This window comes from Nelumbo lutea, chromosome 2, assembly GCF_056320005.1.
Source record: "Nelumbo lutea isolate HS-2025 chromosome 2, American lotus-T2T, whole genome shotgun sequence".
Classification (NCBI taxonomy): Eukaryota; Viridiplantae; Streptophyta; class Magnoliopsida; order Proteales; family Nelumbonaceae; genus Nelumbo; species Nelumbo lutea.
The window spans coordinates 100,267,137-100,339,225 of NC_142685.1; the positions used below are offsets into that span (position 1 = coordinate 100,267,137).

The window sequence follows — 72,089 nt, forward strand, 5'->3', positions numbered from 1 at the left end:
TCATCAAGCAATACGTCTAAAGATGTTGATCCCTGGATATCGGTGGAAACATCAGGATTTGATGGAAAAACTTGATCTGAAGTGTCTACCCCTCCGTCATCCATGATCATCCTTTTTTTCAATGGATCATCATTCCGAATCATGAAACAACAACAATTTGAAAAGCCTGATTATCATTATTTTGAAATTCTCTGCAACCCCAACAATTCTTCAATTACTTCAGAAAAGTAGACGATAATTTCTACAAATTCAGCTACACCTAACTAAGAAACCTTTTCATATACAAGCAGAATGGGATTAATGGTTCTATGTAGGTTCAGGAAGATAAGAGAAGACTCAGCTTCCAGAATAAATCCAACAAATGCTCAGAGGACAAATTCACAAAAAGAGTAAAAACCCACACCGCTCTTACAACATCTGCAAGCACAAATATACAGGAAAAATAAAGGAAGACTAATTGAGAATTATGGGTTTAAGATATGAAAAAACAGCTCCTTGTGCAATCAAAGTAACACAGGGAGCTGCTTTCTCCGAAAAAAGGAGCATTTTCTTTGCGAATAAAGGAATACCCAGGTGGCGATTCCCGAAAGAAGTCAAGCATATCAGACTTTGAAGCCCCAAATGATAGACTTAAAGAGAATCGATTGAAGCTTCAAGCGGAGCAAAGCAATAGCAAGACTTTCCGAAGCAGCAGAATCCGGAAAGGTATTAACATGAGGTTGATCGCATTGGATAAAAAACAATTATCCAGCAATTCTTCTTCATTCAAAGTCATGCGGTGCATTTACCTGGTTTTGGTAATGGCCACAAGTAACCATTAAATCATGCTTGAAAGCTCTCAGTCATCAGTGTCTTCGCGTGCTTCAGTCCTTCTAATTTAAACATATTTAATTGTAGATGGTGTCACCCCTGTTTTAGTACTTCTGCGAGTTATGAGCCAGAGGCCACCGAAATGATCGGATGGTTGAGTACTCTTGCGTGTTTAACTTCATTTGCGGAAGAACACTCTGCAAAATTCCTCTTTCTGTGTTGTCGTTCGAGGAAAATGACCTTGACGTAACGTCCTAGCCAAGGTTCCAATGTTTCAACCGAGATCGGATCTGCTCTGCTCCTCACACCAGGCGCCTCACACACACATCCTATTATGCATTGAGAATATCTTCTGTACTAATTTGATATTTTTAATGAGAGATATTTTCAATGCACGGTGGATGTGCATGTGAGGCGCCCCTTTGTGAGGAGCAGATCCCGTTCCGGCATTTAGTGGGTCAATATTAACCATTTCTATCGTGGTAACCCTGCTTTCCTCTATTGAAAAAAAAATGGAATAAATCCATTGAGTTTGTGAGAAAAATAACCACAGATAATATGGTTGATCATATGTTTTGATCCTGAACTCCCGATTCAGATTCTACATGGGGCAGGAAAACGATTGCTTGGGCCATTCTGTCTTTACTTGATACTGTGCATGAGGACTTTCGTTCTCGTAATATGAAGATTACAAAGTACTAACAATTCGATGCTGATCATGGGTGCTTCATCTGTTTTTCCATCTGAAGATCGACTTAACGATGTCTTGCGTAGTAACTGTTTGACGAAATGGTGGAATGAAGCATGGCTTTAGACAGACTACAATAGGATTAGGAGGTACTAACCAATTGACTTGTTTTTTAAAAGAACTAATCAACCAAACTCCAAATCTCCAATTGATTTGACGAATTACTTTTTTTTTTTTTTTTTTATTCCTGCTAAGCAAACACCAAATCTGCAACCACCCGGCAGTCGGCACCCAATCATGGAGGGGCCCTGCTTTGCAACTGCTGGAATGGAATCATCAACCCGTCCATCCGTCGATTTGTTTCTTGGTTAAAAATCGTTGGATCGGTTAATGATCGATTTAAGCAGTTGAACCATTAATTTCAATGGTTTTTTTGTTGTCTTTTATTTTTTTTAATTGGCCATCCAAACAGTCAGTTACATTTTATTCTAATCTCGATTCGTAGCAAAAAATCGTTGAATCGGTCAATGATTCATTGACTTGGGCGATCAAATCATTGACCCGTTTATCAATGGACCTCACACACTCGAATTTTTGCCTATAATTTTTGTTGTCAGAACGGGTTTCGTCCGTTTGAATCGGACAGTCGAATCATTGACCAAAACACCGGTGGCCAAAACGGTTCCATTTTTGGCTCGTATGAATCACATGCTCAAATGACATAACATGTATGATACTACTCAATGGACCTCACACACTCGATTTTTTTGCCTATAATTTTTGTTGTCAAAACGGGTCTCGTCCTTTCGAACCAGGTGGTCGAATCATCGACCAAAAAAACGATGGCCAAAACGGTTCCATTGTTGGTTCGTATGAGTCACACGCTCAAATGACATAACATGTATGATACTGCTCAATGGACCTCACACACTCGATTTTTTGCCTATAATTTTTGTTGTTAGAATGGACTACCCGTTCGAACCGGACGATTGAACTACTGACCTAAAAATTGGTGGCCAAAACGATTCTGTAAATTTTTCGTTGTCAAAACGGTTCCGTTTTTGAGTCATATGAGTCACACACTCAAATGACATAACACGTATGATACTACTTAATAGACCTCACAAACTCAATTTTTTGCCTATAATTTATGTTGTCAGAACAGATTGTCCATTCAAACCAGATGATCAAATCGTCAACCCGAAAACCGATTGTCAGAACGTTATTAACAACATTTATCAATAATAGTAAGTAATTATACTATTTAATTAAATAATAATTAATGATAGTTTTAATAATGTTATTTAGTTATTTTTAATATAATAGTAATTATTAAATTTATGAATAGGATTTATTAACAATATTCATTAAATTAATAATTACCAAAATTTAATAAAATTAACAGTATTTATTAGTAATAGTTAGTAATTATAATATTTTATTAAATAATCAATAACAATACTTTTAATAACATTTTTAATTATTTTGAATATAACAATAATTACTATATTTATTAACAGTATTTATAATTTTAATTTAAAGTAAAATTTAATTAAATATCTATTTATTAACAATATTTATAATAACAATAATTATTAATTATAATCACTAATTATATATTTATTAAATTACTGTAATAAACAGCTATTATTAAAATCGGTTACTATATTTATTAACAGTATTTTTTAATTATAATTTAATTATTTTGAATATAACAATAATTACTATATTTATTAACAGTATTTATAATTTTAATTTAAAGTAAATATCTAGTTATTAACAATATTTATAATAACAGTAATTATTAATTATAATCACTAACTATATATTTATTAAATTACTGTAAAATCAGTAATTATTAAAATTGGGTTATTAAATTTATTAACAGTATTTTTTAATAACAATGTTTATAATTTTAATTCAAAGTAAAATTAAAGTAAATATCTAGTTATTAACAATATTTATAATAACAGTAATTATTAATTATAATAACTAATTATATATTTTTTAAATTACTGTGATAATCAGCAATTGCTATTACAGTAATTATATTACAGTAATTAATTAGTAATATAATCACACTATTAATTAGTAATTATTATTTCAGTAATTATATAATTATACTATAATTACTGTAATTAATTAATAATTATTGTTATTAATTACTAATTAATTAGTAATTAATTATTGGAAATGGGTGCTCGCACGTGGGATCTACTCGCACGATAGATTCTATTTCCTAAGTGCAGAGAGCACCCATATCCTTTTAAATATATATATATATATATATATATATATATATATATATATATATATATATATATATAATATAAGATTATTTTCAGTATGAATTTATCAAGAAAAAAAATCAAACTTTACTATAATGGTTCTAACTTAAAATAATAGGATGATTAAATAGACTATTGTTAACATTTTAAATGAAATATTTTAAGCTAGCTTGTAATGTATTTAAGTATATCAGATCCTAAGCAAATAATTTCATAATATTATAAATTTAATAACTAGATAGTCTAGAAAAGCGATATCAATGCCAAGTCAAAGCATTTCTTAACATATTAATATTTAAGCAAAAATGTGTTATATGGTTTTGGTAAAAACTGTTTTAAGAACAATATAATTTCAGTCTGAAACACATTTAAGCCCTAAGGTAGTTAAAATTCGGGATTCATGTTTTTGGGATAGGGCGGGCAATTTTGACCCCAACCCACTTGATCCATTCAACTCACTCATTTCAAAACCCACCCACCCATACCTATTCATTCTATTGGTGGGTCAAGATGGGTCATTCGACCCATTAGAGTAAAGGGAAAAGGGTCAGGGTGGGATTGGGTCCAGGGTTACCAATTGACCCTCCATTTCTTCTTCGTTCAATTTTTTTTCTACTTCAACATTTATTTTTCTCCTCTGTTTCAGTTAGGGTTTTTTTTTTCTTTATTATCTGTTTAGGGTTTTTAAACTTTCAAAACAATCAATGATTTTCATTGCCGTTGTTCTCGTTGCCACCATTTAGGGCTCTCTCAAGTCACTGCCATGATTTTTGTTGCCGCTCTCGTTGCCACCATTTAGGGTTATCTCAAGTGGCTGCCACTATTCTCATTGCCACCATTCTCACCACCACCAGTAATGGTTTCGCATGTGGGAGATGAAGGTTTTAGAGCTAGTTGGACATAGCAGGCGATACTAATGATTTAATGAAGGAGAAACAAGGACGAGCAGTCAGGATAGACGACACTAGCGAGTGAGACGAAGCCATCTGATCCGAGAAGCACCACCGTAGCCAAATGTTTTGAGATTTTTTTTTATCATTTTTTATATTTTATACAATTATTTTTTATTTTATGCAATTTTTCTGTTATTCTAATTCTAATCTTTGGCTGAAACATATCTTTTTTGAAAAAAATTATTATTTTATGTGTTTTCTGTAATTTTCTATTTTTACCTGAGGCATATAATTTCTAGAAATTTTTGTTATCATTTTTTGCATCTTTTTCCTGTGATTATTGTTTTTAGTTGAAATATATAAATTTTTTTATTGTTTTATTTATTATTCTGATTTTTTTAATTTTTTTGTCTAAAAAAAATATGTTTTCTGAATTTTTTATCATTCATATTTTATAGTAATTTCTATATATTTGTGCATTTTTTTTACAAAATTTGGCATTTTCCTACAATTTTTTTGTATGTTTTCTTGTGTTTCCTACAATTTTTATACTTTGATGCAATTTTTGTCATTTTCTTTAATTTTCTATATTTTTTACAATTTCTCTTTTATATTTTTATTCATTTTTTATACTCTTAAATTTTTTCTACACTTTCTGATTTTTTACAGGAAATATAAATTTTTTACCACTTATTGTGTTTTTTATGCATTTATTTTCATTTAAAAAATGATTATTTATGTTTTCCGGTTTTTGTAGTTTAAATATATAGCCATATGCTTTTATGCAATTGGAATCGAGAAAAGGTGAAAAAAAGAAGGTTCTAATTTGAATAATTGAATGAGAGGGCCAAATGGGTGGGTTAGGTGTGGGTCAGGGTCAGGGTGGGTTGTGACCCTCTTTGACCCACAGACATGGTGGCAAATGGGTTAGTGGGTAATATGGGTGGGTTGGTACTCAACCCACACCCAACCCAACCCAACCAGTCCAATTCATCCATTTGCCACCTTTATTTTGGGCTTTGAGACTTGAGAGCCTAAATTCTGAAGTTTATCCAAACACAACCTAAATTATTATTTTGTTTTGCTAGTTTCGTATCATATGAGAGATGTTTTGAACCGATTTAGGAATCTTATGATTCGATTAGTTTTCTAAATATGATATTGAAGTCTTCTAGATTGCTCTAATAGATGCTCGTAGATTTTTCTTGGTTCAAGGGAGAAAGGAATGGATAATTTCTATATTTTAAGATGAAGAGAGATTCATTTGAAGTTTGAGTGGATTGTTTTTGATGGATTTTTGAATGATGAACTCTAGACCAAAATTATTGATGCAATTTCATTAAATGAACTGGTTTTTTAAAGGGTTTTAGTGGATGAATGTATTTAAAGTGTAAGATTTGTCTAGTAATTTTCTCTATAGATCTAAAACGAAATTTTCCTTCTGAAAAATACAGATTCAATCTCTTGAAAATAATCTTCATCAAATGCATGAAAATGCTTGTAACACGTATATCTTCTATTCACCTTTGCTTGGTTCTCTAATTTTCCTTTGTCCAACATCTCTAGTTTTAGCAATGTTTTAAAAGATGACTTAAAACCGGAACTATTCTGGTTGATAGATGGTCCATTCTGATAAAAATAAAAAATTAAACTAATAATTAAATGAGAAATTACCAAAATCCATTAAACAGGTCAAACTAGTTGATAGTTCGTTCGACTACTCAGGCCAACAGGTCGTTGACCAATTCAACTGTTTTTGTCCAAGGACTGGGTTTGGAGTAAAAGGGAATCAGTTGCTTGAACGGTTCTCAGACCAAACGGGCCGATTGTTCAGGTTGACAATGGTTCAAAAACATTGACTTTTTAGTTTTTACTTGCTTTCTAAAAGAAATGAATTTTTTCAACTATAGCTTATCGATTGAGTTCTACGTGATCAAGTACTATAGTAGTGTTACAATTCTACATCATCATACCGATTTTTCTATGCTCCCACCCCTTCCCTCAAAACACAAATGGATTAGTGGTCAAGAATTTCAATAAATTTATTTTTCTACGTCAATAAAAATGATTCTTGTTATTTTAACTGGATTTATTTGGAGAATGGAGGTATTTTTCGGTTAACTAGGGTTTAAGAGAAAATAGTTGAAGAGAAGAAATAAGGTTGGTATTTTGGTACTTTTAGGGAGTATTTGTTGCAAATGAACGTTAAGGGAGAAATTTTCAATGACCTCATAGTACATGGGTCTTTGTAATTTATCCTTTTCGGCCAAAAGAATATTGAGGGCAAGGTTGTAAATATTGATACATCTGATATGCCGGTAGAAACATATTGGGTAGTGTTGGTACTTTTTTTTTTTAAATCTGATTTAAGGAGCCAATTTAAGGTTCATCCACCTCCTTAACTGGTCAAAACCCTGATAAACCCTCTATAGAAGCGTATTGTGGTGCTCCTAAAACGATATGTATTAGCTGATGCGGGCTGATAAGTAACAATACTTTAAACCTTAATTAAGGGCAATTAATCTTTTACCCCACACCCATGGTAGCATGTGATGTATGTAATGTGAAAGAATGTTTCCAATGGACAAGGCCTCTTGGCCCCCAAGAGCCAAAGCTTTCTTGCTTCGATCAATGATTTTTTTGACCGGCCCCTAGTTCTTCTAAATACTTCAATTTGCAACAAATCACTTTCTTCTCATTGCTGCTTATAGATCGTTTTCTCTATGCATGATCAAACCATCAAAGTCTATTTTGTCATACCTATTGTGGATATTCCTAGGTTTTTTATTTTATCACATAATTGGATGCATATGTATGAAATTAAGAAAATGAAATTTGCCTTCATTGGAGTGGATAGGTTTGACTTTTGTAGAGGTGATATAAAAAACAAAAGTTAATTACAAATACCCATCCATATTTAGGAGGTCTTGACATTTAGCCCTTGAAATTTATTGTTTTTGCAGCAAACGGCCCCTTATACTTTGAGATTCCATCACATATTCACTTTTCCCATTTGCTCCTTTCATAATAATTCCTTAGCTTATGTTTGGGTGCAGTTCAATTTTATTTTCACTAATACAAATACATGAAAATGCAAATGAAAAGAATGCAAATTTTGTTTTAATTTTGTTTGGGGTTTAAATTTATTCTACTTCAAGTCTTATTTTACTTTATTTGTAATGCAATTAAATAAAATATGATTGGTGATGTGTGATCTGGTCGCTCTCTCATGTCTTGTGACTAGGCTCGATCAAGGTTCTTATCTGGCAATGTCAAGCTGCACAACCGAGTTGATGTCTGTGTGTTTGAGCTGAGAAGAACTATAAAGAAAGAAGGGTGAAAGTGCCTAGGTAGGTTTTAACCGGGGAGAACACTCCGATGCTTAAGTCAATATGGGAATCTCATAAGAATGCATGAGCTGGTCTGTTGACTTGGTGTTGCACTGTCAACAGCATCCACATGTTGCCATTTGTATGGAAGGACTAAAATGCCCGTCATCAATGATAAAGTTCGAAACAAAAATAAATACAAATTCTTACAACCATAATTTTAGATCATTGCAAATAAATATGCACAACAATCAAACACAGGCTTCCATCAAATACATAGAATATTCCCATGTGACTACCATATGTCCAATTATATATTCCTTTTTTTGAATTTTTGTAGATAAAAAATAATTACAAGCACTCTTCCCGAGTCATCCACTTAAAGGGCCCTCACAAAGCCAAGGCCAAGGGAGAGCCCTAACTTTGCATCTCCACACATCTTGAAAAGTTAACATCTGGTTAGTAACACAATTTTCCTATCTATCAATAAAATAAGAAATCGGATTTGGTACAAACCATTCTCACATTTGAAACTCCCCATGAATAAAAAGATACAGGTATGGAAATGTTTTCAATGCACCACTGAAAAAGTCTGCGAGAATAATTTTGTGAGTATTGAATTTATAATTTTCAGTTCAGTTTTTAATTTTTTTTATTTGTTAATAAGTTGAAATTGTAATTTGAGGTAGAAGGGGTTCTTGGTGAATTTTGCAGGACAAGGTGCCTTATGAAAAGTTACTCAAAATAAAGAGAAAATTCAATCGGACATTCAAACACAAAGTTCTGGTTTCTAGAAGTTTGCATACACCTTTAACGTGCAATCCATGACCTGGACATTGGGGAAAATGGGTCAATGATTCAACTGCCCTAAATGGATAGATGCCATGAAGGAGGAGATTGATGCCCTCCACAAAAATCAGACTTGGGAATTGGTGCATCCTCTAGAGGAGAAAGAATCCGTGGGGTGCAAATGGGTGTTCACAGTTAAGCACAAGGCAGATGGAACAGTTGAAAGGTACAAAGCAAGACTAGTAGCTAAAGGGTACACACAGGTATATGGAGTTGACTATGATGAGACTTTTGCTCCGGTTGCTAAGATGAACTCAATTAGGGTTCTCCTGTCCTTAGCTGCTAATTTTGACTGGGATTTGCATCAACTGGACGTAAAGAATTCCTTCCTGAATGGTGATTTAGAAGAAGAGGTATACTTGGTTCAACCTCTTGTATTCTGTGCCAAGGGAAGTGAAAACAAGGTGTGCAAGCTATGAAAGTCTCTCTACGGCTTAAAACAGTCTCCTAGAGCCTGGTTCAGTAAGTTTCACATGGCAGTTCAAGAGATGGGGTTCCAACAGTGCCAGTCTGATCATACACTACTTGTGAAGAGATGTTAGGAGCAGATTGCCATATTGATAGTGTATGTAGATGATATCATCATTACAGGGAGTTGGAGCTCAGAGATACAGAATTTGAAACAATTCCTTGCATCCAAGTTTGAAGTGAAAGATCTAGGACTCCTAAAGTATTTCCTTGGGATCGAAGTTGCCCGTTCAAAAAGAGATATCTTTGTCTCTCAAAGGAAATACACCCTTGATCTATTACTGGATATAGATAAATTAGGTGCAAGGCTAGCAAATACTCCTATGGATGTGGACCACAAGCTAGGTGACCGTATTGGTGAACCTCTAAAAGATGTAAAGCAGTTCCAAAAGTTAGTGAAAAAGCTGATTTATCTATCCATGACCCGTTTAGATATTGCCTATTCAGTTGGTGTTCTGAGCCAATTTATGCACTCTCCTAAGAAGCCACACATGGAGGTAGTAGAGAGAGTCCCTAGATACTTGAAGAAACATCCAGGAACAGGCCTACTATTCAGTAAACACAATCACCTAAAGGTGGAAGTCTTTACAAATGCTGATTGGGCAGGAGCTGTGGATGATAGAAAGTCCACTAGTGGGTATTGCACATATGTGGGAGGGAATCTAGTGACCTGGAAGAGCAAGAAGCAAAGTGTGATAGCAAGATCAAGTGCAGAAGCTGAGTATAGAGTTATGCCACATGGGGTGGCTGGAGTCCTTTAGCTAAAGAACCTTCTAGGTGAGCTTGGAGTTGTTGTTCATAGTCCTATGTCTCTTTACTGTGACAGCAAGGCTGCAATAAACATCGCCAGCAACCCAGTCTTACATGAGATGACCAAGCATATTGAGGTGGATAAGCACTTCATAAGGGAGAAACTGGAAAAAAAGGAAATTTGCACCCCTTATGTCAATTCCAAGGAACAACTTGCTGATATCCTTACAAAAGGACTTCCGTGTTTGCGACACAATGAGTTATGTGACAAGCTGGGCATGATAGACATCTTCAGCCCAACTTGAGGGGGAGTGTTGTAAGGTTTAATTGTTCTTTATAATTGTTTTGTTAGTAGGACAGTTTCAGCTACTAGCCCTTTTTTTCTTTCTTTTCTTATTGTTCTTATCCGAGGATATGCCACCAGGGGCATACTTGTAATTTCATGTCTTTTATAAAGATTTATATAAATAGAAAACTGGCGGGAACCAGTACTGATTTTTTCTCCTCTCATCCATACCTCTCTTTCTTTCTCTCTCTCTCTCTCAATCACCACGAGCGACCACAATCTTTTAACCCTTGAGCTCCGTTGAACCAGAATGAAAGCAATAACAGTTGGGTTATCTATGTACTGCATAGAGAAGCCTTCGCATAAAACACCCACATCACTTTAATAAATCAACACCAATAAAGTCCAAACATACCCTGTAAAAGCCAGTAGGGTAACTTTCATTGCTGATTGAATGTAATCCCATCAAGTTGAATTTGAATGCTTGATTGGCTAAAGTGTAATTTTTGACAATAAATCATAAGAGCATCTTGTACCTGGACGATGTTTTCAACCAGGAACCTCAATCTTATTCTTGAGATAGTATTGCAGCAGTAATGAGCACTTGCTAATTTCTTAATATTTTACTAGATAGTTCTTTTCAACTTTCCTAATATCACGAGTTTAGTTTTAGGTAACAAGAAACATTATTATTAAAACATTCTTCACAATTTTAGTATGGCAAGTGTTAGACAGTGTATGCCCTTAGCTCCAATCAGAATGATGTACATTATGACATTTAATGTAAATGAATAAAGTACATATTTGATTCATGTTATTATGGAGTGTTTCTGTGTAATACCCTTAAATTGGACATATATGAGACTCGTGTTAGTTTAGAATCTTCACAGCCGTTGGATATATCTAGGGAGATTTATCCTACCAAGGCTGACATTGATGTGCCGCCAAGTTGGTTGGGGTGGCTTGTCTCAGCTGCTAGGGTGAGACCTAAGGTACATGTAGTGTGGGTTTTCTTGAAACCCTAAACCGGACCAGAATTCTAGTATTGTCCTAGACCTTGGAGATAGATGGGCAAAACTGGAATGTTACACCTGACCCCTAGACTCGATTATGATACTGCACTAGGTGTTGGATTGGACTGTCTTTGATATGTCAATTAGTGAGATCTTTAAAGGGGGTCAAAACTTGGGTATGTTGGGACAATCCGAGAATTTATCTGAGTGAGTGATCGTAGTGACAGGATCAGCCCCTTTGTTGAACAAAGTGAATGATCGGGGATACACTCTTTCTGATGTTTGCAAAAGGTTTGGATCAGGAAACTCCTAATTAGATGAGAAGGGCTAATCTTTATCTGCAAATAAGATAAGGAATTATCATTATCTCTTAAAGAGAGTCTAGATCCAAATAAGGGATTATCCTTTTGCTTGTTGTTGTATTATTTTTTTCTTACAGGTTGTTTGCTTTTTGTTGTATTATTTTTTTCTTGCAGGTTGTAAAAGAAAAATAATGCAAATAGTGTTAAGACGAACTACATTTTTTTTTCTTAGAATAGGAAGTGAATTATTATTTTTTTGTATTTTTTATTCCATATATTTATTTTTCTATAGATGGATTGTTTTTTCTTTTAATTTGTATCAATTAATATGAAACACTATTTAGAAACAATGACTGTCTTTTAAGTAGAAAATTAAATGTTTTTATATAGCTTTACATATGATAAAATAATTTTTTTAAACAGAAATAAATGATATACAAGGCAGTCACAAGTGCCTTTAAATAAGAGCAACAAATACTTTTAGTGGCAATTACAAATGCTACTATAAAACATAACTAGGATTCTTAAAATTAGCTCAAATTTAATTAAAATGCCTCTAAAAAATATACATTGGGTAGCATTTATACATGCTTTTATATGTTTTTTAGGGACAATGCTTTGGAGGCATGATTTTGTGCCTTAATATCTTATGTTTTGAGGCATTTATCAGATGTGTATCTAATTATCAGTCAATTGTCTCTATAACATTTAGAGGCAATCATATGTGTGACTCTAATTCTTTTTAGAAACATTTTTTGTTTCCTCTATATGTAACTGAGTTGAGTTACGTACAATCTTAGTAAGTTGCAGGTTTCTCTTTTCCTATTTATGGCTAACATTGAAAGCCAACAGCTTGTTGCAGTGTTTATAACCTAGCTGGGATCTTTTGACTAATTATAGGTCTTCCAATATCCCATCACATGTAGGATAAACTATTAAATGTTTAAAAGTTATAGCAATCAATGTTTATGGGGAACTTACACGTATAGGCGTGCAGACATAATCTGTTTTTTTTTTTTTTTTTTGAAAAACAGATTTTAGGGTGGGGATAAATTTGAGATTTTACAATCGATACGTTACAGGTAGGATATGGTATTGGGTTAAAACTGCTATTCCCCAACCCATATATTGTTGTTATAAGGCATATGAATTTATGTGTTGAATTTAATAATGTTTTGAGGATAATTGATAGTTTATGTGCTCTTTACATGTTTCAATCTAATAATTAAAATTTTTGATGATTTTTCAAATTATTTTACTTATTTATTGCTTATATATAACAATAAATTAGATATGGATTATGGAGCTGACTTGCCCCACCCTTAAATGTGGGAGGGTTTTGCACTTTCATGTGAAGGGTAGAATTGGATAGGATTGTGGGTTTTGGAGAGGGTTCAAGTTGGGGGGTTTGGAAAGGTAAGGAGAGTCTAGAATTTACAAAAACCCCTTGAATCTATCCTACTGTCATCCCAATCTTTAACCCAAAAGCTTAAACCATTTGATTGTGGACCAAACCTTATATACAAGTCCTCTACATTCTTATTTCTTAATCACGGTCCTATTAGAATTGCCCAATTGAAGACTAGTTGTTTTCATTTTAGCAATAGCTATCCCCTCCACTATGATTAATTAGGTTAGCTAGATGTGAGTAAGTTATGGGCAAAGAAGCAAGACACACACACACACACCTAAGAGGAATACAAGAGGACCGAGAGAGGAGGTGTTCTATCCATTACTATTTTCCATACTCTGACATTGTATCTACTCTGAAACTTCTTATCAGTGGTCCTACTTGCCATTGTTAACAATACGTAGTTGACTCCTCCATATAAGACAAAGAATAATAGAGGCTAAAGGATTTGAAGGAGGCCCATTCACTGGTGGGTTTAAATGGTCAAATCCTTTTCAATATAATGTCTTTCTGGCATCATACATTTTCCCAAAATATTATATACAATATATTTTATGGGTATTTTATGATAATAATGCATGATATTATATAAAATTACCATTTAATGAAAAAATAAGACAACATAGTTCACACAAAAGAAGGATGGAAGGTCCAATGAATCTCCTCCAAAAAAGACTTAGCCTGAGACGCTACCTCATGGGATAAATAATTCCTATATCTGTGAACTCATCTAACAATAAAACAACATTGAGAAGACAAAAACAAAATATGGTCCACCAAGCGCTATAAAAACCAAGGAACACCCTACAAATCAGTATCCAAAATATTCACAAATAGAGATAGGTAATGGGGCAGGTTCGGGGATGGCTTTGTAAATTCTAGATCCTACCCGCCTTCCTAAACCTCTCAACCCGTATGCACTCCAAAACCCGTTGCGGGTTGGATTTTGAGACTCCAAACCCTCCCCACACATGAAAGTGCAAAACCCTCCTCGATTCTACCCTCTTCGCATTCAAGGGTAATGAGGGTAAGGGCAGATTGGGTTTAAAACTCGCATCTAGTTTCCTATTATTTCTTGTCATATATAAGCAATAAATAAGTAAAATAACAAAAATAAACATTAAAATTTATAATTATTAGATAAAGCATGTGAAAAACACATAAACTAACAATTATCCTTCACACAAAATTCAAAGTATTATTAAATTCAACCCCTAGTACATAAAGTTTATATGCTTTTCAACAATATGTTGGTCAGAGAGGGTCAGGTTTAGCCAAATACCATACCCTACTTGTACCTGTGCGGGTTGTAGAATCCCAAAACCCGTACTCGCTCCAAAGCCCATCATTTAAGCAAAAAAACCCACCCCGTTGGGAAGGATAGGGGCGGGTACCCACCGGGTAGGATAGAAATTGCCATCCCTATTCACAACAACTAAAGAGTATATTAGAATATAGTAAACTTATGGAAGCCTTGACTTCTAGTAAACAAAACAATAGCGAGTATAGCTTTCAACTCTATCTTGATCTAGCACTAAAACCTTCACCTCGATAGTTTCTCTTACAACAGCTGCAAAGGACCCTTGATTAGAAAGGAAAACAAATCCATAGGAAGCTTTACAATAACTACTTGAACTCCCACCACAAAACAAGACAAAATCATTCAAATTACTTGTATAAAGTCAATAAATTCCAAAGTATGTCAAGGAAATTAAGCAATTTCAGTAAATTTGGCATTTTTGCAGATGAAAATGGGGAATATGGATTGGAACTTGAAGCATTTGAATATTCCCCTTTTTTGGAAAAAAATGTAAACCTGTGCTCTTTTCTTTCAATTTTGTCTTAGACAATATTTCCTCAAAGCTGAATGCTTATCTTTCCTAAGATGGAAAGTTGGTCCTTGCTAAATTTGTCTAGGAAGATGGAAAGTTCCAACTTCCTTATAGGATAAATGATCAGATAGACGAAATTCAAGGAATTTAATTTGGAGTTTTGGGAGAAATAAAAAATCTTTTTGTTGGACTAATTGGGATGTTATTAGTTTGAGGGAGGTCTTGGCTTAAGGCGAGCTAAAAGATATTAACAAAGCTTTTCAGTGGAAAGTAGCTTAGAAGCTTATCAATTAGGGAAATGCCTAATTATAGGTCAAACTGTGGAAATGTAAATACCTAAGCAATAATGAATTCTTCCCTTTGAGAACAAAAAGAAATTCATCTTTCTTCTAGAGAACACTTTAGAAAGCTTCAAGGGAAATTCACCCTTGTGTAGGTGTGAAAGTTTAAAAAAGAAGTCAAAGAAAATATTTGGTTTATTCCTTAGATGATTGACTGCCCCTGTGGGGCCTTCTTTACGAGTTTTCAAACATTTAACTATTTCAGAGCTGCTTGATGAGGAGGGGAATTGGAATATGCATTTGGACACTTAGGTGTTTCATTTATCTTGTGAGAAATTGTTTTATTGGTAACTGAGTAGGAATGGAAGATTTTCTATTAAAATAGTTATTTATTTCTTCTAGGAACAAAGAGCTACTAGGCTTCCCGCTCATTCGTTGGATTTGATTCAAAGGATTTGGCACCTAATACTTGTTTTGTTGAGGTTTAAATTGTTTCTTTGGAGGGTTGTTTGAAATTTTATAGTTTTTTGCTTCTGCTTTCTCATGGCTTTAATTAAAGAGTTAATTGTGTTTTTGTGACTTGGGTACTGAGGAAGTAATGCATTTTCTTTTCTCCTATAGTTTTGCTAGAGCAATTTGATTTGCATCTCCTTTGAGTGCCTATTAAATGGAAGACATGCGTCAATTGAATGCTTAATTCTAGATATGCTAAATCGTCTTGACTCTAAAGATGATAGGATTTTCTCTTTGATAGAGCAATTTGAATGCTTAATTCTATTATTAATCTTTATCATTCTGTGTATTTCATAATGACTTAATTTTTAGAGGTTATAAGTGATCAACTTTTAAGGCTATTAGAAGAGATTTTGCTTCTTTTAATGATTGTGCTTTGTTGAAAAATCTTATTTCATATAAATAGAATTTAGTATTCAATCTCAAAATAAAATATACTAGCAAAGACCTGTGTGATGCATAGGAAAATGTAATATCTAATTCAATGACATAATGTATGAAAAGGATATACTAATTATTAGTCACATGGTAAACTTATATAAATGTTTAAGTTTAACTGAGTAGAGAGAGGGGCAATCATGTCCAAATCATCGAATGAACAATATAAAATGGTTGATTCAATTAGTATATTAATGTTTGGAAAGTTAATTTAGGTGTAATTCTTCATGATAATGTTGAACCATCTTCACTCTTTCCTCACTATTGTCAAACTTATAAAAGCATTACTTTAAAAATTGTTGGAAGAAATATTTATTATATTTACAAATTGATATTATTAATTTATTACTAACATTGATCTAAGCGATTATTCCTTAGCAATACTGGGATTAAAAGATAACTGTGTATTTTTTGTAGTTGTAATGGTGTGTCTTTTCATCATTTCTCATATATAAATCAAGTGAAATTCAAAGTGAGTATTCAATAAAGATAATTGAATGTTACCTTTATAGTGTGTAATGTTTATGCATCTACCAATGATGATTGTGAATTATTTATTTCTGTAATTCTTGAAAGAGTCATATCTATAACCTGTCCCATAAGGTCAATCAATTGGAACCATCCTATCATTAATAATTTGTTAGCATCATAATTAGGAAATATAGAAAAGTAAAGAACATTTAAGTTAATAATACTTATTATTGATTCAATAAAAGAACTACATTTTTTTTAGAACTTGGGTATACCGGAGAAGTGCAACCCACATAAACCATTTACCCAATAATATCTATGAAGGATATAAATATTTAGAGAAGAGAAAATTGCAAATTAGTATATTATACTTTGGGCCTAGTCTCACTATGGTCCCCAAACTTCAAGACGTGCCAATCCAGTACTTAAACTTTCAAAATGTGCCAATTTAGTTCCTACCATTACTAGTAGATCAATTATCTATATCACATGATATCATGCATTTGAAACATTTCAAATTTTCAAATTTACCCTTAAAATTAAAAACTTTCTTCATTGTCTTCTTTCGCAAGACATTGTTTATCGTCCATTATCTACTCTGACTACAAAGTTTGATCCAAATATGGACCCCAGCAAAATAAGACAATGAACCTAACATTTCTATGATTTCTTTGATAGTTTTTTTCTTCACATAAGCGTTAGTTGTTATCTTGAATCATCTAACAATTTCAAATAATCCTTTAATTCAGAAGGGAAATAGGGGTATTGCCTCCACGAATTTGTTTCAGGTCTAGTAGTTGTTTTCGTTCATTCACGGGTATGACCCACAAGAATAATTAATTACCAAAAGAAGGGTTTAGAGAAATCATGGTGAAAATTTGAAGCATGGGTAGGATCCAACACAAAAATCTAGTCCAAATAAGAGGGTGGTGCATGAAAGGAAATGAGTTGATGTTGGTATACAATTACATGCCCAACGGTAGCCGTAATTGTTGGATTTTCGACAAGCTGAAGTAATTTATAGGGTGGGGTGGGAAGATGGTGCAAGGTGCTAATGGACGTAGTGGAGGTCTTGAACCATCTGCATTATGGGTGGGAGCAAGTCATTGTTAAACAGTTTTTGTATGCCCTTAGCTTCAATCTGATTTGATGTACTTTTGTTATTTAGTGGAAATAAATAAAGTGCATGTTTGATTCATGTTGTTTGGTTTAATTCTGTGTAAAACCCTAAAACTGGACATTTACAGAGACTCGTGTTAGTTTTAAATGTTCACAGCCGTTGGATAAGTCTGGGGAGATTTATCCTGCCAAGGCTGATACTGGTGTGCCACCAAGTGTTGGGATGGCCTGTCTCAGCCATCAGGGTAAGACCCGAGGCACATGCAGTATGGGATTACTTGAATCCTTGAACCGGACCAGATTTCCAGTATTGCCCTGGACCTTGGAGATAGATGGGCAAAACTGGAAAGTTACACTTGACCCCTAGACTCGATTATGACATTTCACTAGGTGTTGGATCAGGCTGCCTTTGATATGCCATTCAGTGAGATCCTTAGTGGGGATCAAAACCTGGGTATGTTGGGGCAGTTTGTGAATTCATCTGAGTGGGTGATCATAGTGACAGAATCAGCCGCTTTGTCGGACAAAGGGTAATGATCGGGAATGCACTCTCTCTGATGGAAACCAAACTACCGGCAGTTGATTTCAATCGTTGGAATTTTGTTTTGCAAAATTAATATATTTATATATATATGTACGGTTTCGAATTGTTTGCAAATGGTTTTAATTCCCGGGATCCATGTGAGAGGAGAGTGCGGCACTGTTCCTTGCAGTCGAGGGAGAGGTCCTCTCTTGTCGGGCAGTGCTTGATCATTAAGGGCTGAGAGGTTAAGTGTAAGACCATTGAGGATAATACCTGATGGGCTAATCTTGCACCTGCCCACAGTCCCTGGGTTTTTATAAGATGGCTTGGCCCAGGGACCACTTAATGTAAGTGTTGGGCCCATAGGGTCCATATGATGGACTCAAGGGATTCATTGAGTTTTTCAGTGAATTCGGCTGGGCCTTGTTTTAGAGACTGGGCCGAACCCATGTGGCTGGTGTGTAGATCAATGCTTGGGTCCCACGCCATACAAAGAAGCCCAACTGGGCAGCAGATTGGAAAGTAATTAGACACTGAACACTTAATGGGCTAAAAGCCCATTTCGAGGTGGGCTGATATGATCACCCATCCATGGGGCGAATTTGAGATTAAAGTTAGTAAAAGGATTGAGCCTTTAGCCTTATCCACTCTTAGAGACCAAATTCAAATTAGATTTGAATCTGGTAACCTCCTGATAAGATCAGGAGTAAGCTAACTCTATCTGCAGAAATGATTAAGATTATCCCCTATCCAAATACTGATTTGGATTGGGATAACTCCTAAAAAGGAGGTTTCTTAATCAAGAAGAAAGGAGGAGATTTCGAACCACCTTGAAGAGGTATAGGATATCTCCTGCGAATTGAGAGAGAAGCTCATTCATACTCTCCAGAAAAACAGAAAAAGCGGTTCAGCCTTTTTCGTTTTGGAGATCTCCTCCTGCCGCCGCCATCTGTCTTTGCAAGATTAGATCTTTGCAGAAAAGAAAGTCAAGAAATCTGTTCTTGACATCAGTCTTGCAAGAAAGACTGAAAACAGATTCAGTGTTTAGTACTTCCGGAGGATTCTTGTGAAGGATCCAGTGTGTAGGACGCACCCTGCTGGTTCTGTTCCATTCACAGCTGTGTCATCTTCAGCAGGAACGGATCTTGGAGCATTCTTTGGGCGTGAACACCAACTTTGGGAGATACTGTTTCTCCGGATCAGGTATATTCCTCCCATTTATCTTTTGGTACAGATCTGGTTTGATTATGGTTCAAGTAGGATCCTTGAATATTGTATTCTAAATTTAGGGAATATGATTCCCAGTTGAGAGATGGTAGGAAATTTTTGAAATTCGCCCACCCATTCCGCAACCTTTATGGCGTCCATTAGATGGATCCTACCCTTCTTTCAATCATGCTCTATAGGGACATCAAGTTGAGCAACATGTTATTAAATGATTCAGAAGTGAGAGGTCAATTAGGTGAGTTTGGACTCGTGAAGCTGTATCAACATGGGTAAATCCATGTTAATGGCTCTATTCAAGTGGGTGAAACTCACGATACCACTTTTCCCTTTCAACCTCCTAGACATTCGACATTCTGTAATGTGTAAGCGCACCATCCACAACCTCTGTTTTCATCATTTCATGGAATTGTTTGCAAGTTCCTTTAGTTAAAATCTCAGCTGGTGGGTAAGAATTGAATCATGAAGAGCAGCCTATCCTCTTTGATATCAACAACCAAATATCTAGATCTGACTCTTTGGGTGATCGTAGAGAGGTTGTCATCAAAACAAATGACAATAATAATGGGAAACAAACTAACTCTCACATTAACGATAGTTGAGATGTTAAATAGGTGGAGCTCGGTGTCAATAAGATATGGCGGAAATACAACTGAGAGTTTTGGAAGGATGAAAGCATGGTGGCCGAGAGTATGGACAATGTTTTGCTAACATGCATCAAGCACTGATATCGATACCTTTTCTTTCAAAAACAACTACAAGGTGTCAACTGTGGACATCCAATTTTTGCTCGGTCCGTCACCTAAACCTCTAATTCGCCCCAAATCTCCAATCAAACCCTTTCGATTCATCCAAAATACCAAAAAATCCAAAAAAAACCCGAATTTTATCCCAAGAGTCCTCAAATCCATCGTTAAACCCACTCGATACTTATCAAACAGCCCCAATTGACCCTCCCCACTTATGCCTCAACCATTAGATCAGACACAACCATCAGACCTAGAACCTCTCAAAACACATACCCATGAAATTAGAACTCAAGATTCCTCCATTCACCCATCCATCAAGCAAATATTCCATTTCGACCCCTCTCGTTAGCCTAAACACTAGGAACTCAGATTCTCTTGATTTGGACACACCCAAACTGATCAAACCGCACATTTAAACTCTAGCGCATCAAAACACCTACCCAAAAAGTTCCAGCCCTAGATTCTCTCATTTGCCTGTCTATCAAACAAAGATTTCATTCCAGTATCCCGTTGACCCAAATTCATATGATCTTGATTCCCCAAGACTAATCAAACATCACCATCAGATCCTAGACACCTCCAAATACCCACCTGTGAAATCTCATCCCAAAATACCTTCGTTTACCCTTTAATTGCACCAAGATTTCATTTCAAGGTCCTACATTGATGGGATTCCAAATCTACCCATTTCAGGCCTAGTTAACTCAATATGACTTTACCAATAATCGCAGACTACCTTAAAACTTTGCCTTGAAAAGTTTCATCTAAAACAGACCTTGTTTGCCCCTTGGTTGTACCTAGATTCCATTCGGATACCCTGGATTAGCCAACCAAACCTTTTCCTTTCCCTTTTATTTTCCTTCAGTGTTCAATCACTTGTTCTTTTCTTTCCTTTTTTATATTCTTTAGATATGGGTTAGCATATAAGATTTGAGTCCATGGTCTAAGTTGGTGATGGGAATAGCCATTGAACCAACTTCTGCAAAAGATTTAAAGCAACTCAAATCTTATTATGTAGTCCTTGTTTCTTTCTCTCGAACCGCATGATCTATTTTCTCTGTCTTTCAAAAATGCATTGGTCTATATTTGTGTCATGAATTCTATCGGAAATTAATGACCAGCACTAATGATTGTTTTGTCTCTTCTTGATTACGCTCTCTCATGTTGATCGAGTAGGGAATCCTTTAATGAAATGTTAAGTAAATATTAAAAACTTGTATTCTCATGCTTGCTTATCTGTCGTTTGGATCATGGGATTCTTTCTATTCACTGTGAACAAATATGGTGTTGTTGCAATATGTGCTATGCAGAGAGGGAGAATCAAGATCATGTTGGTCTTAGTGAATGTTATTCTGTGCTGATATGTTAGTCTTGAACTTTTTTTGGAGTATCGATTGGGGCCCAGATTTCTCATTAGTAGATTTTCAAGGATTTAATAATCCCTCTGTACTGACCTACTCATCTTCAATTATCTGAGTTATTTTTGCATGTCATGGCTAACTCCTAGATTGTTGCTGCAATGTATGTTTATGGTTCTGGCACATGACATTGTTTTGGTATGTGAATTACCTAAATACTGAGTCCGGATCCTTTGAAATCAAAAAGATCAGGATGTGACTCTTGTCTAGATTGATGGAAGTGACATCTGGTGATGTTGAGAAATATTGAGTAACGATTATCAGTATGAGATATTGGGTGTAAAAATTTTTATTCCTGCTTGAATAAGTCTTATGGAAATTGGGTTTAATATAAATAAAAAGAGAAAAGGGGAGGAAAGAGTGGCTACTTGGAGGACAGAAGTTCAGGTAATCTCTTGAAGTCCAGAATAAACTAGGCAGGGAAAGATGCCAATTATAGAAGTTGGAGCAGATTTAAAAATAAATAAATATATAAAAAAGGAAAATTTATAAGGAAATATAGAGACTCGTCTTAGGGGTAGAATTGGATAAATAAATCATAAATCTAGTGAATAAATTTAGGAATAGGCCCCATGAAAAAATTATAAAGAGTAAATAATTTTGAAGAGATAAGAAAATACAACATATAAGTAAGTAAATAGGCATAAATAAATCAAAACAAGATAGTAGAAATAAAATAAAAGATAAATAAAGCAAAGCAAAAAAATATATATAAGAGGGTATATAAAAAAAATAAAAAATATAAATAAAATAAAATAAATAAGATAATCATATATTTATCAAAATACTTAAATTAGAGAGAGGAGTGTTTGCTTGGCATTAGTGCTTGGTGTTTACTTGTTTATGGGATTTATTATTGTTTGCTTTTTTGTTATTATGATTGCTTGGATCCCATGTGGGCCCCACCTGTTGGACCCAGGAGAGGGGTGCCTAACCCCTTCCCTCTCCCATCCAAGTCTTACCCGGACTGGTGTAGTCAGCCCTGGGTCTTGGAGTCACTATTGAATCAAAATATTTTCGACGTAAATCCCAAAGGTCCCATAACCTCCCCTTCAATTACCTGATGGGTGGCGATCCATTTCCAACCCAAGTGGCAAGTGAGCCGTTTTCTGATGCTCACATCGACTATCCATCATCAATGTCAGTTCTTTAAAATTTTAACAAAGACCACATGCCTAAGTGACCCAACTAACAGTTTTTGTGTATTTGGTTTATAAAGAAAATTAGATGACACCCGAAGGTTATTTGCATCTTTTCACGTGCCAGATAACGACTTAGGATTAAATTGGTACGTTTTGGAAATTCAAATACTAGATTGACATGTTTTGTAGTTCGGAGACCAAAGTAAGACTTGGCCCAAGGTACTAATTTGGAATATACTTACGAGTATATTGTTTCCTGCATATTCTGCAATTTTGTTAAATGAAACAAAATTATATATATGCAATTTTGTTAAATGAAACAAAATTATACTTATATAGTGAGATTTTTATGCAATTGTCAATGCAACTTGTAATATTTATATTATTAGTGAAGTAAAAATGTATATCGGTTCAGTCATGGTATAGTTGAAATGAGTGTAATGAATATTCAATTTTGATATACAATATACCAGTCATTCATGTAATATCTGTAAAAAAATTTATTATTTCATGAAACATTCTCACTTCAATGTCATTCTCTACAAATGTATTAAACATTCAATATATAAAAAAGGTCCTGTAATATATATTAAGCAAATCAAAATAAAATAAGATGCTTTATTTATGTAAAAATTTATTTAGGTATCCACAAAACTCAGGTTGTGTACTCTATCAACAATGCCGCTTGTTTTGAATGTTTGAATATCTATATTTTTTTTTTTTTATAATGTGACCCTTGAGGTCTAAGTTTTTAAAAGAGAAATTCATATTAGAAATCATTGTTGGAATTTAAATTTTAAATCACAATATTCTATATAAAATGTCTCAAAATTATATCACAATAGTTGATAAAACAAATAAAAACAAAAAAATATGATTATTAGCGGCAGTTTTAAGCTGACAGTAGAGCGACTGCCGCTAGAAATATATTGTTTTTAGCGGCAGTCGATTAAAACTGCCACTAAAGACTCACGGACTGCCGCTAGAGTAAAGAGAGAGAAAAGGCGCGGGTTTTCCTCCCCCGCGCATTTCCTTCCCGCCCTCTCTGTTTTCTCTTCTTTCCCAGTAGTCTCTTTCTCAGTCCTCTCTCTCTCGCGCTCTTCACCTCTCTCTCTCTCTCTCTCTCTCTCTCTCTCTCTCTCTCTCTCTCTTCCGAGATCTCTATTAGTCGTTCTCTCGCTCTCGCTCACTTTCTATCTCAATCTCTCTCAGTCCTCTCGCTCTCTCTCGCTCTCTCTCTCTCTCTCTCTCTCTCTCTCACTCAGTCGTTCTCACGCTCTCCTCGCTCTCTATCTCAATCTATCTCACACATAGTTACACACAGTCGCACATCTCAATCTCTTGCTCTGTCACACACCGGCAGCATCTGATTCAGGCAAAAATCCCTTTCTCTGTTTTATAGGTTTTTTATTTTTTGAAAAAAATCAATGGTCGAGCAGCTCACCAAAGAGCAGATCTCAGAGTTCAATGAGGCTTTCAGTCTCTTCGATAAGTTAAGTCATTGAACTCTGAGATCTGCTCTTTCGAATTTGAATTCAGTTTGATCCTATTTTGTCCGATTCATATATCTTTCTATCAGATTTTTGAATTGGATCTGATAAAAAAATAGGTTCTATTTTAAAATCAGAACGAATTTGATATATATTGCATTTTTTAAAATAAAAATGGTTGGAAAAAATGCTTACGTTTTTTTGTATGTTTTTCTTTGTATAAACTGTTTTATCTTTTTTTTTCTATTAATAATTAGTTAAATTCTATAAGTGGCAATTGTATCTGAAGAAGGTTTCTGGGTTTGGCCACACCACAGGGACTTGTCTTACAATAATTTGAGTGGCCTTATTCCCAAGTTTCCTGCACGAACATTCAAGTAAGTTGCTGCTAATTTTGAGTGGCATTACAATAAACTGTTTTGTTCTCATTATATTCTTATCCCAAAGCTAGGTTATATATAGAAAAGGTCTCCTAGAATGCTTTCATGTCTAAACATATATTAAGCACCTTCTCTTCCATCTTTAACTGTATTTGGTTTCTGAAATGTTATCTCTTTGATTATTATATTACATTGATAAGTTACTGTTTTCTTTTTCCTGGTTGCTGAATTAATATAATACACTATTTATTCTCTCTCTCTCTCTCTCTTTCTCTCTGATATACTCATTTAGTAATCACAAGGATTTGCCAATTAATTATTGTTATTGACATCAGCAAATTGAAATTGAGGTAAGTTTATAAAACAAACTTGTAGTGATTGCATAAGGTTAATTTCATCCTCCCATGAACTATTATAGCAATCATGCCACCACCAAGCTGAATTTCTGCAATTAGTTGCTTAAAAACCCCTTTAGATGTTTAGTGCTGCCTTAGTGTTCATCTTGGGTAAGTGAAAGCCAGCATATGAATGGGTGTTTATTGATATTCTCAATTCAGTAAGATGAGTTTGCACTTGACTTAATGATAACATGATGAAGGGAAGAAAGCCCAAAAGAATAGCAATGGCTTCAAGTAGACTTTTATTACAGATTTATACCCTGTATTTCGGTTGGATAAGAGTGGAAGTCCATGAGCCTTCCAATCTCGGGAGTTAAGATCAGAACTAAAAACAAAGGCAGAAAAGGTGGCTTTCACCAAACAATTTTGGATCTTAGAATTCTAATATCCTAGGAGGTAGTGGGTCCCATTGTACCCACTTGAGGTTTGGGCCTTTAGAGGCCAATTTCTGTCATGGGATCCCTGGCCATCCAACCTTTACATCGATTCAGAGAGGGCCTCCTACGGGGATCAATTCTCAGTTTAAGGCTTTTCTTTCTCAAGCCTGTCCTTTATCCTGGCTGCATGATTTGATTGGGGACTGTGATTGATTATCACACTTTCTTTCCATGGTTGATCTTAACTTAGAAGTTTTGCTTGCTTTAGTAATCATTTCAGTGTTAATGAGAAAGCTTTGCACCCTTTGTCTTGAATAAACTAGTTTCGGCAGGCTGCAAAATGGCTTTATGATTGTAGATTTTCACTTAGAAATTAGAGTTTGGAGCATGAAATAGAAGCAGGAAACAATAAAGCAAGAAAGAAGGAATTCCCCAAATAAATAAAAGTGAGAGACAACAGTATCTCTTAGCCTTGTTAAAGGCTGGTTAAAGAAATGGAAGATGCCTATGTTCGAGTCTAAATCTAGATGTGGGGCTGGCCATATCAGTAGGTTGAGGCATTCTTGTGCAGATTTCTACCCCTGGTTCTGGGTGAATGTGATCCATTCGATCAGAAAACTGTTCCATGGATGCTCAATGCAGAGAAGAGAAACCAGTCTACAAATTACCAACTTGAATTCATGGGGTTCAAAATTCTGATGGTTAGGCTCACTTTAGCTTGATTTAGGGGCTGTTTGATAACTAAAAATTACATTGTCTTTTAGCAAATAAGTTTTCTAATGTGGGCTCCGTACTGGTTGAAGAGGTTGAAATTTCTATTATTTAATTATTTAATGACTAGATGGTAGAATAATAAATCTTTCAGTTCAGCAAATTCAGCTGTTATCAAATGGCCCCTTAGATTACCAAGAGTTACAATACCACCATAAACACCTTAGCTTGAGTTAATAGGGGCTCTGAATTCTTTCCAAACCTGAAAATATACAAATTTCAGTGGTTAATTTTATTCTTTTAGCTCAAGTCTTGGATTTAGAAGCCGAATTGTTTTTATTTTATTTTATTTTATGGGTATCTCCTAACCTCCTACAATTCTTTCATGTTGGGGCCCATCTCTCTCAATCCACATTAATGATTGTTGAGCTATTTGGAAATTGATTTTGACCCCCACAAACATCCAACAATTAAAGTTATTACTCTAATCTTCTACTTTTAATTCAGCAAAGGTGGTTAAAGGGATCACATGTCAGTGAGTTTATATATGATGAGGTTGTTTGAATTCTGTGACTTTTTGTCTGGGCTCAAAAGAATAATGACCTAAACAGGTTTCAACAATTAAGTAGTCAAGCACTTGCTATTATCCAATAGTATGGTCTTCAGTGATGATTTTCATCTCCTGCAACTTGTGTACTGACCAAGATAGAGATCAAACATAATAAATGTCATTGGAGAACATTATGTATTTAGTTATCCTGATGCAAGGATCAAATGCGGGGCAATGGAAGGGGAAATTATGTTAATGCTGAGAGGATACCAGGTATGCAGTAAGAGGCTTTATATAATAATAACAATGGACAAACTGCAAATGTAACTTAATGGATCTGAAGAGTCAGAAGATACAACTCAACCTCTGTCATAATTGTCAAAAAAATACATATATAATTGACTCTGTCTTCCTGAAAAGTTCCTAGCTCTGCTGGGTCCAGTTAAATCTGCTCAAGTTCCATCAAGCTTTCTTTGAGGTGCCTAATATTTTTGAACTAGCACCTCCTGTGGACAGAATTATATGGTTCGTCCTTGCCAAATGGATCTCTGGTTTAACCAGTGATTAATCTAGATTCGGAGTAGACAAGTGATTAATGGGCAATTAATCGATAGCCTGAAAATTATCAGCTCTTCTAGTCTGACCAATTGCTCTATTTCAGTTCAATTTATTTATTTATTTATTTGTGATTGTTTACTTTTTTATGCACACATTCATTTGAAGCAACGATATCTTGACAATAATTTGTTCTTTAGACATTTATCCGAAGTCTATTCCTGCATATACATGCAGTTTTTGAATGGAAAAGATCAGGCAATTTTTCTTGTGAATAGGAATAGTGGAAGTTCTTTTGCTCCAGGAGTTGTTTATGAATATGAGTTGAAGATTGGTTGGGGGAAGTCCGTCTCTCTTCCAGCACAAGCCTTACCTGCTTCCCCACCAGGGCATATGGCTATCAGGAGTAAGGAGGTTGGTAGTTATAGTATCATTTTTAAATTATTGTGCCTGTTATTCACAGGCATTCATATTTTGTTGTGCTTAATCTTATGGATGAGTTTTCCATTTCAGAGGATAATTGAAATGCTTCTTTTCTTCAAAATCCCTTACTATGATACTAAAGCCCATATAATGTGTTGACAGGGTGGTACTGTTATTTTGTCTGGTCCTGATGGTCCACCAGTTACTTCTGTGACAAACCAGAGTTTTGAGCTGGTAGGTCAAATGAATACCTTGGAGTTCTACATTTGTTTTTTCTTTTTTTTTTTTAATTTCATTAACATGTAATTATCATGGTTGTCTTCGACACATATATCTATAAAAGTTAAATTTGATATGCAATATCTAGTTATATCTTTGCCATTTACTTTCAACATGTCATTACACTAGTTCTAACTCCAAATTGAGCCAAGAATTAACGGCTTTTACAGTCTCCTATGATCACACCTGTCCAATTCTCTGTACCAATAAATCGAGACATTGAGTCACTGCTAACAATTCGGCTCTTAGTGAGAACCATGCCAACTGCACTACAGAAGCTTAATAAGATGAACTCATTCCCATTCCTTACAGCACATTCAATCCCAGATGCACCCGGGTTCCCCAAGTTGCAACCATCAAAGTTGAGTTTAAGGCTTCCAACCCGGGGTGAAACTCTAGTACACAATCTCATTTCACATCTCCTTGATGAAGTTCTTTATCCTTTTTCTTCTACTTATTGTTTTATTGTCTGTATTTGTATGATTATGTAAAGCAATGTTCTTTCGTTCATTATTTTCTGTTCAATTTCCCATTTCTTGAATTTAGAATATAGTAAACTGATTTGTTTTTACTGTGGCTTGATCTTGGTATATAGGTTCTTACTCCTAAGGTTCCTACATAATGGTTGTACCTCCGAGAATTATCACCTCCGCCATGTAATTGATACTATGGCTCTGTTTGTTCTTTAAGGAGGATGTGCTTTTGAACAAGCAGTTATGGAGAGAGGTCGTGGTAATCCACTTTTCAACTTCTTGTTTGAACTTGGTTCAAAGGAGCATACATATTATGTTTGGAGACTTTACTCCTTTGCTCAGGTACAGATTACCGTGTTCTAAATTGGATATCTAGCACTTGGCTTCTTTGGGTCATTTATGTTAGGAATTGAGACACTATATGCGAATTTGGAGCGTGAAGAAGCAGGGTGATTTTTCTTGTTTTAGACCAACCAAAGTTGCAAGACTTGTGCTTGTCTCTGATGTTCTTCATAACAGTAGTGCTCCTGTAAAAAATGCATCTGCATACCGTATGAAATTTGAAGCAACCTTACCTGACATAATGGAGAGCTTCAATGACTTGTACCGTAGTATCACTGGAAGGATTACTGCTGAAGCACTGAAGGTAAACTTTACTTCTTGTTTGATGCCTTTAATGAACATAAATATCCACGGCGGCAATCTCATTGCCTAGAAATTTCCTAGAAGCCATATTTAGTGCATCTAATAATGCTCAGTGATGATAATTACTTTTCTCACCTTCTATGCTATGGACCTGGATTAATAAATATTGACCAGATAAAAGGGAAAAAAAATCTACACGAGCTTTTAGAGAGGGTTCTTAATATATGTTGATGCTCGGAATGGCCTAGGACAATAAAGTAATTTTGCCCCTAGACTTCAAAGGGTGGCCAAAGGCTTTGAGGACTCGGAGAGGTCGCTACTGAGGTTGAGGTGGGGTGGACTCCGAGTATAGTAGAAGCCGAGGGTAGATGGCTGAAGTGCTGCAAGGCAGAAACTCGTCAGAGGCCTCGGGTGAGAACTTGAGGCAGAGTTTCCAATGGTCAAGTTAATACAAGATACGAAGGGAGAGTACTAGGACAGAATCCTGGTAGATAGTTCTAGATTAAAGTCGCAATAGCAGTTATTGCAATAGCTATTATGACAACAGTTGTAGGCCTTGTGTTTTTTGTAACCCCCTTACCTGGAGGGGGGGTACCCCTATTTATATTTGAGCTGCCTGGAGGTAGGTGGAGATGAACGCATGAGATGGGAGCCGTACGAGGGCCTGTAGGGGGTTTGGTTGGGTCATGTGAGCACATCGCGGTTGGCTTCGTAAGATGGGGGCAGGGTAACCCCTATTGTTGCGGATCTCGTTCCTTGATCTGGTGCTCGTGGGCTGGGCCTCCCATCCTCAAGTGGTCTAGGTTGAGTCACCCCACATCACTTGACCCCACTCCCGAGGCCGAAGAGGAAAATTTGGCTTTGGCTTATGGGAGTAATAATGGTGAGCGCCAGTGGGCCCGACAATCGAAGTGTACCCTGTGGTGGCATCCTCTTTCGTGTCTCTGCCTGGTTCGTCTTTATGAGTTGGGCCAAGGCTGTGAGTGGTTTACGACACTGCTACTTCGGACAAGTGATTCGGGAGGCACGCTCAGTGCGGGTGTTCTGGTGTCGTCATTTGGGTTGAGAACATGGGGGGCTGAAGGCTGTTTAGACCTAAGGCTTTTTAGGCCAAAGACCTATGGAGCCAAAGGCTGTTTTAGGCCGAAGGCCTGTGAAGCCGAAGGCTGTTTTAAGTCGAAGACTTGTGAAGCCTGAGGACCCGTGCATGGGACACTTTCCGGTCTGACCAGTGCGTGCATTCGCACAGCCAGGTCGCATAGGCCGGTGGTCCACAGTGGACGGACATGTCGGTTCACCCGAAGCATCATTTCGCCTTCTGAGGGTGAGTGTTTAGGGATGCGGCACAGCTAGATCGCAGGTGTAGAGGCGTTTCGTGTCTGTTAGATCAGGGACAATCCGAGTCGTCTCTAGCGCATCGTTTCGCCTTTTGAGGTTGAGCATCATGCGACGTGCCATGATTGGATAGTGGAGGCAGTGGCTTCTTAGCCATTGGATCTTGAGAAATTTGGGTCGTTCATTCCTCTTTAAATAGGGCCCTTAGCGGCAGCATTCCCGTCGTTTGCCTCTAAGCGCCTTTGCCTTCGAGTGAACGTAGCTTCTAGACTCTCCAACCTTCAACACTTTACTCTAACTCTTTCTTCCTCCACATTTCTTAGGTAACTTTAAACAATGTCTTTCTCAGATTCTGGACCTAAGTGCTATGAACTTACGCATGAGTCAAAAGGGAGCTCTTCTCGTACCCCTTCTCCCCTTTCCCACTTGAGTCCCTCTACTCTTGCCCCCCTTCGGCAAGAGGTCATGGTGCTTCGGGGAAGGGTAGCCCTTGAGGGTGCCGAAGGCAGCCGTCGAGGCGAGGACCCTCCCTATGAGAGTGCCGCTTCTGTGACACTGAGGGAGGCCGAAGGGGCCTGCCCAGCCGAGGGGGAGGGAACCCTAAACCATGTTCCCGGGACGAGGGCTGCCCAGGTAGTAGCTAAAACTGATGTCCTCCGCTTGGGTTTCGAGAACTCTCTGGATGGGGACCAGGTCAAAGCTCTGGCAAGGTAGTAGTACTTCATTCCCTCGTCCTATGGTATGAGGGTGCTCGAAGTAGGCAAACGGCCGTGGACTCCTAAGGAGGGGGAGATCTGCGTTTACCAACATTTCCTCTAGTTCGGTCTCCGGTTTCCCCTTCGTCCGCTGATTTCTGAATTGTTGAGGGCGTATGGGATTACTCTCAACCAGCTGGTGCCCAACGCCGTTAGGACCATAGTGGCCATGTTGGTGGTAGCTTGGTTCTAGGGGGTGGATCTGACACTAAGGCTCTTCCGAGCGCTGTTTGTGCCAATGAGGCATTCCTCCGAAAATGGCATGTATTACCTCCAACCTCATAACACCAAGCCAATAGAAAACCCTTCTTCCATGCATAACTGGAAGGGAAAATTCTTCTTTTTGTCATGCCCCGAGGGTTAGTCCTTCAAGTCGGGGTGGGGAGAAGTTAGCCAGGCTGCAGAGAAGAGTGTTCCCGTGCTCAAGAGTGAGGAGAAGGATGATCTTGCATAGTTGCTCAACCTAGGGATAGTTTGAGCCCAACCCTTGGTGGAGGAGGAGGTCCCACTAGTTTTTGCGGGGCTCAGCCCTGCTCCCCTTGATAGGAGAGACCTTGCAGTCCTTTAAGACGTCCTTTTTCCCCCTCCCTTTTTCTTCTCTCTTCTCTTTTTTTTTTTTTTTGCCTTATTGATGGCTTTACTTTGTTTGTAGAGGTGCCAATAGATGCCCACAAGGCTGTTATGGAACGTGCTTGCGCCATGTAGAACGGGCTAAGACGTCTCAGAGGCCTTCTGATGGGTAGAAGGAGAAGGTCTCTACCCCTACAAAGAGGGGTCTTCCCGCCAGATCCCTACTAAGGGGACGAAAGCACAGGTCCTTGCCAAAGGGACTTCTTCAACAGCTCCCCTGAAGGGAGCCACTCTGCAGATCCCCGCGAAGGGGAAGGGGCCTGTCGAGGAGGGCCAGTCGGGGTGCGAGGAGCAAGCGCCACAGCAACCGGACAAGGTGTTGAGAGGACCTATTGACGAGGTCAAGGTGGGGAGGAAAAGGCCAACCGAGGGGGCCATGGGGGTAAACTGCAGCAGAAGGTGGCCCACACCAGGAGTTCTACTGGTGATGCCTCGAGGGGGTCCCACATGGAGCTGATGGGACCGTTCTCTACCCCTACGTCGTTGGAGGAGCTCACCTAGTGGTCTGATCAAATCTTCCGCCCTCAGTGGGAGGTCGGCAAGGGGGACTCGATCCGCAACGAGAGAGTTGGCCCAACGCTGGTAAGCGGGTCCTTGCTGTCTTAGGACCGCTTCTAGATGTTGGGGATGACCCTTGACAAGCTGTACGACCAAGGGTTGTAGAGCCTAGCCGAGGTAACAGTCTGTTCCTCTTTGCTTTTCTTTTTTCTTTTGTTCTTTTTGCTGGGTATTGAATGTTTTCTTGTTGTAGGTTTGCCTTCATTTTGTTGGTTTAGGGGATCGATTGAAGTTGACCCTGGCCAATATGGATAAGCTAGAGGCTGAGAAAGACAAGCTTCAGTAGACTGCCGCCGATGTTGTGGAGAAGCGCCGCGAGATGCAGCGGTTCTTCATTGACGAATAGAAGTTCCGCAAGGAGGCCGAGGAGAACCTGAAGAAGACGCAAGATCTTCTTGCCAAGGAGCAGATTGAGAGGGCTCGGGTCGAGAGGCTGAAGTGGGGCGTGAGGCTGGCCAAGCTTTCTTCCCTTAAGTAGATATCAAGATGACCTGTCGATGTAGAGTGGGGTCGAGGCTGAGCTGGGGCTCTTCTGTTTCCCAATCTTCTAAGTGTTGGGTTTGGTGGGGCCGAAGTGGCTTGCCGTATTAAGGGGTGGCCGAGATGGAGTTGGGGCTCGTTTGGCTCCGTGGGGCCTAGGTTGAGCAGGGGCTTACTTGGCTCCTGTATCCCAACGTGTTAACATTGATGAGGCCGAGGTGGCCTACCATATTGGAGGGTGGCCTAGATAGAGCTAAGGCTCGTCTGGCTCCATGGGGCCTAGGCAGTGCTGAGGTTCGCCTGACTCCTGTATCCCCCCATACTTGTTTTGACGAAGTTGAGCTCAACACTCCGTGGGGGCCGGCTTCCTTTGCTGGTAGCACTAAGTGTGAAAGTTCAGGAGGCTAGTCGCTACCGAGGCGGGGCACTAAGGCACATGGGGCCCTCGGCCGTCCTGGCGTATTCTGACGCACTAAGTTATAGATAAGGTATCTGCTACTTATTCATTAAGTCTTGGTGTCGGTCTAGCGAGGGGGTATAGCCTCGGAGGAGGTTGTGTGCCCCTGCCAGTCACGAGGCCGAATTGTTATAAGGACTTAGTAGGTACACGTGTTGAGCATTGAGCCAAATGGTAGATGGCCGAAGTACTGCAAGGAAGAAATTCGTCAGAGGCCCTGGGTGAGAACCCGAGGCAGAGTCTCCGACGGTCAAGTTAGTATAGGGTACGAAGGGAAATTACCAGGATAGAATCTTGGTAGATAGTTCTAGATTAATGTCGCAATAGCAGTTACTGCAATAGCTATTATGACAACAGTTGTAGGCCTTGTGTTTTTTGTAACCCCCTTACCTGGAGGGGGGTACCCCTATTTATACTTGAGCTGCCTGGAGGTAGGTAGGTGGAGATGAACGCCTGAGATGGGAGCCGTACGAGGGCCTGTAGCGGGTTTGACAGGGTCATGTGAGCGCATTATGGTTGGCTCCGTACGATTGGGGCAGGGTAACCCCTGCTATAGTGGATTTTGTTTCCTGATCTAGCACTCGTGGGCTGGGCCTCCCATCCTCAAATGGGCTTGGGTTGGGTCACCCCACATCAATATACATCTTCATTCTGTTTTGCTACAATGTCAATTAGCAGAAATACATTATACATATATAAATGTAATGCTATATGTGAAGAAATTTCTGGCCTTTTCTGGGTGGAGATTACATGCTTTATAATTCATGTTGCATATAATGTGAATAGATAAGCTAAGGTTTTTTCACGTAGACAATTCTTGATATGGATTTCATATACTTGCTTAGACCACTTTCGATAGACTTTGGTTGCTTTAAGATCTCTTGATGATAAAGAAGAAAAAAAATAAAAGTTTATAACATTATCTAATATGGTTTCATAATGCATAATATATATCATCCAGGGTACACTAGAAGTCCCTGAACAAAGGAAAATAATCATATTGTAAAGATTCTAGATAGCAGCAAGGTACTATAAAGAAATCAGTACCAGCAGCAGTTGTCTCATCAAGGATATCCCTAAACCTTTGTGAATCCAGCTTGGCATCTAAATAGAGCATTGAACAGAAGAGCCTGTTGTAGAACATCATTTTAGCTATCAATAATATTTGATAGTGTATCATAAGAGATGTAAAGGCCGCACTACAGTAGAATTTATACCTGTTAAGGTTGCCCTTGAACTTCTAGTATAGACCCTTCAAATCTTTCTTCTTGGATTTAGACCCTCTGTAGTTTGCTTCAAACTCTTCAAATCCTAATAGAAAACCTAATCCCATAGCATAATCCTTATAGACTTGAACAAGTTGCAGATCCTCTTTTAAAGTCATTTTTGAAATAGCATAATTTGCACTCCTTTTTTTTTCAATAAACAACATTAGCAACAATGATGATGGCAACAATAGCAACAGTACCTTTGTGCCACAAATACTAATTGCACCTGACAAGCTGCCTGTACCAAGTAAGCTGTCTTCATCATTAAAAAACATTCTCTCATCTACTTCTCCTTTTGTTACTAATAGCATCAGATTAAACTTCTTGACAAAGATGAATCTTCCATTAAATCTTCAAAATAGGTCAACCCTTCTACAATGAAACGGATAAGACCCTTAATTGGGGTGAAAAAAAAATAGTCCAATGAAATGGAAACAAATCTGAAAGAAAAACCTGTGTTCATATAATCCAGGTTTACAGTTTGACATTGTGATGCCAAAGAGGGTTGCTTCTTTAAGATATCCATTGTTAAGTTATTAGCTTTGTCCACTGCTCTTTTCAACCCATCTTCTGATGTATGATAAATGTTGCAAAGGGATGTAAGAAGGTCCACACCTTTGTTTCCTTTTCTAACTAAACCAAATATCAAAGGTGTAATGTCAAATGACAATATGAAAGTTAGAGAGATATAAAATCAGATAGATATTTAAATAACTTGTGCCCATAAAGCTGCAATCCCATTACTAAATCGAGGGTAATGACGGATAGAGAACTTCCTGAAGTGGACAGGAACATGTAGAATCTGGATGGCCTATCACAAATTACATGACATGTTAAAACATATTTTCCTTTTGATAGGTAGTTTGGTGTTACAAAAATAGGTAAAGACATCCTAGTGAAAAAAGAAAAATGAGAAGCAAACAATGGAATCATTCAATATAATCTCTGATTGCATAGCCTACTAAACATACTTAAAACAAATTAATCTACTTAATGTTGTTAAGTAGCCCAGGATTGTAACTGACCAATTTTGAAACCAAACCATTAGTGCAGGTCACCAGGTCCGGGTAAATGCATGGAAACAAGGTGCCAAGAACAACCACCATCCAAACTAATGGTAATCTCTAATACGTAACTTGTAGGGTGGACAACAACTGGCTCTTTATCAACATTTGCATCACTTGTCAAGAACTCCTGGTATGCATTTTCTGTAGGTGCCTACATACCAAGATAGGGATGCAACCCAAAGTTTAAACTTTTTGTGTTTAATGTAACCAAAGGTATGATAAATAGATCCCTTACATCCACCAATGGTGACCAAGATGAGCCAAAGAATAAGAAAATGGGTCCATGCCTTTGTGATATAGAGCAAGAGTACTGGAACAAGTGGTTAGTGGTTGACATCCTCATCACTCTTAAAATATAGGACACACACATGAAGGGACAAAAGCCAAGTAGTCCATCTTTGTAGTAGCATTTCACCTATGTGGTTTTAAAGAAAACTCCCCAACAGAAAACTTGGACTTTAGGTGTGCATAGGGCCACTGAAAGGAGCTTTAACTACAAAAGGAGATGGTGAAAAAGGAGTGTTGTTGATGATAAAGAAAGAGCTTAGAAAAGCTCTAGTTTAATCAGGAGACCAACTTCTATTACCTTTTCCTCAAGAAAGAATATGTCCTTAAAGAACTTAGGGAAAGACAAATCCTCACATTTTCATAGCATAAGATAAGCAATATGATACAATTCAATTTGCTAATCTGGAGTGTGACTCCTCAATACAACTCCTATCTCATAACCCCTCCCCTAGTAAGACTATCAACAAAAGATTTAGCAGAATTTAGGATCCATGTTAATGAAAGAGAAGTTTGTCTCCTATGTTGAGAGTGTACCATCAAATGTGATATATGGGGCTCTATAATTAATATGTTGCTAAGGAAGATGCATATGTTTATGTTTGTTAGGGTGGTGATTTGAGCGCATCTACTTTTTATAAATTGGGCATATCCTCTATGAAAAATAAAAAAAATGCCCTAGTAGTTCACACATCACATACTATCATTGATACATCTATGGGATTTATATGAGTTCCCTTAGTATATCCATGTGTGTCATAGCAATTTTGTTGTATTGATGTATCCATGTGTTTCTTATGTGTATCATGATATGTATCTTAAAATTGTATCTTCGAGGCTCTTTCTTTTATTTTGGGAAAGTAAAGTTAACTTTTATAAGAAAAGATAATAGTACAACAAGACACCTAGCCAAGCTGCAAGCTAAGGAGGACTACAAGAAAACTGATTTTTAATATTTCTTTAATTCTTTCTTACAAGTTACAATTTATGATTGCATATTGTCTACAATTTAGCATAGAAAGAATGTAAGTGCAGCTACTCACACTTTCTATAAAAATTATGTATTTTCTATTTTAATATATATATATATATATATATATATATATATATAATGTGGAATGCCATGGAATTTTTGAACCATATAGTGGTGTAATATATTATTATTTGACTAATGATTTAGGGTTACATTCTCCCTACTAGTTTATTTGATTATGTATGAAAATCTATTAGGTTAATACTGCCCTTCAATTCTTAACCCACTTAAATAAATAAATAAGACATCAATCTTATTGAAGTTTCTGCTTCACATATTGTGATATAAGATTTTCATTTCACGGTCCTTTATGCATTAGAAAAAAGTTTATCATCCTTTAATCCCAATGAATGATACTAAGAAAGCATGCCAATAACTAAAGCTAGCTATTAACGTGTACATTAAAAGTATTCGAATATGGTAAGCATTATATGATAATCTTTGGATATGCCTATGCTTTTGATCTTTATTTATTAAATCTAAATAAATTTCTAGTGCCTGAAAAGAATGTTATTTAGTAATAGAAAGGTTTCAATAATTTTTATTTACTACATGTAAGTTGATTGTATATACAAGAAAATTGATTATTAATTTTTTTTTTGAGGTTGCCACTTTTATCCATGGGGTTATTGGGATAGGTCATGTGGGGGAAGAACCCTAATGACCTATCTTTGTAAACTCTTTTTCTATAGCTAATTTTGTCAAACTTAAGGGATTCATTCAGACCCTTGATCATATAACCTCTTATACTGTAAATTAATTACTAAACAGATTTTTTATGGGTTGCTATATATCACTTTTAGCTATGGATATTTTGTTCTTGAATTGGGGTTTGAGGCTTTGAGCACCAACAAATGGGTTCTATCATGGAGATCATCCACACTGAAAATAACCATATGATGACCTTAACAACTCAACTATGTGTTGTCGCTTAATTTGTCTTTTTGTTAGAACAAATGGAAAAGAAAATTCAGCAAAACTTGAAAAAAGTTGCACACAAAGAGTTGAAGAATAGCTGGTTGAAATTGATAGCAAGTCATGCTCATACATGGCCTAGACATAGGTGATATCCTATGGCGCATACATCCATTGATGCAAAGGAATTGGAACAGAACAAAGCTGAGATCCATGATTAAAAGGATCGATTTTAAACCAAATAAAATTATTGAAGTCAACCTTTTAATTATTTATTGGAAAAATATAAATTAATACACATTGCCACACCATTATATTGCTCAACACATAATTTGTGGATGATATTTAGTCCTTACAATTCTGATTTGTTTAAATATTAGGCTCGGAATGAAGTAGGTAAGTTTATATTGCACAGTTAATTATTAGATTTTCATGATTTTATATTTCTAAAAATATGATTTCTAACTTATTTTCTATTATTTCCTTATAGGTTAAACAGGCTAAAGGAGATACTTCACATGTGCGAATGAAGACAAATTTGATTAAGTTTTACATGTCAATTTTTTTCAGATTAAGTTTCGCATATTCAAGAACCTTGAGTTTGTAATAGATTTTAAACACATGGATGTATTAAAAGCACATTGAGATGCAATTATATTATGAATGGAATATGTTGTGCTTGATTATGAATGGAATATGTTGTGGTTGTATTTGATACATGAAAAAAGGCTTAAAAAAGTAATGGAAAATTTCATGATCTAGCCATTAACTATATATTAACAGTTTTAGCTACATACAATTAAAAACCGTAGCTATAGTTTTTTATTCTAGCTTAGACCATAGATATAAAGTCAAATTTGTAGTAACTATAGGTTAGTTTTAGCTACGAATTCTATCATCGGTAGTTATTACTTATAGCCACCGCTTAGTTGCATTTTTTTACTGTACCTAGTCCATAGCTATAGACCTATAGCTACAGTTTTTTGGATTTATAGCTACAGTTTTGTCCATAGCTCTATTTTCTTGTGGTATTTCTAAAAAATATTAGAATCAGATAGATAAATTTTAAAGGATGATGTATTAATTATAAATGTAATATGTTGATACTGTAAAATAATTAATTACCGATCAATAGGGTGCTCATGGTATATTTTCTATACTGAATAGGTAGTACTGGTTTTTAGGAAATCGATAACCGAAATTGAACTATAGCCAATCGGTTAACCGGTTAATAGGTTTGGTTTATTGATTTTTTTTATTTTTTAATTTTCATTATATTATATAATAGATATAAAATATTATATTATAAGAACTAGAAATACATATAAAATATTATTTTACAAATAATAGATAATATATTTATAATATATAATGCATTTATATACTGGTTAGTATGGTTAACCACCAGTTTGTGTTGGTTAACCAAAACCGAACTAATCGGTTTGATTAACAGAAATTTTTAATTTGGTCTCATCGATTCGGTTCAGTTTTTTTATTTTCTTGGCTTTTCCTGATCACCCCTACTAATCAATAGTATTTAATGTTGTGTATCTTGTTTATTTGGAAGATTTAAATATTCAACTTCCCCTATCATATCAACATTAATGATATCATCCTCATAAATCTTCATGATATTCATAAACTTAATAAAATTGTACGTTGTATTTTCTTGGAGGTAGTTTAAACCAATAAATTCTAATAATGGTGATGGTAGTAAAGATGCGTATGCGTGATAAAAATATCATCTGTCGTTGTAAAGCCTCATTGCTTTAATTGTTGAAATGTGTTTAATTTTGTGCGGAAGTGATCGTCAAGAGATATCCCAATATCCTTTAGAATTTGCTCGAATTTAATCTATAACTTATTGATATCACATTATTGCTCAAATAGATGATCCATTAACTCTGGTTTTGTAACTATCTTACACAACTCTAGTAGGAGAGTATTTAAAATGGCATTTATTACAAATTATGATGTTATAATCAATCTGCATTCTCTAGATTTTGGTACGAAATTAATCTTCTTAAGACAATGATTCTTTATTGGTGTTCCTTCAATCAATCCCTCTTTTTCAAATTCTCCCTTTAGTCTTCTAATTTTCAGTTGATGGGTAAATTGTTGATAGAATTTTGGTAAAGGAGGTCTCATTCTAATAAAAAGACTTAAACATATCTTGGGTTTTGGTTAATTGACTTAAATATACCCTGATTTTTGCAAATTATACATGCTTTGCATTGTTATCTTGGAGGGTTCAACAAAAGGACAAATTTTTCCTTTACATGCTTTCCTACTCATGAGAACTCTGCCCACGTTTACCCACAACACACTATCCTCCGTGAATTGGGAATATCTCCCTCTACATAATACTATGCAGAGGTTGAGATGTTCTCCAAATATGACTGCAATTAACATGGGTAGAGTTTGCGTGGGCAGGAGGACTCAGCTGAACCCTGTGCCCGCCTGTGCCCATGCATGCCCCATCTTGCCCAGGCCACCCTACCAGCATCTCCTTCACCCGCCAAGCCATTCCTTGTCCAAACCAACCTACCAACGCCTAGCCTCCCACTTGTCATTTAAATTAATAAATAATATATAGCCAATAAATTAATAGAAAATAAAATCAAACAATAGTGTATTTAACAAATAATAAAATATTAATGAAAATAATAAAATAATAAAATAATAATAAAACTAATTCATGACTTAAGTAATAACATTATGTAATTAATATTAACTTAATTAATTACTTACTAACTTAAATTACTAATCTATATTAATTTCACTTAACTAAATTGACTTGTTTAATTTCAATAAAACAAAGAACTGGCCCAACTTATACTAATTAACTTAAGTAAAATTAACTAACAGTTTTAGTTATAGATTTCTATGATTGTTCCTTCCTTTGTAGAATGTTTCTATGATTTTTGACATATTAATGGTTTGTAGGCAGATATATTGGGAAGCCCTATGGTAAAACCAGTTGAAATAGTTAGGATGGCTCTTGGAACAACTTATGCTACTGGATTAGTTATTGAGGTTTGGATTAAAGATGAGATTTTTGAAAAGAGAGCAGAGAAAGCCACTATTTTCAGTCCCAAGTTGAAATGAGGAACTAATTAAGGAATAAGAGACTAAAGTCTTGATGCAAAGCAAAATCAAGTACTTATGAATTGGGTCATTACATATTGTTTCAATTTTATGGGTCTTGTTAAATTTATAGATTTTATTGGTCATTAAACGCACTGATTAATTTTTATTTTAATTTATTTTTAATAGGCAAGCTGAAAAATACATTATTTCATTTTTATAATTTAGTTGAAAAGTTACAAAATCCAGTTCTATTTGATTCTAGTTATGATGGTCTAACGTTAAGAGCATGTCTTGATTACCATCTTTGTCAATTCATGAGCTAGTTTATGCCATGTATATTGTCGTCTCTGCAATTTTTGGCAATTCAGCTTTCACACTTCATGATTGTACTATTGTACCCTGACAGCTTTCTGAATTCAATTTGAGAATGCATCTTATGTATTTCCTGGCACATGATCCGACCTGGCCGACCTAGTCGCCCATAAGACGCCCATAACCCACGAGGTCGGTAGCTCACCAAGGAGCTTGCCAAGGAACTCGGTAGCTCACCAAAGAGCTCGCCAAGGAGCCAGGCAGCTCAGCAAAGCTCGCCACAAGCAGCTTGGCATAGCTCCCCCGGGCAGCTCGCCACTTGTAGGGTAGTTCGGTACAAAAGAGTAGTTTGGCGTATCGCAGGAAGATCTCCTGCCTGACAACCTGGCCTAGACATCGACCCGCCAACTGACATAGGAACTGACCTGACAACCTGGCCCAGGCGCCGACCTGGCTGCCTGACACAAGCACCAGCCTAACAACCTCGAGGAGTTCACCACCGTACCCCGGTTCTGACAGGATGTGACGAGTCTTACCGTTTGAGGGCTTTTCACCCACCTAACCCGCGAGGACTCCAGTATATAAAGACCTCACCCCCAAAGGGAAAGGAGAGGATGGAAAAAATGGAGATAATCCTTGTTGTCTAGCTCTCTCATTTCTCCAATATCATCTTCAAAGCTCTCTACAATCAATGTGCTAACTTAAGCATTGGAGAGTCCCCGCCGAGAAAATACCCCCGGGTCCTCTGTTTCAGTTCTCACAGGTCCCTCAGCTCTTGCCGCCTACAAATAGAAAGAAAAGGTGGAGTTCTCACAGGTCCCTTAGCTCCCGCCGCCTACAAATAGGAGGAAAAGGTGGAGTTCTCACAGGTCCCGTAGCTCCCGCCGCCTACAAAGAGGAGGAAAAGATGGAGTTCTCGCAGGTCCCTCAGCTCCCACTACAAAGGAAAGAAGATCACCTCATGTAGAGGGCAGTCGGGTTGCGCTGCACCAGGGAACTCCACCATTCTCTAAGTCACAGGCCGCCTAGTAGGGAGCTCGCCACCAAGCAGTTCTCGACCAGGGTGCTTGCCACCAGGGAGTTCGCCACCAAGTAGTTCTTCACCAGGGAGTTCGCCACCAAGTAGCTCTCCACCAGGGAGCTCGTCATCAGGCAGTTCTCCACCAAGGATCTCGCCACCAGGTAGCTCTCCACCAGGGAGCTCATCACCAGGCAGTTCTCCACCAGGGAGCTCGCCACCAGACAGTTCTCCACCAGGGAGCTCGCCACCAGACAGTTCTCCACCAGGGAATTCGCCACCAAGTAGCTCTCCACCAGGGAGCTCGTCATCAGGTAGTTCTCCACCAAGGAGCTCGCCACCAGGTAGCTCATCACTAGGGAGCTCATCACCAGGCAGTTCTCCACTAGGGAGCTCGTCACCAGGGAGCTCGCCACCAGGTAGCTCACCACCAGGGAGCTCACCACCAGGTAGCTCACCACCAGGGAGCTCGCCACCAGGTAGCTTACCACCAGGCAGTTCGTCACCAGGCACTTCACTACTAGGTCAAATGACGAGGTACTTAGCCAAAAAAAATTGTTACATCACAAAAAATTGGTACGTGACCAGAAACGGTTACATCAGTACTGATTATTAACAAGATAGAGAAGAGAAAGATAGGGAAACCAATAAGGTTATGTTTGGTTGAAGGAAAAGGTAGGGAAAGGAAGGGAAAGATAGGGAAACCAATACAAGGGTAAAGGTTTTCCTACCTTTTCCTTCCTTTCACTATATTTTCCTTCAAACCAAACATAACCTAAAGGAAAAATATAAAATAACTTAGCGTTTTATGCATCGGTGGGGTCCAGATTTTTGAGTTATACCTGATTTTTTAATAATCGGCCAAACCAAACAATGGGATACATGAACGTTTGTTGAAAGGTTTATGTAGATCCGATGTGGCACCATTTTTTTAAAAAATGACCATGATTCCAAACATCCCCTACATTCGATCAGAATGCAAAAAATCAGCATTTTAACCAAAAACCAATAAACCATATTTCGCTGTGGATGCTGATTATTGGTCTAGCTGGTCTGATCTGGTCAGTACGTAGGACCCATCTCAGTTGGGTCCCAAGGTTTTAAAACATCAGACAGATCGACCCAGATCTACAGACCATGTACGAATATCCTGTGTCACCCACCCAAAATTCAAGCAGAAAAAAAGGTCTGAAATGCTCACAATGCGGTACTCATAATGCAACAATTCAAATTACTTTATTCTCTTTTTGTTCTTTAATTTTGTTTGTTCATTTGATGTGATGACAACCCTGATCACCACACAGACGTTGGCGTCATGGCCCAATGCATCTGTTGTTGCCTGCTTGCAGTCCTCATCATTTACAAGGAATAGTACTTGTTTCAGGTGGCAAACTAGCAGATTTGTCGTATCGTTTCAGTGTAATTTCATATTTCTAGGTGGAGTACTGCAGTCTACTTATCCTAAATTATAAATAAACTTCAAAATGGTACAATGAAAAAGGTAGTGGGCCTGTTCCCGATCGACCTGATTAGACCACCTTACCAACCGATCCGAAGCTTTTGTTTTGTGTATGGTCTGTAGACCATGGTGACAATGAAAAAGCTAGGAAGTAGAAACCCCACCTGCTGCTCAAATGTTTGGCAGACACTGCTTCAATTTCATGAATGGCAATCACCACCGCCGTGGTTATTCTCAAAAGAATCATTAGGTTAAGCTGTTAGGTGTCAATAGGTTGATATTTTCTAGACTTAAAAGTTTGAATAAGTACAGTTCCACCCACTCTCCACCCACACGTAGTTTGTACTGAAAATTAATTAATTATAACAAGGATAACAAATATTGAACATTATACCACTTGATCAAAGTGGCTATAATTACATCTCAAAGCTCTAATACCTAACGAAGATTGAACGTTATACACTTGATCAAAGTGGCTATAATAACGAACCATTCAACTTAAAGCTTTTAAGATGTTATGTGAGGTCTAACACCTATCTAGACTCTAGAGATGTGGGCGACGAAAGAATCCAACTCAGCACGAGAAATTCCACCTTCGGACATGGAGTCTCGGACGGCACCGCCTAACATCTCAGCTTTCTTCCTCATGTCATCTCCTTCCTCTGATGCCATCAACTTCCTAGCTGCATCTTCGACGGCGTCGGAAGAGACCAATTCATGCCGCCGTGCCCACTCTCGGACGACGAGGCCAACCCTCAGCACCTGGGTCACAAGCATGGTGTTCCTTGGCTGGTCGGAGTGCATGGGCCAAGCCGCAATTGGCACGCCCATGCTGATGCTTTCCACGCATGAATTCCAGCCACAGTGGCTCAGGAATCCACCCGTCGCTCTGTGGGCCAGAATCTCAAGTTGTGGTGCCCAGTCCCTCACTATCAGCCCCACACCCTCGACCCTCTCCTCGTATCCCTTTGGAAGTTGGGTTACCCTAGCTTCCTCCTCCTCAGCGTAAATGTCTCCTCTGTCAGCTTCTCTTAACACCCAGATGAAACGTTGCCTGCTGCGTTCTAGCCCAACTGCAAGCTCAAAGATCTGGTCGTCGGACAACGATGTCATGGTGCCAAACGAAACATATAGCACCGACCGCAGTGGTTGCTTGTCCAGCCACTCCAAGCATTTGTGGCGTCGCCAGGGAGACTCTCTGGCCGCACCAAGGACAACTGGGTTCAGCGGGCCAACCGCCCATATTCTCTTATTCCCGCTGAGTTTCTCCTGAGCCAACAGATCTACGAACCTACCTTCCATTGCTCGGCATGTGTTGTACAGATCACCAACGTCGAAATTCATCAAATGATACTGACGGGCAATGAATTTAGCAAACTCACCGGTGAAGCAGCCTTCCAGAGAATGATGGGGTACGTCGTTTGGAATAAGAATTCCTTCATCTGTAGGTCTTCCAAGGGATTCCCATAAGTGGAAGACAATGGCGAAGGCCGAGACTGGGTGAAAGGCGTAGGCCTCGGCATTGGGGAGGGCGGCCACATTCTGCACAGCATAAGCCATGAGCGTGTCGTGGATAACAACAACTCTGTAAGCGATGGCGGAAAGCGAATCGAGAAGTTGGGCGAGGGGCTCGCGGAGGTGCAACGAGGCGTCGAAGGTAGGTTGGAGATGGGCGGGGAACTTGATTGGAGCATGTGGATTGGGCGGAGGGTTGAGGAATGGTGGCAAGGGGAAGTCATGGAAGTGGAGGTTAGGTGTGGAGAGAGGATCCCAGCCATGGACGCGATGCTTTGCTTGACGGTTGTGAGTTGCAGAGGCAACGTAGTGAACCGGAATGCCGTAGGACGATATGAGACGGGATAAGTGTAAGAGCTGATTGAGATGACCTTGTGCCGGAAAGGGCACCATCACCACCATCACTGGCGCCTGTTTGAAGCCATTTTGATCGGCGAAGTGGCGATGAGGATGAAGACGACGAGGATAAGAAAGATGAAGAACATCGTGATGATCCATTGATCGATCGATAAAAGGGTAGTTGCTGTTGTTCTTGTTGGCTTCAGCCCTGCAAATTTGGTGCTTGTAGTTGGGGTCTTTATAAGCTCTTGGGCTGTCCATGGATGGAAGTGATTGAATTGAACATTGTCGTCGTGAATGGAAGAACAGACGCTCTAATTTCAACTATTATTAAATATTTAAACGTAACTGTAATAGTCCTTAGAATGGTGACCGGATTGTGGGCCCTATCTGGGCCCATCTGTACTGAACACTGACGTATTCAGCACTCAGGAGAGTCCGGTGTGCATGATTTTATGTCCAGCTCATCCGGCTCCCCCACAATAATGTTGAATTGCATGAAATTACTATACGAAGCGGGATCTGCCACTTATAATCCACCGTGTATTAAAAATATCTGTCGTGAATAATAATTAATAAATACGGAAGATGTTCATGTGCGTATAAGGCGCCAGGTGTGAGGAGCAGGGATGACATTATCCCGGTGAACATAGAGTATAGGTCTGTCAGCTTTCATGGTCAAGATGCTCTGAATATGCGACTGTAATGACTTACTGGAATATTATTGGAAGCGTTTGTTGTTAGTAGATATTAACACCAGCAGTTGTCCGGACAAATTAATTTAATATAAATTATAAAGACCCCTGTACTATAGGTTTTGTCACAAAAACCTTTGTACTTTGTTTTGTGACAAAGACCCCCTTACTATGACCGTGAGACAAAGACCCTCTTTCGTTAGTCTTTAGTTCAAAAAAACCATTATAATATTTTTTAATCCCCATAATACCTTTAAAGATGAGAATTGAAAATACTACAAATCGTGATTGAACCCATTTAATCTCGACTACAGCCAAACGGCGATTAGATATTGGAACAAGCGGGCAAATATTACGGCAAATACTATAGCCAAAAGATGTTTCAATCCTGAGCTGGCAATTCCAAGGATGAAGAAAGCGGAAGCAACAACAATTGCTTCAATGAAGATTTGCCCAGAATGAGTAGTATCATAAACCCTGTATAGAGTCCCATACCATTTTCCCCTTCGAATCTTCTTGATTCCATAGAGACTCCACACGTGGCTAGGGATTAGTCCAGAACCCCCCGACTGGCCGGAAAGGGATGACATTATCCCGGTGAGCATAGAGCGGAAGGCGAACAATGTTGATCTTCCCCTGTCCCTTCGGATGATAAAGAAGAAGAGGCAATGGCAAGAAGGCTTCAGAGAAGCTGGTGAATTCACTTATTGCTCCATGAAGAAGGCCTTCTCTTCCATGGTATTCATCATTCGAGAGCTTCATAGTTATGCCTTGCAGATGTGGGAGATCCTTTTCTATGAAGATTTGCAAGGAATTTTGGATCGAGTGTAGAAGGAGATGCACACTTCGTTCATGTGGCTCTTTCAATAGGTGTTCTCACACATGCCGACTCTCATGGTCTACATCATGATCCTTCTAGCCAACTTCACCGTTTACTTAATGGGTCACAACACCGCCATTGCAGCACCAACAATGGCATCGAGATATTTGGGCACCACAGTAGAGATTGTAACAATGACTAGCATCAGGAATCAAAAGCAACCCAAGTTTGATGGTTTGACAATTAAGACGTTTTATGTTTCGTCTTTGGCTGGTAAGAGCACCTTCGTGGGGGGAAGTGGTGGTGGAGGTGGAAAGGTCTGCCCGGTGGCCAATGGGATTGATGGTGATGTCCGATTCGATGGTTCATCATTGTGGAACGAGAATTGAACCATTGTGCCAGACAAGATATCTCGGGTGTCATCTTTTGGGAACCCTATATCTTGATTTTGATCAAGATGGTCCCGAAATTATGCTCTTGAGAAAACGAGGCAGCGAGGTAAGGCACAATTTGCATAGACATTCCGTAGGCGAACGAAGACCAAACGTTGATGTCTTTGTGACCTCGGTAGGTGGGCAGCAATCTAGTCGAGAGGGTGATCTACTAATTATTGTACGTCGCGTACACATCGAGCCTGTTGTAGTAGACCGTAGCGTTTGAGGTGAGGAAGTTCCCGTCAGAGATGTTAAATTGGTACACCATAGCGTTTTGTAGTGTGAACTAGGGCTTGGAGGATCGTAGGATCGCCCATACAAGGAAGATGGAGAACAGAATTACAATGACAGATACAAAAATCACTACGAATACTCACCAGGAAAATAACTTCTTCCACTTGTGATGGTGGTGGTTACCACAATCCTGCTTCAACGACATCTTCGCTCACCTGTTTCTGTCTCAGATTGTAGGAAAATCGTCCTGAGTCAATTGGAGGCAGTGAGCTAGTTACAGAAATCCGTATCTCGCCCCGAAAGATTTATAGAGGGAACGAAAGAAAGAGACATTTGTTTCACAGAAATCCGTAGTATTTGCCATAGTATTTTCAACTCTTCACCTCTCTCCTCATGACGTCGTAGTATTTGCCTACTGGTATAGTCTTGACAGCGAAGCAACCATACCAACTCTCCTCCTCTCTCCCCATACTACAACCAAACAACCTTGGGCGACCTTCTCGGTGATATGGGCAGACATCTGTTGTTGGGCTATCAAGCATTGTAGGCATCGTTGGCGATGGCTATAGAGACGAGATTGAAGACGGAGAAGAGAAGAAAAGGAAGATGAAAAATGGGTTTCCTCCGTCCTTTCATTTTGGAGAATTGGGAGAGAGAAAGAATGAGGGAGAGGAAAAGAAGAGAAAAAATGGAAAACAATAGGTTAAATAGGTTTTAAGAAAAAAGGGACAAAAAAAGAAAAATAGAAAAAATTTAATGGGGTATTTTAGTAATTTAATGCATTTCATCATCTGACTTAATGGTCAAGGGAGATCTTTGTCTCATGGTCATAGTAGAGGAGAATCTTTGTCTCAAAACAAAGTATCGAGGGGGGGGGGGGGTTGTCACAGACCCCATAGTATAGGGGGTCTTTATAATTTACCCATTAAAAAAAGGAGCTAGGGAGCAATTTGGGATCTATAATATTTTATGTGAGCAATCCTTTATAGCATTTAACATTTGACATTAATTAAGATATTAGTTAGAGTTCAAATTCAATGTGAAGTTGTCTTAACATAAGGCTTTTGTCATGATATATTTTTAACGGGGGGCTAAAACCGTAAATTATGGTCTTTTATGTATTGTTGTTGCCCGACACACTGTCACCTCATCTACTTTAGAGTGGGGCTAAACATGGATGGACTGGGAAATTTATTTTTTCCTTTTTCCCTTTCTATGTGGGGAAAGGGTATTGGACCGAAAACCTTATATAGGGGGGCTAATCATAGAGATGGGAGAAGAAATAAATAAATATAGATGGGCCAATCATCAATGGAGACTTTGGGGCATAGGGGGATCATAGCTCCCCAGGGTCCTCCTAATTTTGCCCCGGCTACTATATTACATGGCTTGTTTGGTGTATTTTTTTTGGAAAAGTTTTCTGGTAGTTTTAACAGTTCATGAAAACTTAAGCAGTTGGAAGTACATTTGGTGGATGTGAAAAACTTCATTTGAAGCTTTCCAAAATCAGTCCAAAATGGGTTTTTCACGTCTTCTCGATGTTTCGTCTTTTGGTGGCTAAATCTTCTGCATGCCAAATGGAAATAAACCAAATATCGGTCTTCCCAACTTATAAACAGCTGAAAGACCATGCAAAAAGACACCAAACAGATCCGTAGTTTTAGTGCAAGACTCATGGTAGCTAAGAAATTATAGAACTAAAAACTTTATTGTATACATGTACATATCTATCTATCAATCAACCAATATATATATAATATTGACGATAAAAATATTTGGCTTCAAGATATAATGCTAACCATACAGTGAATTTTCAATTGAGATTGATGGCTTCAAATCAAGCCTAATAAAAAACATAGCTAGTTAGCATTGGTAGAATGGAAGGAACTTGGTTTGGTTAGAATGAAGGACTCAATATTCGAATGGCCAAATAAGTATAGCGATTGATGAATGAATGCAGCTCGTTATGGGCGTCACTCAATAAGTCAGAATAGGCCGGGAACATGTGGATGTGTATTGGGAAAGAGCCGAGACAAAGCATTAATACCTCCTCTGGCCAATCGCTGAAAAGGCCAAAAGGGAATTACACCACATATGTCCTATGTGCAGTCAACAATGAGAACCACATGTATTTGTTCACTATCCATTTGACAAGCAGTTTGGAAGTTTGTCCAAACAGGTTTCATTATTCTGAGAAAGGGACGAAGGTTTTTAAAACCGGATTGGATAGGGAGTCGTTTTAGGTCCAGTTTTTGGATTGAACAGTCTGATTGTTTGATCTGAATGATGATTTATTCTAATAAAAAAATAAAAATAAATAAAAAGCAGTTAAAAATCATTATTTGAATCGATAATTTGATGGTTTAATAATTTGGGTCAGCGGTTTATTAATCAAATTAATGATTTTTGATAAAATAATGGTTATAGGGTAAAATGAAACCGATCAGATCACTGATTTCCAGTTTTTTCGGTCCAGTCCAGTTTTGAAACACTGGAAAGGACTTCACATGGGACCCCTAAAGAATTTCTCGAGACTAATTTGTGTTTTAACGAAACCTGAGCAACATGTATCACAACACATCCCAGACATATATTAATCCTGATTCACTAGACAACGTTTAAGGCTGTGTTTAGTTAAAATTCTGCTTCAAATAATCACTGTTTGAAATGAGTTTGGGACTTGGGAGCCATGCAAAATGGTTATTTTTTTCTTGAAAAAATCGATTGTTAGAAAACGAATTAATTTTAACAACATTCATAAATCCAAACCAAAAACTGGTTCTTACAATCATAAAACTCATAAACATTAAAGGTCTGTTTGATTGGCAGAGATTAGGGGTCTTGAATATTTCAATTCTAACTGTTTGGTTGGACGGAATTAGAACTCCATTCCTATTTAGAATGACATTCTGCATCTGATGAAATAGTCATTCCCTCCCCCTCCCTTGGAAATAAGAATCTATTTCAGTCAATTATAATTCAGATTTCAATTTCCAACTGAACCAAACATGTAAAGGAAATAGGTGATTGGTTTCATTTTACCCCAGAACCGTTATTTTGTCAAAAACCATTGATTTGGTCAGCAAACTGCTGAGCTGGGTGGTCGAATCGTTCGAACCATCCAATAGTTTTGGCCGTTTTTTTATTTTTTTAATTTTTTGTTAGAACGGGCCATCCATTCAGTTTGAATGATCGGACTGTACGGATCAAAAATCGGACCCCTAACTAGTTCGTTATCCGATTCAATTTTAAAAACCTTGAGTGCAAATGTAAAAAAAAAATGTAGATTCTTGTTTAATTTTACTTTGGATTTTACTTTATCCTGTTTTATGTGTTAATTTATTTCATTTGTACTAAAATCAAACAAAATAAGCTAAATTTTAAAACAAATATAAGTCAGAATTTACACTCAAATCATTTGCAGTACTGCCATAGTTTTACATCAGTATAAGTTTATTTGCATGGAAACCAAACACAACCTAAGCATTCCAAATGGAGAGAAGAATTCCATTGACCAAATACTCACACGCATGCTTCCATCCACAATGACTTCATTAAAATTTCTAGAAATGGTAAGATGGATATGAATATTTCCCACCACATGCAAGAACGTTCTCTTGTTGGCTTGTTGCTATCTCACATTAATGGAGTTCAGATCTGCGCCCCACTACAGGGTGCCCCACAACGTCTCGTAGCGTATTCTCACCTTGTATTTAAAACATTTATCGATAATGACATCATCGGATCTGATATTATCATCCGGAGATGTTTCCAATACACAACAAGGATACACTATGGGACATTATGGGGCGCAGATGTGAACTCACAAAAATGGCCCTGGGGAAACATGCTTTGCACGTGGGATTAGTGATCCATGTGGCCATTTGAGGAAGGTTATTTATTAGTTGGGGCATATGTTACCATCGGATGCAGACGGAAGGAGCGACAGCGGGAGACCCGACAATTGGAGTTTCAAATAGGAATCTCATATTTTGCCTTGTGTAGGATTAAGGGTCGATATATGAATTAGTATCAAGTCATCTGAATTCAATAAATGCACATGTTCAATGGAGAAAGGATTAATTGAATGCAATAACTGTTGTGTGGGATGTAAAACCAATGATAACTCACACCTCTCACTGTGGAACCCATGAATTTATTAGTGACGTAGAGTGTTATCTTTGGTTCAGCGGTCCAACAGTCACCGCATTCAGCTAGGGCCAGTAAATCATGGGGTCAATTGTCAAGGGTCCATTAGTGTTGGAGAGAGTCTCTTGTTCATCATGTAAGTCAGTTATTAGTTATAGAGTCTAGTGGGAATTTATATATTTCCCTAATTTCATGCTAATGTGCTTACATTGTCATTATCAATTATCAAGTTATTAGAGTTTTTCACTTTCCAACACACACTATCTTTCTCAGTTCTATCTTACCACTATCATAATGGCACCTAAAGGTAAATTGAGTGAGAAAAGAGTATTGAGCGATGTTTAGTGATTAAAGTAATTGTACACAAGTACTTATTTTAACAATAGTTTAAGCCTGTTTGATGACCCATTTGCCAAATCAGTTATTGGGGTGGGGATGTTTGATGAGTTAATATCCCCACTTGTTTATTTTATTATAAATGAGAATTTTAGCCCATGTAGACCTACACGTGGAGTGCCACATGAACCCAAATAGAAAAAAAATAAAAAAAGAATAACGACAATGATGATGACGATGATAATAATAATAATAATAATGATGATGATGATGATGATGATGATGATGATAACAATAACAACAACAACAATAATAGCAATCACACATTCACCAATTATTCACATTAAAATTCCAGAAAAAATGAAGCAAAATTCGGAATATACAAGAACATAATAAAATAAATTTAAATAACTACATAATATTTCTGTAATATTCAACAATAATGAGAAAAAAAACATAGTTGTTCATAACATGCATGATTTTTCAATTCATACAACTAAAAAATAAAAAAAAAATCGACTTTCACTAAGATATACAAGAAAAAGATAAAAAACAAAAACAATCAAAGTGGAAGGTGAAGGGAGCCTTACCTATTGTCACTGGTGCATTTCAGGTAGAGTTCATGAAACATCTCAGATTGCAAAAATCATCAAAAAATTAAAAAAAATGAAATGAGAATGAAGATGATTGACTAGAACTGAAAAACGACCAAAGTCGTCGCCAAACACCCTTTGATATCTTGCCACCGCTGCCTTGTTCGAACTAGGCAAATGGAGAAGACAAGGGTTTTCTCCATTCATGGGGGTAGTTTGAGCATTATGAATTTTTTTAAGGGACTAGACCGTCCTAGATTTTTTAAGAAGCATCTGTTCAACAAGTGCTTAAAAAAAGCAACCTTGAACCAACTTATTTTGAAAAAAAAAAAAAAAACACTTATACCTAACTTATTTACCAAACAGGTATAAGTGCTTTTTTCCACTTAATGTGTGATCCCAACACTTTTTTTAAGTACTTCTTACCAATGAAATCAAATAGAGACTTAATTAAAAGCCTTACTCGTGACCAAGGTTCAAAGTATTAGAAACGCCAGAAAGGCAATTTTAAGAGACGTATTAGGATACGCTTTGGATACACATGCGTATCGGAGAAAAACTAAGATACACATACATACACTAGGAAACACAATAAATACTTTAATAAATCATAAAAATACATCAACAACACTAAGTATAAGACCTCAATGAGGTGTATATATTAAATCAATATATTTTAATGGTTTTATGAAGAAATATATTGTAGTTCATTATAATTACATTCAAAATCTTATGCTTAACTATAATTTATAAATTATAATTCTTAAGTTTTAATGTTTTATATGATGGGAAAAACCCAACTCTCCTATCCAACCATAAAATATGCATTGGCACAACTTCTATGTGAAAATATAATTAATAATTATTTATAATTTAAATAATTATTATTTATACTTTATTTCCAAATATTATAAAAAATAAATAAATATTATATAAAATATTCAAAAAATAGTTATTAAAGAAGATATTACAATTGCTTTGTGGATATGATAGATCATCCATAGAATTATAATATATTCAATCATTGTGATCAAATGATAAAATATAACTAATTAGTTATTTTTTAATTCTAAAAATAAAAAAAAAATAAAAAAATAATTATTAAAGAAGAAATTTCAACTGCTCTATGGATATGATAGATAAATCCATAGATCTAAAACATATTTAGTCATTATAGGCAGAGAAAAAAATACATTTTCAATTTTTTTGTTAATTTATATTTTCCCCAAATATCTTCATGAAATTTCCATAAATCTATTGATAACACAAAAAAAATGTGATTTTGAATGTAAGAAATGTTGATCAACATAAATTTAAACATTCAAGAAAAAAAATAAATCACAAGATATTATAAAAAATTGAAAATTTTACCTATTTTTGCCATATTTTTTCAAATTTTAAAAAATAAAAAAAAAATAACGAGTCACACTAGTTTCTTGCAAACTTTTGCAAATCTAGCACTCTAGAAATGAAGTTTGGAGTTTTAGAGTCGTTTGGGGGTGAAAGAAGGCTTATTTCGGGAAAAGAAGCTTTCTTTCCCCCTTTAATTTCTTTTATTTTTTGGTTGTATCTTTTTTGTTGATGTGCCCTCGATACGCCCCGATACACCCTCGATACACCCTGATACACCCCTAATAGGCCCAGATACTCTCTTGATACGGGTTTGATACGCATGAAAAAAGACAAAACGTCTGATTTCCATGCATATCCCATATCTGTTTTTTAAAGATATGATACAATACACCCAAATTTGGGCATATCGTATCAAAATTTAAACCTTGCCCATGACATTTTGGTTTTAAAGCCAAAGATTCTCTCCAAGATTATCCTATTTATGTTAGGAAACCTATATGGATTAGGATAAGATTCTTTGCAGCCTTTCCATCTCTATAAAAGGAGATCAACAAAAGGGGGATCAAATGATGTATTCTTTCTCCCTACATAGCTGAATTCAGTCATCCGTTGTGTTATACATATCAAGGGTTTTCGAAGTACTCCACTTGAATGCACCTTATGAGCATTCATTAGAGATTGATTCTAGAACCTTGCTGAGTGAAAAGGGCCACCCAAATCATGGCACACATCTCATCATTGTTGCTATAATTCATGGAGATTGATTAAACCTACAAATATCAAAGTTGTACCATCTCCAACTTGTTGTCGTCTTTTTTCAGGAACATCGATGCTTGGGGGTGAACTACCACTTCAATCTCTGCACTTGTTGACATCAAATATCAGGTACTCAACTCATCCTATATCAAATGATTTGATCTTGTGTTGTCCAATAGACCCATATAATCCAAGAGAGAAATCTATTCTCTCATGTTATGCAATTTATACATTAGGGTTTGATATAAATTTTGAATTTTACCTTCTCTAATTGCTAAGATTTTTGCATATAAGGATCATTAGATGATCATCTTTCAAAATCTGTGTGTGTGTGTGAGAGAGTAAGAGAGAGAGAGAGAGAGAGAGAGAGCATGAGGACATTTAGCAACTAAAAATGAGTTAAATTGGTTGAACACGTACATGTATATGCACTCACGGATCATGGGAAAGAAATCCAAGGAAGTTTTTTTGGTAAAAATGAAAAAAAAAAGGTGGTTGATGCTGCTCAATCCAAGGTGGTGCACGAACCAAGGTAGGCAGTCAAATAGTCCATGCCAACAAGGCAGAGCCGAGGTGGTAGGGTAGAGCCGCGCTTCTAGACCTGTGATCAAGAAAGGATGTCAGAGACCCAAGGAGTTATCCCCGAGTAGATACTCCGATGCTCAAGTCAGTAGAAGGTGGTGGATGGTTAGGCCGAGCAATAAGGGTGCTGGTCCGAGCAGAATAACAGTATGGGTGCTAGAAGTTCCAATCCCTTACCTTGAGCGGGAGATACCTTTTTATAGCTGGAGGTCTGTGTCCTAGTCGGATTGGACTTCCAAGGTTGCCAGGATGAGGTTAACTACCAAGGCCTTTGGGAGAGAGTCCTATTTCCCAGCAAAGTTGTCCTCGTCCCACCTCTTATCTTGGCCAATCTTATCCGTGCGACATGTAGCTAACATGGCTGAGAGGATAAGATGGGGGGCTATGGTGATAGCATAGTGCGGTCATGGCCATAGAGTCGGTGTATGCCGCAGAGCTGGTCGAGTCGTGCTGACATGGCCGGGGTGATCGAGCAATGATTGGGTGGCCACGTGCCATCTAAGGCTAGCTCAACCATGACCCAAACACCACTCCCCTAGTTCTGAAGTTGAGGAATGAAGTGCTCGGCCGAGGTATAGCGCAGTAGGGTGCTTTGTTTCTCGACCGAGAAACTCCAAGTTAAAGTCCTGGTTGAGGAAAGGGAATGCTTGGCCAAGGCATTGTGTGGTCGTTTACCCCAGCCAGGTATCAAGGAGTTACGTTGGGCTTCGAAGTTTGGGCTTCTCTGATGCTCGGTTGTTCTGCATCGCGGACGGGCTCTTCGTTCTTCAATTGAGGAACTTGAACTCAAAATTTTGGAATCCGAACACTACTCCCATAGTTTCGAAGTCAAAGAGTGGAGTGCTCGGTTGGGATGCAGTGCGAGCTCTTTTGGTTAGGGCCTATCATTGGGCATCTTGGGGAGACTCAAGGGATTGGTTGGACCGACGGTCTTGGGTGGACCTTAGAGGTCTGTAGATTTGGTCAGACTGGAACTTTAGGGCAGACCAGTGCAATTAATGCCTTTACCATTGCTTGTCAAGAACGTCGCTTCGGTTCTCAAGGCCTCGCACATGTGGTGATAGTCACGTCGATTGGTCTTCCCAAGCTTCGCCAGAGCAGCGCTTGATCTCCACCATTGATCTGGCTTGATTTTCCCTTCTGGGGGTTATAATAAGGCTAGGAAGGGCATTTCTCCTTCGCCATTTGCGAGAGTAATTGCTTAGATAACTCGGCAAGGGATTTTGGCATTGCTCGACTTTTGCTTTGATTCTGTGGCTTCAAGTTTGTAAGATGTCTTCCTCGTCTTCCTGTTCCTCTTCTTCTTCTTCTTCTGGTCCTTCTTCTAGTTCTTCTTCTAGTTCTAGTGGCTCAAACTATGAATCTGAGGTCAAGGAATTTGGGGCGGTAGAGTTTGAGATGTTTACCAAAGTTGGTCCTTCCAGAGTGGAGGTAGAACTTCCCGCACGGGCTGGTTGTCGGTTCGGAACTACCCCCTACATTTTGATCCCCAGGGACATGGCTCAGATTCGAGCCCTGTATGACATTCCCGAGGAATTTGGGTGAGGTGTCCATGGGCGAATGGATGCTCGGTTGGGTGAGGTATTAGTGTACGAGAGCAGCTTGAAAGTCGGGCTAAGGTTTCCCTTGGACGAAGGGGTAGCCGGGTGTTGTCGGTGCAGTTGATGCAGAACTCTTTTAGATTATTGTTTAGCCTTATGTTGTATTGCACCGTTCGTGACATCGAGTTGACCCTAGTATGGTGAGCTATCTTCTCCAGTTGAAGCTTCACCGGTAGGGCTACTACTATTTCTCAGCCAGGAAGAACATCAAAGTGTTGGTCGGGGTTCAATCCTTTGTGAAGCACTAAAAGGAGGAGTTCTTCTTTGTGCACTGTCTTGGGAGCCTACCTTTCCTGGCCACGTTGTAGAAGCCGAGGACGAAAGTGCAGCAGCCCAAATGGCACAGGATTATTGGGGAGGAGAGGTCTGCCCTAAGCATGATCAGTGAGATAGATACGGTGGCGTACACATGCTCTGAGATGTTGATGCTCGTCGGACTGATGCACAGGGTGGCCAATCTGTCTTGTTGCTTCGATTTATTTGCTGAATCCTTCTCTCTTTGAACCTATACTTAATATGTTATGATTCCGCGGTGTAGGTGTGGAAATGGCAAGCGAGGAAGAGATTGTCCGCCAAATGAAGGAAAACCAAATGAGGGGAAGGGGGGGTGCACGGTCGCAGCCCCATCTAGAGGTGGTCCCACTGTCGGGGTCATCTGAGAGGGCATCCCATCAGCATTAAAGGGCTTGGCAACGAGGTGATGATGAAGACGTGGTAGTGGTGGAACCAAAAGCTTATCGGGCTGTTGTTCCTCCTCTACGGATGGAAGTGGGGGCAACAGCTTGGCCTACCACATGCCACAGTGGATGGTCCATCTTGATGATGGGCTTGAGATGGCTGGAGTGCCAAAGTAGCTTCTCCGTGGGTTCATGACCGCGGCCATCAGTCGGGAAGCCAGGGAAACTGGAAGCAGTGCCTTAGAATTCTCACTCATTTAGGCTACGGCTCAAGTAAGTCCGCACTTGTTTTTGTTGTATTAACTAAGTTTCTCTGTGCCAAAATCATTTCTTGTCACAAAACGCATGCTCAACAATTGCTCTAGTGGACCATCTTCGGGATCTCCAGGGCATGTATGAGAGAGAGCACACTGAATACTTGAACCTGAAGGCTCAATTGGCCAAGCTTCAAGCGGCTGGCGAGCGCACTACCGCGCTGGAAGCGGAGGTGGCTGAAGAACCAAATAGCCGAGCTAGTGGACATCATTCAAAACTTGAAACAACAAATCGTCAAGCTGAAGGTGGGGAGAGAGCGGGTGAAGAAGGAGGTTGCCGAAGCGACGGTGGATCAGTTCAAGGGCTCGTTAAATACCAGCAAGAAATGGATGAGTATGCCTCGAGCTCCTAATAGGCGAGGTTCAACGTCTTCCGAAGGAGGGCGCTATGTCACTCCGAAGCTGGCTAATGTCACACAGGCTTGGAAGGCATATGATGATAAAACCTCGCCCACCGTGGACAACCTTGTTGCTGATCAGGGCGACAGGGGCAAGGATGGGGGGGAATGAGAAGAGGCTATGGATCCCCTCATCGAGGAATGAGCTGCCGCGGTTTGTTTCATTTATTTTTGGTCTATTTTTTTATATTTGTATTTTTTTCTTTTATTTTATCTATTTCTTGCATAATTTTCTTTTTCATCGTTTTATTTTCAGTTTAATTTTTAGATTAGCAATTAGTTTGTTAGAATTTATTTTTGGTAGTTGTTAATTCTGTTTAGCATAATTAATTATTGTTTTATTTTCTGTTTGCAATTATTTTTTGTTGCTTTATTTAATTTATTTTCTTTTAGTTGTTTAATTGAATAATTAATTGCTGAATAGGAAATTGTTAAAATTTTCAAATTTGAGTTTAAATTTCAAATCTGAATTTAAATTTTAATTTTAATTTGAATCTGAATTTCAATTTCAATTTTTGAAATTTAAATTTTAAATTTTTGAATTTTAAATTTTTGAATTTCAAATTTTGAAATTTAAATTTAAAATTTTTGAATTTAAAAAATTGAAAAAAATATTTAAAAAGTTAAAAATTAAAAAAAAATCAAATTTAAATATTAGGAATTTAAATTTCAAATTTTGAATTTGAATTTAAACTCCCAAAATTTTAAATTTTGAATTAAAAAATATAAAAAATAAAAAAAGTTAATATTTTCTTGCATTTTCATTCCAATATTTAGGGTATGATATTCTAGAGCATGCACCATATAGTTTTATTTAATTGCTGAAATTATTATTGTTAGTTGTGAATGTGTTAGGTGTTCTTTTTATTATTTTAATTCTTCCTTTTGCTTAGTTGTTTGCTTTATTCTTTTAGGTTTAATTGCTGAATTGCATCTTAGAAATAATTGTTCATGCATTGTACTTAGTTGCATTTTGTTATGTTTATTTTGTATTTCCATTAATTCATTTAAGGGCTTCCAACCTAAATAAGATAAGGTGGGAATTTCATCACCCTTCCTTGGCCCAAAATTCACCACCATGCATGTGTGGTTCACCTTAACCCTAATTTAAAATTTGGATAGAAAGATTCTTTAAGGAAACCTCACATTTAGTTCAAAGGTGTGCTGAATTTTAGGAAAGCTTGTGATTACCTTCCATAACTGGCGGTTGGTGTCTAAGGAAAGAGGTTAAACGGCTATGCCTAAGCGGTTTTTGTGGTTACTTAATTAGGTCCTTGCGAGAGCAAGGGGAGCATCCCACATCCCCACCGCTTACTTCGCTAACCAAAGGAAGCAGTGTAATTCCAAGTGAACCTAAGAGGATTTACATTGGTTGGACCACTAGTTTAGAAAACCCTAGGTCAGCCCTAGGTCGTGTGGTTGATTCGCTTGCATTGCTTTTTAATTTAAAATTTCAAATTTGAATTTAAATTTTAGGAATTTAAATTTTAAAATATAAATTTGAACTTAAATTTCAAAAATTTAAATTTTGAATTAAAAAAAAAAGAGAAAATCAAAAATAAAAATAATAAAAAAAGAGAAATTTTCAAAAGTTGAATTTAAATTTCAAAATCCACATTTGAAATTAAAGTCAATTTTATATTCAAATAAGAAGAAAAGGGACTTCTGTGTTGTATGTTGGGAAGGAGATCTCTAAGGAGAAAAACTGTAGAACCTATACTTGAAATAGAGAAATACCTCCATCATCAACACCGAAATCAAATGGCTGGAATCAATGATGCCCAACCTAGAAAGTTGAATGAATACTTCACTCCAACACAATACAACCCTTCATCCTGCATTCAGTTACCTAATACTCAGGCCTTACAGTATGAAATTAAGTCAAGTACAATCCAGATGCTCCCATCCTTCTATGGGAATCCAAGTGAGGACCCATACAAGCACATAGATGATTTCTTGAAAATATGTTCAACTATAAGGATTCAAAATTTCAATGATGATGCCCTTAGATTGACTCTTTTCCCCTTCTCCTTGAAGGATAAGGCCAAGCATTGGTTAGGGACTATAGGGAGACCCATTAGGACTTGGGAAAAAATGCAACAAGAATTCCTAAGGAAGTTCTATCCTATAAGCAGAACCAATACCTTGAGGATAGCTATCACGGGATTCACCCAAACACTAGGTGAACAAATTCATGAGGCTTGGGAGAGGATGAGAGAGTTAATGAGAAAATGCCCACACCGTGGCCTGTCCCAGCGGAAAATTGTCCAGGCCTTCTATGAAGGCCTGACAGATCAATACAGGCAGATGGTAGATGCATCATGTGGGGGGGCATTTATGAGCAAGAGCGAGGATGAAGCTTATAATCTTTTCAAAACCTGAGTGAGAATTCTATCAATAATGCATTGTTGTATTCCTATGAAAGGTCGATGGGACCCTCAAAGAGGGTAGGCTCTATAAGGTCAGGAATAATATAGAGAACGAGGCAAAAATGGACTTGAATGCCATTTCTAGAAAGTTGGATAGGGTAGATGGTGTGTTCGGAAGCGCGTCGTTAAACACTTTGGAATACCAGTTTAAACATTTATAATTTTTACCATTTCTCAAACAAATACTAACATAGTAAATGGATGAGAAAGGATCATATCCACAGGGAAGCAAGTGAAAAATTAATATATACTTAGATCTAGACAAGAGAATGCAATTAGGAATGGCAAAAAATACAAAAAAAAAATCTATTATTATTGAAATTAAATGTTTCAAATTTAAACAAGACAATAAATAAAAATCAAAATTTAATAAAGTATGGGAATCAACAAAGGAAATAAAATAAATAAATAAATAAAAGATCCACAATCTGGATCTGGTGGTGGTAGATGCAGATCGACCAGATAGCTTGTAAAAACCCCTCCTAACAAGAATCGGGCATCCGTCCTTTCTACAACCCTCGAACCCATCGAGACACCTTGGCTTTGAACCGAACGAATTCAGATCTGCAAAAAAGAGAAACGAACAAAAATTAAATCTAAAATATTATAAAAATAAAAATAATAGAAAAAAAATAAAGAAAAGAAAAGAATGGTTGATCAAATCCAATGGCGGTAGTTGCAGATTGGTTGAATAGTTTGCAGGAACCCTTCCTAACAAGAACTAGGCATCCTCCCCTTTTACAATCCTTGAACTCCTCAAGAAACCTTAGCCTTGAGAACTGGGTGAATTGACCAACCCTTTCTACAGGGCCCTTGGGGTCCTTTTTATAGAGAATGGTGGATATAACTAGATTTAGAGAGAAAGAGGGGGGCGGCAGCTGGTTTTTAACAAAAATATGGGTGCCCTAGGGTTTATAATGAAGGGAAAAGATGGTTTTGAGGTGATCCTATAGCTGAAAATGGAAGGAGAGGACACCCAATATTATGTAGGGTTGAGATTTGGGCACCAAGTAATGGAGGGTGTAGAATATAACATCTAGGGTTGAAGGGTTAAGATTAAAAGAATTTGTGGTGCCCTACATTGATATAGGATGGAGGGATTGGATGAGATTTAATGGTGAGGATTAGAAGAATAGGTGGCACTCTAGGGTTTAGAAGCTACAAAGGAGAGACCTAAAATGGATGGTAGATATTAGAAGGAATGGATGATGGAGATTTCACATCCGGGGTGGCTAGGGTTAGCTAAGGAGGAAAAGATTAGGTTAAAAATGATCCCTAGGGTTTGTTAATTAGAGGGGAGCATGGTAATACATTAGGATGGGCGCCAACTGGGTTTAACAGATAGGGAGGCATCTTCCAGTTCTCAGTTCTTTACAAAGCACTCCCTCTCTCAGCTTGTCTTCACACCAGCTTCCCAAAAACTGCATTTCAACCATGAAAACTTCCTAATTTTCTACATAATTTGCACAAAAACCCTTAAAGGTACATAATTGATTTTAACTGAGAAAAATGTGCACTTTGACTACTCGAATGCTGAAAATGCCCTTGAATTGATGCCCTTAAGGCATCAAAATTCAGGATTATCACACCCCCCCCCAACTTAATCATTGCTAGCCCCTTAGCAATGCAGCCTTAAAATTACACTGGGTATATAGATCTTTCCCATCTCAAGATCATCCCTAATAGAATTAATCAAACATCCTGATTCTAGCATTCTCAAACTCTGTATAAATTGGTATTGGGCTTTAGGGTAAAACTGTCTTATTTTGAATATTACAAAAACATGGCTTAAAAATTTTATTTACCCTTCCATTTGCTGACTATATTGACAAAATGATATTGATTTTAAAATCAGACAAGTATTCTTCTTATTATTTCTGACAACGGGTTTCTACCCCTAAACTTATTATTTTTGTTACCTTTCACCATTTTACGTGAATCCCGACACTTGTCTTACCTGAAGAGACCCGGTTACTAAGTGTTAGGTAAATGTCTTTGGCATTCCCTTTTCCATTTGGCGCTTGACTTAGGTGAAGAGACCCGGTTACTAAGTCTAGGGTATCCATTGACCTTTTATCCCCTCTTTTTTTTTTTGCAACATTGTTCAGGGTAGTTCACTTTCTCTTAACAATTTGAAGAATTTTGTCTAATTTCTCAATCTTTCTCTTCCTATCTTGACAAGGACAAACTTGGGAGTATTTTTCAATTTCCAAACGGTTTCGACAATATTCAAACCAGACCAACTTTGACTCCTATCACTTGCTACCAATTTCTACAGAATTCAATATTCTTTTATCAGTTTCCTTAACTTTTTATATTTGGGAATCTCTTCTAATGAAAAATTTTAAAAATTTCAGTGAAATTTTAATTCTCCATCTTTAAAGGCTTAGCTTCACAAAATTTTTTTAAATTTTTTTTCTCCTTCCTCACCCCCCAACTTAAATGCCATTGTCCCTAATTGCATGACTAGAATGATGCAAAGATGATATGGGCCAAAGGGAGCAATGAATAGGATTTTCTTAAGGGGTTCAAGGTCTACCACCTAGTCTCGAATCAAGAAAAAGAAAAACAAATCCTAAAAGCAAAAATAATAAAAACTATATTTGGTTACCTCCCAACCAGTGCTAAGTTTAACATCTTCAGTCGGACACATTCACGCACTGTTCCCATCTATACTACCTGACTCACTTTGATCTTCACACAAACAGGGCTCAGACTGGGCTAACCAAGGGGTAGACAAGGCATCTAAATGATTATCAATTACATCTATCTTGCACTCATCTTCCCTTAGATTTGGATACTTAGATGCAATAAAAACATTTAACTGGACTTTTTGCTTCCCAAATGAAATGTCCACTTCTCCCAATTTACAGTTTGTATTAGCCGTTGCTAGAAACAGACATCTTAAGATTATCGGGATGTGGTTTAGTTTCTCAGTTGGGGTCATGTCTAGGACAATAAAATCCACTAAAAAGTGACAACCCTCTACCTTGATAATGACATCCTCAATAACACTTCGAGGAGTCTTGACTGACCAATCAGCGAGTTACAAAATTACCGGAGTAGGTTCTAACTCGTCGATTCTGAACCTATCATGAATGGACAGAAGCATATTTATACTGGCCCTAAGATCCACTAGTGCCCAATCGAAGGTGATTCTAGTGATGACACAGCTTATGAGAGGAGCACTAAGGTCTTTCATGTTCCAGGGGAGTTAATTTAGGAGAGTTGCACTAATATTTGCCAAGAGCATCATTTTTTGTGGGGCCGATTGTGGCTCCATCATTTGAATACACAACTCATTTAAGAACTTGGCATAGGTTGGGAAATGTTGGATCGCATCGAAGAGAGGGAAGTTAATATGAATTTCCCAGCTCTCCTCGTTACGGGTCTCTTCTTTCGCAACGACCGATTGTGAATGCAGTTGGAAAGGGGACCAAAGGTTGGTTCACTGTGGGCTCTTCTTCTAATGTTTCCTTTCCTTCTCCCCCCAACTTAAAGTCTTCTTGCTCATTTTCACTAACTCTCTTTTTCTCACATGAGTTCTCTAAAATCCTCCCACTCCTTAAGGTTGTAATTGCCTTGGTATTTTCAGGTTGAGGGTTCTTAGGAAGTGGTTGAACTTGTTGTGGAGGAAAACCCGGTGGTTGATTTCTAGGACTCACAATTGGGTGACTTGGTAGTTGCCCTACTTCTCTCCACTTCTTGGCTTTGGCTAGCTATCCTATTTGGTTCTCTAATCTATTGATGGACTACTGCTGATTTAGGATTAGCTGCTGAAGTTGCATGAAATGATCATCTATTGTATGGGTCCGTGGAGGTTGGGGGTAAGCCTAACACAGTTGGACCCAGTTGGTTCCTAGGGTACACCTGTTGGAATGAATTCTGTACTTGTGGCCTCTAGAATTGCTAGGCCATGGAGTTAGATGGGTGGTATGGTTGAGATATTTGAGTCCCAGGGTAATCATTATACTCACAGTGAGTTTGGGCTCCAAACCATTGAGAGTGCATATTTGGCAAGGGGACTTGGGCCCTATAATTGAAGTTGGGTTGATTTTCCCACCCAAGGTTATATGGACTAGAGAATGGGTTAGCATTGGGTTGCAAAAATCTAGTGGCCGCATGTACTTGGTTTGGAATAACTGGTTGACATGGGCCCACCACAGGGCAATAGCTGACATGATGGGTCGGGCTTGCACAGATTGAACATGATGGATAGGATGACAAGGTTGGGTATCGGCCACTTTGTTGACGGCATGCAAGGACTTCGTCAAGACTTTGGGCCATACCATTAATCTTATCCAGTTGTCGAGATACGTGGTTCCAATCTATTTGTGGCTCAGGTTGGAAGTAATTTCTCATTCCACAAACTCCGACCATTGAATTTATTCTCTTATTTTATTTTAACCCCCTTCATCTTCTTCTTTTTTTTCAAATTTAAAATCTAAATTTTGAAATTTAATTTCAATTTTAGATTTTGAAATTTAAATTCTACAATTTAAACTCAAATTTAATTTTTTTAAATTTTGATTTTCTTCTTTTTTTTATTTTTAATGTTTTTTATTTAAAATTTGAAATTTAAATTCAAATTTAGATTTTGAAACTTAAATTCAAATTTGATTTTTTTTGAAATTCGAAATTTAAATTTTTGAAATTTAAATTCAAATTTAGATTTTGAAATTTAACTTCCTAAAATTTAAATTCAAATTTGAATTTTTTATTTTTTAATTTTTTCTTTTATTTATTTATTATTGTTTTTTTAAAGGCAAACAAATCAACCACATGACCTAGGGACTGACCTAGGGTTTCCGGAACTAGTGATTCAACCAATGTGAATCCTTTTAGGTTCACTTGGAATTACACCACTTCCTTTGGTTAGCCAGGTAAGAGGTGGGGATTTGGGAGGCTCCCCTTGCTCTCGCATGGACCTAATTAAATAACCACAAAACCCGCTTAGGCGTAACCGTTTGACCTCTTTCCTTAGACACCAACCGCTGGTTATGGAAAATAATTTTGTTCCCTAAAATTCAGCACACCATTGAACCAAATGTGAGGCTTCCCTAAAGGATCCTGCTATCCAAAATTTAAATTAGGGTTTAGGGTAAACCGCACGTGAAGAGTGGTGATTTTTTGGCCAATGAAGAGTAATGAAATCCCTACCTTATCTTATTTAAGTTGGATGCCCTTAGAAAGGATTCATGGAAAGAAAAAAAATAAACAAAGCAAATGCAACTAATTACAATGCACGCACAATTATTTCTAAAATGAAATTCAACAATATAACAAAAAAGAATAAAATAAACTAAGCGCAAGAAGCAATAATAAAAAGAAACCTAGCACATTCATAACTAACAAAATAATTTCAGCAATTAAATAATCGTATATGATGCATTCTCTAAAACATATTAAATCCTAGATGTTGGAATGCAAATGCAAAACTTTTAAAATATGATTTTTTTTTATTTTTTATTTTTTAATTCAAATTTTGAAATTCAAATTCAAATTCAAATTCAAATGCAAATTCGAATTTAAATTTAAATTTAAATTCAGATTTGAAATTTAAACTCAAATTCAAAATTTTCAACAATTTCCTATTTAGCAATTAATTATTCAATTAAACAACTAAAAGAAATTAAATTAAATAAATTAACAAATAATAATTGCAAAAAGAAAATAAAACAACAATTAATTTTGCTAAACAGAATTAACAACTACCAAAAATAAATTCTAACAAACTAATTGCTAATCTAAAAATTAAACTGAAAATAAAATGATCAAAAAGAAAATAATGCAAGAAATAGATAAAATAAAAGAAAAAGAAAAAAAATCTAAAAAAATTAAACAAAAAATAATAAATAATAAAATAAAAAATATTTTGAAAAAAATTATTTTATTTATATTTTTTTCGTTTTTTTTAATAAAAGAAAAACACAAATCTAAAAATTAATACAAAAAGAAAATTCATAAAAGAAAAATACGTTGCAAAAATAAATAAAATAAAATAAACAAAATTCTTTTTATTTATTTTTTTTTGTTTTTTATTGATTTTTTTATCTGAAAGAAAAGAAAAAAAACAAATCTAAAATTTAAATAAAAAATAAAATAGTACTAGAAAAAACTAAATCAGATCTAAATAATTAATTAAAAATTCGAAAATCACTATTCACTAAAAAAAAGAGTTTGAAAATAAAAACAAAAAAAATCAAAAGTAAAATGGGGCAACTACACCTAAAACGCAATCCAATTTCTCTTCTCTTCTCTTTCGTCCCATAGTCCCGCAATGCTCCAGTACCCCACCTTTCGCTATTCCGTCCTGTAGAATCAAAGAGAAACAAGAATTAAACAGAGATAATGGCCCAACCATATTAGGGCTACCCACAACCCCCTCAATCTCGATCAGTAGACGATCAATTTATGCAGCTGCAGCAGTTGATCCTAAATCAACAGCAGTCCATTGCTAGGTTAGAAAGCCAAATAGGACACCTAACTAAAGCTAATGCAAGGAGGGCAGTGGGGCAACTATTGAATCAACCGGTTGCAAACCCAAGAATCAGCCACCGGGTTTTTCTCTGCAAATTCAACCACCTCCTCAGAATCCCCAATTCGAAAATGCTAAAGGTATAACCACTTTAAGGAGTGGAAGACCCGTATGAGAAAGAAAGTAAAGAAGAAGAAAAGGAGACAGAAAACCCTAAGTTGGGGGGGGGGGGGAAGAAGAAGAAAGGGAAAACTTAGAAAAAGAGACTAAAGTAAACCAATCTGTAATCCCCTTTCCTACTGCACTCATAGTCGGGCAATCACGAAAAAAGAAAGAGATTCGCAATGAGGACATCACGGAACTTTTCAAACAAGTATACATTAACATCCCGCTCCTCGATGCGATTCAGCATGTCCCAGCTTCTGCAAAGTTTCTGAAAGAGCTATGCACCCAAAAGAGGGAGCCACAATCGGCCCCACAAAAAGTGATGCTCTCAGAAGATGTGAGTGTGGTCCTCCTTAACCAACTTCCCCGAAAAATGAAAGACCTGAGTGCTCCTCTTATTAGCTGTATAATTTCTGCAATCACCTTTGATAGGGCCCTATTGGATCTAGGGGCTAGTGTGAACCTGCTTCTGTCCATTATTTATGAAAGGTTCAGGGATGGCAAGTTGAAACCTAACCCAGTAATTCTACAACTCGTCGATTGGTTGGTCAAGACTCCTCAAGGTGTCATCGAGGATGTCATTATCAGGATAGAAAACTATTATTTCCCTGTAGATTTTGTTGTCCTAGACATGACCCCAACCAAAGAACAGAAGCACAATCTGATAATCTTAGGACGACCGTTTTTAGCAACGCCTAATGCAAATATCAACTGTAAATCAAGGGAAGTGGACATCTCATTTTGGGAGCAGAATGTCCAATTGAATGTTTTTAATGCCTCTAAGTATCCAAACCTAAGGGAAGATGAAGACAGTGTGAACATAGTGGACAATCTCATGAATGACCTATCTACCCCTTGGTTAGCCCAATCTGGTCCTAGTTGGTATGAAAATGAAAGTGAGTATGAGAGTTTAGATGAGAAAAATGAATAGTTGTGTCTGGCTGAAAACGTTAAACTTAGCGTTGGTTGGGAGGCAACCCAATGTAATGTTTTTCAGTTAATTTTAGGATTAGAGTTTTCTTTTTATTTTCTTGATTCAAGACCAGGTGGCATACCCTGAACCCCTTAGGAAAACCCTATTCGTTGTTCCCTTTTGCCCAAATCTTCTTTGCATCATTCTAGTCATGCCATTAGGGACAATGGCATTTAAGTTGGGGGTGAGGAAAGAGAGAGAAAAATTGAAAAAAAAAATTAAGGCTAAGCCTTTAAAAATGGAGAATTAAAATTTCTGAAATTTTTAAAATTTCCATTAAAAGAGATTCTCAAACAGAAAAGGTTAAGGAAACTAATAAAAAAATATTGAATTCTATAGAAATTGGTAGCAAGTGATAGGAGTCAAAATTGGTCTTGTTTGAATATTGTTGAAATCGCTTGGAAATTGAAAAATATTCCCAAGTTTTCCCCTATTAAGATAGGAAGAGAAAGATTGAAAATTTAGATAAAATTCTTCAAATTGTTAAGAGACAGTCAACTATCCTGAACAATGTTGCAAAAAAAAGGGGAATTAAAGGTTAATGGATATCCTACACATAGTAATCGGGTCTCTTCACCTAAGCCAAGTGTCGAAATTCACGTCAAATGGAAACGGGAATGCCAAAGACACATACTTAACACTTAGTAACCGGGTCTCTTCACCTAAGGCAAGTGTCAGGATTCACATAAAACGGTGAAAGGTAACAATAAAAATAAGTTCAGGGGTAGAAATCCGCTGTCAAAAATAATAAGAATAATACATGCCTGATTTTAAAAATCAATCTCAACATATCAAGACTGTCTGCAAATGCAAGGGTAAATAAGATTTTTAAACCAAGTTTCTATAATATTCAAAGTAAGATAATTTTACCCCTTAAGCCCAATACCAATTTATACAGAGTTTGAGAATGTTGGAATCATGATGCTTGACTAATTCTGTTAAGGATGATCTTGAGATGGGAAGGATCTATGCTCAGTGTAATTTTAAGGCTGCATTGGTAAGGGACTAGCAATGGTTAAGTTAGGGGGTGTGATAACCTTGCATTTTGATGCCTTAAGGACATCAATTCAGGGGTATTTTTGGCCTTAGATTAGTCGAAGTGTCCCATTTCCCAGTTAAAATTAAATATGTGACCTCTGAAGGTCTCTGTGCAAATTATGTAGAAAATTGGGAAGCTTTGATGGCTGAAGTGTAGTTTTTGGGAAGCTGGTGTGAAGACCAATTGAGAGAGGGGTGTTTTTGTAAAGAACTGAGAACTAGAGGGCGCCTCCTATCTACAAAACCCAGTTGTCGCCCATCCTACTGTATTACCATGTTCCCTCTCCTTAGCAAACCCTAGGGAGCCTTTTAACCCATTCTTTTCCTCCTTTGCTAACCCTAGCCTTCCCAATTGTGTAATCCCCACCATCTACTCCTTCTAATCTCCACCACCCATTTTAGGGCTCTCCTTTGTAGTTTTTAAACCCTAGGGCGCCACCTATTCTACTAATCCTCACAATTCAGCTCCCCTACCATTAAATCTTAGCCACTCCCTCCATCTTATATCCCAACCATTCAATCTAGCGCGCCACCTATTTTTTTAATCTTAACCCTTCAACCCTAGATGTTCTAATCTACACCTTTCATTTCTAGGCGCCCAAATCTCAGCCCTACATAATATTGGACACCCTCTCATTTCATTCTCAGCCATAGGATCACTCTAAAACCATCTTAGCCATCCATTAAAAACACTAGGGCGTCCCTAACTTTGCTAAATCCCAACTGTCACCCCCCATCTTTCTCCCTATTTCCAGTTGTGTCCACCATTCTCTATAAAATGGGTCATAGGGGCCCTATAGAAGGGGTTAGTCAATTCACCCAAGTAAAAGGAAGGCTAATCTTGAGAAGTTCAAGGGTAGAGGAAGAGGAGGACGCACAGGCAAGAGGAGGGGTTCTTACATGCAGTTCACAAACACTAGTACTGCCACCTCTGGATTTGAATCCCAACCATTTTTTTTCTTCAATTTTAGAATTACTTTCTATTCTTTAATTTCCAATTTATTTTTCTTTCTTGCAAATTTTAATTTTATTAGATTTAATTTGTATTTTATTTCTTTTCTATAGATCTGAAATTCGGCCAAATAAGACGGAAGGCCTAGCTCGAGAAGTTTGAGGGTCAACGGCGAGATCCAGAGACTGCTACCTCTGATCAAATTGCAGATTTTTTCTTTGTAATTTCTGTTGTCTATTTATTGTTGTTATTTATTTTATTTTTAGCAGTGTTTGAACTCCATTTTTATTTAATTCCAATTTAATTAATGAAAGTCTTGTGATTCTACAATTTCCCTTTGCATTTTTTTTACTTAGTTTAAGGTTTGTAATAATTTTTCTCTTGCTTCCCTATGTGTACGATCCATTCTCAGCATTCACTATGTTTATAGTTGTTGTGAGAAACGAAAAAATTATAAATGTTTAAATTGGTGTTCTGGAGTATTTAACGATGCACTTCCAGACACACTAAGTTTTTGGCATCGTTGCTAGGGTAGCACGGAGAAAATTTTTTATTTACTTTTTCTGGATCTATTTCATTATTTTTTTCTTTTTCGTTTGATTACTTGATCCATTATCTTAGTCTAATTCTTTTTTCTCTTTGATTCTGCAAGATGGAATAGCGAAAGGTGGGGTGTCGGAGCATTCCAGGACTGCGAGAGAGAAGAGAAATTGGATTGCGTTTTAGGTGTAGTCGCCCCATTTAATTTTAAATTTTTGAAATCCTTTTTTTTTGTAGAATAGTGATTTTTGAATTTTTTGAATTAATTTTTTTCTCTAAATCACTTCTTCTCTGCGGGGGTGCTTTGGCGGATTGTCGTTGTCGTGCTCAAGATCTCGGACCATGCTTCTGCTTGTTGAAGTAGTGCATCCTACTACTATCGACCCTCTCGTGATCATATTGATGATTCCACGAAGGGGTTGTTCTGCTTGCGATGGGTCTCGGAGAGGCTGATCTCTATCTTGCTCCCTGCTTGTTTGAGGTGTCTCTCTATGTTGCTCGGTAGGTCGGCCTTTATCTTCTCTCTTGATGAATTGCCTTAGGTATCCGTGACAGATCAACTCCTTGATCTCATCCTTTAAGTTTCTACACTTCTCAGTATCGTGACCTATGTCTCGATGGAAATGACAATATTTATTAGGGCTTTGTTTGTGGGGTCGCCCCTCATCATGGGCGGCCATTTTACAAATTTTGTTACTTTTATTTGCATTTAATTTTTGCCCCTTTTTGCATTTAGGGCGGTATAACTCTTGTTCTAAACTGGTGGGGTTCTAGATCGTTGGCCTGATCCTGAACTCTGATGGGGGGACATGCTTTTTTTTCTTGGTGACCTACTTCTTCTATTGCAGGGTGACTGACTTCTCTTCAGCAACTTACTCCTTCACCATTGCTTACTGCTCCCCACTTCTTCTTCTACTTGCTTTCTCATCCCGGACAGCTCTAACCGGGATCCCAATGCCTCCTCCACCTTTGTGAACT

The 72,089-nt window shown here is 37.4% G+C and overlaps 3 protein-coding genes across 5 annotated transcripts in view; 1 reads left to right on the forward strand and 2 right to left on the reverse strand.

Annotated features, from left to right (window-relative positions):
• The window catches only part of LOC148872314 (basic leucine zipper 19-like), a 2,055-nt gene extending 958 nt beyond the window's left edge, over positions 1-1,097 (reverse strand). Inside the window, exons 1-2 of one of the 3 annotated variants that reach the window (XM_088968089.1) lie at positions 570-1,097; positions 1-417 (exon numbers count right to left, since the gene is read on the reverse strand). The exon at positions 1-417 is cut by the window's left edge and continues 958 nt beyond it. In XM_088968089.1, the coding sequence (XP_088824215.1) occupies positions 1-143 (143 nt within the window). In that variant the 5' untranslated portion in view covers positions 144-417; positions 570-1,097. The remainder of the gene's footprint in view (positions 418-569) is intronic. The other 2 variants (XM_088968090.1, XM_088968091.1) reach the window with 2 other exon arrangements.
• Positions 1,098-9,648: 8,551 nt separating this feature from the next.
• Positions 9,649-38,558, forward strand: LOC148872315 (uncharacterized). Its single transcript, XM_088970117.1, has 6 exons — positions 9,649-9,880; positions 24,559-24,664; positions 27,537-27,672; positions 27,844-27,915; positions 28,556-29,079; positions 38,352-38,558. Exons 1-5 carry the CDS (start codon positions 9,649-9,651, stop codon positions 28,580-28,582), a joined length of 573 nt encoding a protein of 190 aa, XP_088826243.1. The 3' UTR covers positions 28,583-29,079; positions 38,352-38,558.
• A 5,521-nt stretch (positions 38,559-44,079) lies between these two features.
• LOC148872316 (zeatin O-glucosyltransferase-like) lies at positions 44,080-45,920 on the reverse strand. Its single transcript, XM_088972185.1, has one exon. It carries the CDS (start codon positions 45,853-45,855, stop codon positions 44,278-44,280), a length of 1,578 nt encoding a protein of 525 aa, XP_088828311.1. The 5' UTR covers positions 45,856-45,920; the 3' UTR covers positions 44,080-44,277.
• Positions 45,921-72,089: the final 26,169 nt, after the last annotated feature.

Bases quoted from the DNA above. Each gene is read 5' to 3' on its own strand.
- LOC148872316 (XM_088972185.1), bottom strand. From the start codon at position 45,855: ATGGACAGCCCAAGAGCTTATAAAGACCCCAACTACAAGCACCAAATT.
- LOC148872315 (XM_088970117.1), top strand. From the start codon at position 9,649: ATGGATGTGGACCACAAGCTAGGTGACCGTATTGGTGAACCTCTAAAA. The intron at 9,881-24,558 runs GTAAACACAATC...AAATTCTATAAG, and splicing joins AGGAACAGGCCTACTATTCA to TGGCAATTGTATCTGAAGAA. The intron at 24,665-27,536 runs GTAAGTTGCTGC...TCTTGTGAATAG, and splicing joins TTTCCTGCACGAACATTCAA to GAATAGTGGAAGTTCTTTTG.